This window comes from Misgurnus anguillicaudatus, chromosome 13 (assembly GCF_027580225.2).
Source record: "Misgurnus anguillicaudatus chromosome 13, ASM2758022v2, whole genome shotgun sequence".
Lineage (NCBI taxonomy): Eukaryota > Metazoa > Chordata > Actinopteri > Cypriniformes > Cobitidae > Misgurnus > Misgurnus anguillicaudatus.
This window is the reverse complement of record NC_073349.2, coordinates 35,564,031-35,636,119: the sequence shown is the minus strand read 5'-3', so window position 1 is coordinate 35,636,119 and position 72,089 is coordinate 35,564,031. Positions and strand designations below refer to the sequence as shown.

At 40.1% G+C, this 72,089-nt stretch overlaps 1 protein-coding gene and 3 long non-coding RNA genes across 5 annotated transcripts; 2 read left to right on the top strand and 2 right to left on the bottom strand.

Annotated features, from left to right (window-relative positions):
- Positions 1–8,784: 8,784 nt before the first annotated feature.
- On the top strand, positions 8,785–9,693 carry LOC129434991 (uncharacterized). Its single transcript, XR_008641047.2, has 2 exons — positions 8,785–8,915; positions 9,341–9,693. It is a non-coding gene; the product is annotated as an uncharacterized lncRNA (long non-coding RNA).
- A 19,238-nt stretch (positions 9,694–28,931) lies between these two features.
- Positions 28,932–63,488, top strand: LOC129435006 (uncharacterized). The gene is made up of 3 exons (XR_012373028.1): positions 28,932–29,618; positions 57,200–57,268; positions 63,408–63,488. It is a non-coding gene; the product is annotated as an uncharacterized lncRNA (long non-coding RNA).
- LOC129434993 (uncharacterized) lies at positions 34,788–45,786 on the bottom strand. Its single transcript, XR_012373027.1, has 2 exons — positions 44,099–45,786; positions 34,788–42,505 (listed from the first exon to the last, which is right to left on the bottom strand). It is a non-coding gene; the product is annotated as an uncharacterized lncRNA (long non-coding RNA).
- LOC129435004 (uncharacterized) lies at positions 59,673–62,644 on the bottom strand. Of its 2 annotated transcripts, XM_073875716.1 has the most exons (9): positions 62,348–62,644; positions 62,209–62,232; positions 61,543–61,752; positions 61,279–61,370; positions 61,082–61,186; positions 60,871–60,985; positions 60,710–60,791; positions 60,311–60,475; positions 59,673–60,226 (listed from the first exon to the last, which is right to left on the bottom strand). In XM_073875716.1, exons 1-6 carry the CDS (start codon positions 62,571–62,573, stop codon positions 60,881–60,883), a joined length of 762 nt encoding a protein of 253 aa, XP_073731817.1. In that variant the 5' UTR covers positions 62,574–62,644; the 3' UTR covers positions 59,673–60,226; positions 60,311–60,475; positions 60,710–60,791; positions 60,871–60,880. The 2 variants fall into 2 exon arrangements, with proteins under 2 accessions (XP_073731817.1, XP_073731818.1); XM_073875717.1 differs by lacking the exon at positions 61,082–61,186.
- Positions 63,489–72,089: the final 8,601 nt, after the last annotated feature.

The following is a 72,089-nucleotide window of genomic DNA, read 5'->3' as shown; positions in this document are numbered from 1 at the left end:
GGCTTCCGATGCAGCAATAGAAGCATTACTTAAGTCCCGTCATAGCTATTATGAATCTGGTGATAAGCCGGGCAAAATATTAGCTCACCAAATCCGACAATCTACTTCGGCTCAACATATCTTAAAAATCAATACGGTCAATGGCACAACTATTAACCCTCAAATTATTAATGACCAATTCAGAAATTTTTACACTTTGTTATACACTTCTGAGTGTTCATCTGATGAGGCTGAATTGGAAAGTTTTCTTAGGCCCCTGAACATCCCTTCCATTGACCCCGAAACATCTTCTAGGATGGATGAGCGTTTTACAGTAGACGAAATTAAAGAGGCGCTACACTCCATGCAGAATGGGAAATGTCCCGGGCCTGATGGTTTTCCTATCGAATTTTTTAAAGCATTTACAGATAAACTTTCCCCACTACTTCTAAATATGTTTAACGAATCTCTAATACATGGCATACTCCCTCCTACTTTAAGACAGGCCACCATTTCACTCTTATTGAAGAAAGGCAAAGACCCCCTTTTTTGTAGCAACTATCGCCCTATTTCCTTACTATGTGCGGACGTTAAATTATTGGCTAAATTGCTAGCAAGGCGCCTAGAGGCTGTTCTGCCTTCAGTCATTTCTACAGACCAAACAGGGTTTGCCAAGGGAAGGCACTCCTTTCACAATGTCAGACGTCTATTTGACATATTGTACTCTCCCTCAACTTTTACCTCCCCTGAGTTGGTTATTTCGATGGATGCAGAGAAGGCATTTGATCGTGTGGAGTGGCCTTATTTGTTCCACACATTAAAAAAGTTTGGATTTGGCTGTAAATTTATTTCGTGGATTAAACTTCTTTATGCTTCTCCTCTGGCCCGTGTCCGCACAAACAATGATTACTCCGATTACTTTCCCCTTGGACGTGGTACTCGGCAGGGCTGTCCCCTTTCCCCACTATTGTTCGCCATCGCAATTGAACCACTGGCAGTGGCCCTGAGATCTAGTCATATGATGGGCATTAAAAGAGGGGGCGCTGTGCACAAGCTGTCTTTATATGCTGACGACCTTTTACTGTTCGTATCTGATCCAGATAGATCTATTCCCCTTGTCTTAGATCTACTGAAGGAATTTGGGCAGGTCTCGGGGTACAAACTGAATCTTCATAAGAGTGAACTCTTGCCTATAAATTCCGCAGCCATAGCTTACCCTCTTTCAAATTTGCCATTTAAGACATCATTAAATCAATTCAACTATTTGGGCATCTGTGTAACCAAGAACCACTCTGACCTGTTTAACTGTAACTTTTCTCCCCTTTTGGAGCGATTAACCGCAGATCTCCATCGCTGGTCTCTACTGCCTCTTTCTCTTGCGGGTAGGATAAATTGTATTAAAATGAATGTACTACCTAAATTTCTGTATCTTTTTCAATGCATACCTGTTTTCATTCCAAAGCGTTTCTTTTACTCTTTAGATAGCACTATTTCTCAATTTATTTGGAATGGAAAAACTCCTAGAATACAGAAAGGCATTTTACAAAAACCTAAGGAGCTAGGGGGTTTAGCACTACCTAACTTCTTGTTCTATTACTGGGCTGCAAATGTTCGTAATATGCTAATCTGGCACCGGCCTAACGATCAGCCTCCTCCCTGGTTAAGGATTGAGGAGGCTGCTTGTGGCAGCTCTTCGCTTACCTCTCTTTTGTGTCTTCCTCTCTCAATATCACCTTTAACCTTTTCATATAATGTTATAGTTAAAAATTGTCTTAAGATCTGGCGTCAACTCAGGCGGCATTTTTCTTTACAGTCAACACCTCTTTTTTGCCCTGTAGATTCTAACCCCCTCTTTCCTCCCTCTCTTATTGATAAGGCTTTTGCGGTCTGGGTGGACCACGGGATAATTTCTATTAATCACCTTTACATTGACGGTACATTTGCTTCGTTTGAACAATTGATTCAAGTTTTTAACTTACCTAGGTCCCACTTTTTCAGGTACTTGCAAGTCCGTGACTTTGTACGTAAGCATTTTCCAGGATTTCCCGCGACCCCACCCTCTACCACTATCGATACTATATCAAATATCAATCCTTATCAAAGAGGGAGCATCTCTACGATTTATAATACCCTTTTCACATGTTGCCCTTTGGATTCTGATATTCTGCGGATTACCTGGGCTAGGGATCTTAATATTGAGATAGAGACAGATACATGGCATTCGATTTTAAAACGTATTCACACGTCTTCTATATGCGCTCGTCATGGGGTTTTACAATGTAAAGTGGTCCACAAGGTACATTGGTCTAAAAGTAAATTAGCCCGTATGTTCCCTGACATTGATCCAAGCTGCGACAAGTGTCATCTTGAACCGGCTAATCTAACCCATATGTTCTGGTCCTGCCCTGCCTTGTCCCATTTCTGGGAGTCGGTTTTTGACTCACTTTCTGCTATTACTTCTATCACTATCCATCCCTCTCCACTTATTGGCCTGTTTGGAGTTTTAACTCCTAATTACCCATTGCCGTCTCATTTCGCTGAGCTGGTAGCTTTTCTTACACTGCTAGCAAGACGTTGCATTCTGATGAACTGGAAGGGACCTTGAGTCCCTTCTCATTCTCGGTGGGTAAAGGATGCCTTATTTTTTGTTAAATTGGAAAAAATTAAACACTGCCTTCGTGGTTCAATGATAAAATTTTCCAAAATCTGGTTACCATTTTTTGAGCATGTTAAGTCTCTGCAGCTGGATGCAGTTTCAGTTGATTGACTGTACACCTAACCCTGCACTCTAAGTGGTTTTGCAGTTTTAAATTGTTATCATCGTTAGCAGCACACATTATTTGTTTTACTCTAACCTGTTAACACTGTGAGGGATTTTGTGTTGGTGTTTTTTTTTTTTTTCTGTAATGTCTGTTTTTGTGCTTTTTACTATAGCATTATTCCTAATTTTTGTTACCTACAATGATTGTTTACTTTTGTTGCTGTGGAAAATTTAATAAATAAATCATAAATAAAAAAAGAATGCTCCTGTAAGCATTTTAAGCAGAGTTGTGCACTTTTGCATGAAAAGTCACATTTCAGCCTGAAACGTTGATTTTTCACTCTAAACTGCTTTTCTGAGCTGGAAATCACTTTAAACGGCTTAGAATGCTCCTGCAAGCATTTTAAGCAGAGTTGTGCACTTTTGCATGAAAAGTCACATTTCAGCCTGAAACGTTGATTTTTCACTCCAAACTGCTTTTCTGAGCTGGAAATCACTTTAAACGGCTTAGAATGCTCCTGTAAGCATTTTAAGCAGAGTTGTGCACTTTTGCATGAAAAGTCACATTTCAGCCTGAAACGTTGATTTTTCACTCTAAACTGCTTTTCTGAGCTGGAAATCACTTTAAACGGCTTGTTTCATCGTTAGAATGCTGTAAGCATTTTAAGCAGAGTTGTGCACTTTTGCATGAAAAGTCAAATTCCAGCTTGAAATGTTGAATTCTCACTCTAAAATGCTTTTTTGAGCTGGAAATGTCTCTAAACTACTTGTTTCATCATAAGAATGCTCCTATAAGCATTTTAAGCAGAGTTGTGCACTTTTGCATGAAAATTCAAATTTCAGCCTGAAACGTTGATTTTTTACTCTAAACTGCTTTTCTGAGCTGGAAATCACTTTAAACGGCTTGTTTCATCGTTAGAATGCTCCTGTAAGCATTTTAAGCAGAGTTGTGCACTTTTGCATGAAAAGTCACATTTCAGCCTGAAACGTTGATTTTTCACTCTAAACTGCTTTTCTGAGCTGGAAATCACTTTAAACGGCTTGTTTCATCGTTAGAATGCTCCTAAGCATTTTAAGCAGAGTTTTGCACTTTTGCATGAAAAGTCACATTTCACCCTGAAACGTTGATTTTTCACTCTAAACTGCTTTTCTGAGCTGGAAATCACTTTAAACGGCTTGTTTCATCGTTAGAATGCTCCTGTAAGCATTTTAAGCAGAGTTGTGCACTTTTGCATGAAAAGTCACATTTCAGCCTGAAACGTTGATTTTTCACTCTAAACTGCTTTTCTGAGCTGGAAATCACTTTAAACGGCTTGTTTCATCGTTAGAATGCTCCTGTAAGCATTTTAAGCAGAATTGTGCACTTTTGCATGAAAAGTCACATTTCAGCCTGAAACGTTGATTTTTCACTCTAAATTGCTTTTCTGAGCTGGAAATCACTTTAAACGGCTTGTTTCATCGTTAGAATGCTGTAAGCATTTTAAGCAGAGTTGTGCACTTTTGCATGAAAAGTCACATTCCAGCTTGAAATGTTGAATTCTCACTCTAAAATGCTTTTTTGAGCTGGAAATGTCTCTAAACTACTTGTTTCATCATAAGAATGCTCCTATAAGCATTTTAAGCAGAGTTGTGCACTTTTGCATGAAAAGTCACATTTCAGCCTGAAACGTTGATTTTTCACTCTAAACTGCTTTTCTGAGCTGGAAATCACTTTAAACGGCTTGTTTCATCGTTAGAATGCTCCTGTAAGCATTTTAAGCAGAGTTGTGCACTTTTGCATGAAAAGTCACATTTCAGCCTGAAACGTTGATTTTTCACTCTAAACTGCTTTTCTGAGTTGGAAATCACTTTAAACGGCTTGTTTCATCGTTAGAATGCTCCTGTAAGCATTTTAAGCAGAGTTGTGCACTTTTGCAGGAAAAGTCACATTTCAGCCTGAAAAGTTGATTTGTCACTCTAAACTGCTTTTCTGAGCTGGAAATCACTTTAAACGGCTTGTTTCATCGTTAGAATGCTCCTGTAAGCATTTTAAGCAGAGTTGTGCACTTTTGCATGAAAAGTCACATTTCAGCCTGAAACGTTGATTTTTCACTCTAAACTGCTTTTCTGAGTTGGAAATCACTTTAAACGGCTTGTTTCATCGTTAGAATGCTCCTGTAAGAATTTTAAGCAGAGTTCAATTCAATTCAATTCAATTTTATTTATATAGCGCTTTTCACAATACTCAATTGTTTCAAAGCAGCTTTACATTAATAAAAGCAGTAAAAGCACAGAAAAACGACAGATAGCATAACATAATACACAAAAGCATAAGCAGTCAAATTTGCTGTGGCTATGACGCGACATTATGAGCGAGCATATGGGCATTACGCATAGAGACTCGTCAGCGTCAACGAGACCTTCGCCAGTCATTTCGTCGCTTTACTGTGGCATCTGAGTCTTCGGTTTCACCTGTTACACCTGTTTCACCGTCTGAGCTTGAGGAACCCATGCAATTGGGTAGGCTCCGCCTTACTGGCAGCGAACGACAACGTCGCTTGAATAATGGATTGTGCCTCTACTGCGGTAAGGCGGGGCATTTAGTCGCTGTGTGTCCAGTAAAAGGGGGTGCCCGCCGATAAACCCGGGAGTATCGGTGGGCGTTTCATCCTTTGATTCTCCCGTAAACCGCACCTTATTGCCTGTAATTTTGAAATATAACCACTCTGATTTTAATTCACAGGCATTGCTGGATTCTGGTGCGGAGGCAAGTTTCTTGGATGCCAGGTTGGCTAAATCTTGGGGTATTCCTGCTATCCCTTTAACCTCTTCTCTCTCTGCCTGGACGTTAAAGGGTCAGCATATGGCAGTAATCACCCATCGCACTCCCCCTGTAGGTCTGTATGTTTCTGGCAATCATCGTGAGGACATTGAATTATATCTGTTACAGTCATGTAATTCTCCCATTATTTTGGGGCATGACTGGTTAACTAAACATAATCCTCACGTTGATTGGCAGAACAATATTGTCTTGTCTTGGAAGTCTTCGTGTCATGTTTCGTGTCTTGGTCCTGCTCCTTCTGCTTCTGTTTGTTCTACTTTTCAGATTCCTGCTGCCGATCTCTCGGGGGTCCCGGCGGAGTATTCAGATCTGCACCAGGTGTTCAGCACGGCTCGGGCCACCTCTTTACCTCCTCACCGGTCGTACGATTGTTCTATCGATCTCCTCCCAGGTACTTTTCCGCCTAAGGGTCGTGTTTTTTCCCTTTCTAAACCTGAAAGAGAGGCTATGGATAAGTACATTAATGAAGCGCTTAATGCCGGTCTCATTCGCCGCTCCTCGTCTCCAGCCGGTGCTGGATTTTTCTTTGTTAAAAAGAAAGACGGTTCTCTTCGTCCGTGCATTGATTATAGAGGGCTTAATGACATTACTGTTAAGAACAAGTACCCCTTGCCTTTAATGTCATCAGCTTTTGAATTACTTCAGGGAGCACGCGTGTTTACCAAATTAGATTTGCGTAATGCTTATCATTTGGTACGTATTAAGGAGGGCGATGAGTGGAAGACAGCTTTCAATACACCAAATCTTTGGTAGAAAGCCATACCTTTTGTCCACACACATAACGAGGTGGAGGTCGTCGGTGGCGGTCAGCCGCAACTTTGGTCCGTCTGGAGGATTGTAATAAAAGGTCTTTAGCTCTTTTCCATGTGCGTTTGCACCTGCGGACAAAAGCTAATGCAGACGGAACCGCTGCATCGGGTTCCTGTGATGGGAAAAGGGGAGGTTGATAACCGATAGATAGTTCAAACGGTGACATACTAGTAGAAGCGACAGGAAGAGAATTATGTGAGCGGCCAACATGATAGCAGCCACTGAAAAGTTGGGGCTACGCCATCTACCATGCTTTGCCCATACTCTTAACCTCATTGTCAAAAAGGCAATGCAAGGCATTACCATACAATTGAGGAAAATGTGTGGAGGAAAAAAATAACATTAGGTCTTAGCAGAAGGGAAGAAGTGGTTTATAGTAGACTATGATTGGGTCATACAGGTCTTAATGGCACACTCAGGATAATAGGGAAGAATAACAGTTTATGTACTGAATGTCATGTTATGGAAAATGTAGATCATGTTTTGTTTAATTGCAGGAAGTACACAGAATATAGACAACAATGGAAAGAAAGAGAGGCTGAAAGTGGCATAGAAAACACCCTTAAGGAAGAAGGAATGAAGAGTGATAAGATTAAATCCCTATTTATCTTTTTGAGTGAGTCAGGTTTAATTAAGAGGATCTAGGATCCTTTTTTTAAATTTTTTTTTTTTATTAATTTGATAGTGTCTGATTATAGTCTGTTAAGTCTCTTTGCACACTCCTGTACAGTGGGTGGCGTATACAGCAATGAGATGTGATCCGCCAATAAAATAAAGAAGAAGAAGAAGTAGTCTCGTCTTGCCATGAACAAAAGTGCGGGAGCTGAGAGAAGCTGACGTCGCCGACGTCCGTGGTTTTCAGGTAAGTTTTCGATAAATTTGATAAAAAATCTTATTAAGTCTGTGACCCTTAAAAGTTTGTATAAGGTAGGGATGTGCCGAGCGAGGCTTTTGAAGCAGTGACGCTTCTACAGCCAAACTGGTTTGAAGCTTCGAAGCTTTTGACACTCTACTCCACATCGCCATCTGGTGGTCAATAAATATCATACACAACCAGCATCATCCAGATGTTTTGTATGGCCACATAATTTCAAGATACATAGCAGTATATTCATTTTTAATATTATTCAATTAGGCCTGCACTATGGATAAAAAAGTGAAAAAGTAATGCACATGAATGGAGGTGTTTGTGTTCCTGACTACACCACATTATATACATACATTGTTTTGAAACAAAAATTCACAAATACTCAAATACACGCTTTTATGCCATATTTTTATTTAAGAATATTATTTGCTCTGCTGTGCTGGGGCTTAACCGGCTTCTTTTTTTACTGATCACATCCCCAGCTTTGGAAAATATACGTTCACATGGAACAGATGTGCCAGTAAGAGCCAGATATTTACTGGCCAGGACATAAAGGTGGGGATACACAGCCTTATGGGCTTGCCAGTATTTTAGAGGGTCCTCTGTTCGAAGGAGATATGCATCATTTAGATACCTCTTGACCTCTATAGTGGCATTTGCATTGCAGCTCTGGGTCTTCTGGGTCTCACTGACCCGGCTGTCCAAGAGCTCCCAAAGGTTTCCTGAAGAACCTGGAACCTGCGAGGTTGATGGCTCTGCTTGTGAAGTACACTGACTGGTTGACCGGATTATTGTAGTACATTCACCTGTCAACAGCCGTTCAGCTTCACGGGCATTGTCCTGATTGCCAAACCCAAGGGTCTTAAAGCGGGGGTCCAGCAATGTCGCCAGAGCTAATATACGTATTGACTCTACATTCCGACATCGTTTGATGATGTTTTGCTGCAGAGCCATCCCTAATGATACAGCTGCTGGGTTGGTTGACCGGCCTGTTTTTTCAGCCACTTTGTGCTGAATCATCCTGACTATTGGAATCACCTTCGAAGCGGACACCCTCTTCTCCTCAGAGAGCTCTGTTGTGGCATGTTTAAAGGGTGCCAGCACTTCCAGGCTTTGTGAGATCATTTCAAAGTCAACACTTGAAAGTGGCATGATGTCACTAGACAGACTGGCCAAGGCAGCACCAACAGGCTCTCGGAGGTCGGGAGTCTTTGCAGCATGTCATGAGTGCTGTTCCATCTCGTTTCAACTTCCTGCACAAGCTTCAGGGGCTGCTTACCCATCCTTATGCTTATGCTTTTGGGCCCCCCCCATCGAGGTTATTTATGGCTTGAAATCTGAAACTTACCAAAGTTAATAAAAGTGAATTCACATTTAACATAGCCTAGTCTTTGCTTACAAATTGGTTGTTTGTATACCAAATTAAGTCATGTGTTGTATATTAACCAGTCTATCAGACAATTTTTTGCTAAATTTATTATTTATACGTCATTACACGGCTCTATTAAATGCTATTAAATTATCCTCACCTTATCCATTGGGAGGGTCATTGTTAAGGCAGTAGTACAAGTAAATAACCAATAGGTGTCAGTAATCCGCGGGAGAGCTTCGCTGCATATTTCTCTTCAAGATTGAGAATCGCAACGAAATCCTCGTCGAGCAACACGTCCACTGAGGTAAATGTCCTCAAAACACTGGTTATTTATGTTTCAGTTATACGAATTATATAATAACAGTTTTTATATTATGTATAACAGTTTTATCTCGAAGTAATGGTAGTGCTAAACTCTAATGTATCGTTTCTGAGGCTGCTAGATTTTTCTTTACGCTATTCACGTTTGTGAAGTGAATTTAAAGCACATATTGCTTGCATTTGACTTAGTTAGCCACTATCCATTGGTTTTGTTATCATGTTTGGTATTTAACGTGATTTTTGTGGGGCTTAAAGAAAAAAAATCTTGACCCCGCTAGTTCTGCCATTGCAGTCATGAATTATTATGCAAGGAACTGTAGTTTTTTTTTGCCTCGTTATTATACGCAAACATGCCTTATATAACGTAGGGAAATGATCGTTTGTCCTTTATTTATTTATTTTTTGCAGCAACCATGTCTGTGTCCTTAAAGGAACTCTGTCAGGTACAGATTAGAACTATGAACTTGAAAATCAACCATTCTGATGACTGGCGTCCCCATCCGAGTCACCACCTCAGACAACAACAGTCATAAACTCACAAACACAAATACACTCAGTAATGGGCTTAATAAAGAAAGACTTAACTATGATTTTATCTGTGTTAACCTATGATATCAGTTATTGATGTATTTTAAATATTTACGTATTACTAGGCTTATCATACATGCATTGAAGTTTTAAAATGTATCTAATATAATACTGTAATTAAATTGAATGTTTTGGATACCACCATTAAATTATTTTGTGCATGTAAAACACAAGCAGCAATGTTTTTATTGAATTAAATTTTGAATTAAATTGAATGTTTTGCATAACACCATTAAATTATTTTGTGAATGTTAAACACAAGTAAATGTTTTATTTATTGGAGATAAAATGGCTGTTTAATTAATAAAATACTTCCCATTCCAGTGAGGCTCCAGTCAGAAATGAGGTGGGACAAAGCCTCTTTGATGTTGTCAGCGGTGTGGGCTTTAGGAAATTTTGCCACTCCCAGGAGAACTGATCCCAGATGTGGTGCTCCTGCCTATACGGTTAGGAGATTACTAGATGTTCGTCGCAGGGGCAGAGGTTTTCAGTATTTAGTGGACTGGGAGGGCTACGGTCCGGAGGAGAGGTGTTGGGTTCCGGCTCGGGATGTGCTGGATCCTGGTCTGATCGAGGATTTCCGTCGGCGACGAGGTGAGCCTCCTCCAGGTCCGTCCGGTGCCGGCCCTGGGGGGGGGGGGGTACTGTCATGGCACCTGGGTGATCGGCAGTGTATGTGTGTCTGTTTGTTTACCTTTGGTGTTGGTTCCTCACGTGTGCACTCGCTCCTCCCATTCGTTTCTCTGATTGTTTCCCAGACGTGTCCTATTCCTTTTGGTCTTTTTATAGTCTTGCGTTTTGTCCTTTGTCACGCGCTCATTGTTCTCGGTTGGTTACTGTCTCGCTCCCTGTCCGGGTAGATCCGTCCGCTGTAATTTATCTCACCATCTCTGCTCTCGCCCCAGGTTCAATCGCCGACATCCGGACTCTTGTCTCTGTCCAGGATTCTCGATCCTGTGTGTTTTGTCAGTGGATTACTGTCTAGTTTCCTGAGTTTTCGCGCAGTTGGTTGCTTCGTCTTCAAGCGTATACCAGCTGTCTTCGGCTTCCTATAGTGTGACGTCATCGGAAGTGGGTGGACCTCCTCGTCACTATTGGACTTCTTCGGCGGTGCAGTGTGAGAGACTCTTTCCCCTGTGGATTGTGGACTAGTGTGGATTTATATTTTCTGTCTATCTGAAATTAGTCGGGTGCTTCAAGCGTATCCCTACAGTATCAGTGTTATTTTCATTTAATAAACTTTTTGATCCCGCATTTGAGACTCTGATTCCTGAACTTTCTTGACATTTCCTGACAAATAGCCTGTCTGTATTGTTTAACACTCTCTTTCCATGCTGCACGCCATACCTCTAACTTTGTGCTTCTATAATTTCTTTCCATTTTCCTAGTTGCCTTTTTGAGTGCTGCGGTGTGATGATCATACCATGGAGCTGGCGGTTTTTCTTTGATTCTCTTTTTTCGAATGGGAGCAACGGCATCCAATGTGTTAGAACAGACATTGTTTAGGTTTTCTATTACAATATCTAGATCGTCAGAGTTATCTGCTACATGTTTAATTTGGAACAGGTCTGGAAGAGTGCTAATAAATCTATCTTTAGTGGTGGAAATTATTGTTCTGGCTAATCTGTAGCATGTTGTGGATTGACTGATCCTATCTAGAAGTACAGTGTATGACACAAGGTAATGGTCAGAAACTGCATCACTCTGAGGTGATATTTTGATGTCATTAATATTGAGCCCGAGTGACAGAATTAAGTCTAATGTGTGCTTACGAGTATGCGTTGGCCCTGTCACGTTTTGTCTAATATTGAGAGAATTTAGAACATCCATAAATGCACGTCCTAGTGCATCTTTTGGGTTATCCACATGAATATTAAAATCACCAACGATAAGAGCTTTATCTACAGTGACTACAAGCTCAGACAGGAAATCTGCTATTTCTTTAAGGAAATCTGCATGGTGGCCCGGAGGTCTATATATTGTAGCTAAGGCAAAAGAGAGCTGTTTGTGGTTACGATCGGTTATTTCCATATTTAACAACATTAGTTCGAATGATTTAAATTTTACTTCAGATTTTTGGTTTACTTTAAAAATTTTGTTGTATATTGTAGCTACACCACCCCCTCTCCCCTTTAATCGAGGTTCGTGTTTATAATAATAGTCTTGGGGGGTGGATTCGTTTAAACTAATGTAGTCGTCTGCTTTAAGCCAGGTTTCTGTTAAACAGAGTGCATCTAAGTTTTGGTCTGTAACTATTTCATTGACAATAGGTTCTTTATTGGTAAGCGATCTAATGTTAAGAAGGCCGAATTTTAATATTCGAGGTTCATCTGTTAAAGTATTGTTGTCTAATTTTATATTAATCAGATTTGTATCAGATGTGGCAAGCGGTGCTCTGTATTTATTTGTTCGGGGAACAGATACAGTTGAAATGTGTTGATATTCTGGTAAGATTGACTCGAAGTGCTGGGATATAAGTGATCTTGACATATCACGGCAGCTAACAGATGGACGGTTAAGCAGATCCGTCTGTTGTCTGACTTGTACCCTGGATAGTCAGACTGTATTCGAAGTAAGACTATTGGTCAGATTTATAGAGAGAATCGCACTTCCTTCCTGAGATGGATGGAGGCCATCTCTCTTTAGCAGGTCAGGTCTCCCCCGAAAATGCTTCCAATTGTCTATAAACCCTACGTTATGCTGAGGGCACCATTTTGACATCCAGTCGTGAAGAGACAATAATCTACTGTAAGTTTCATCCCCCCGGTAGGCGGGGAGGGGACCAGAGCATATTACATTGTCTGACATTGTTATAGCAATTTCACATATCTCTTTAATATTATCTTTGGTGATCTCCGACTGGCGGAGTCTGGTGTCATTCGTGCCGGCGTGAATAACAATTTTAGAAAACTTACGCTTAGCATTAGCCAGCACTTTAAGTTTTGATCTAATGTCTGAAGACCTGGCTCCCGGTATACAATCGACTATGGTGGCTGGTGCCTCAATGTTTGCGTTCCTAAGTATCGAATCTCCAATGACCAAGGCACTTTTAACAGACGTCTCAGTCGGTGTGTTGCTTAGAATATCGAACCTGTTTGAAATTACCAGGGGGGTCTTGGGTGGGCACCGGAAACGACTTTGCCGCCTGACAGTCACCCAGTTAGTCGGCCCCCTTGACTCAGATGATGGAACCGAGCTATGTGTATTACGTTTAACACTAGGCGCACCCGAAACAGTGTTTGTAGCATTAGCGGTATTAGCGTTTGTAGCGTTTGTAGCATTAGCGGTATTAGCGTTTGTAGCATTAGCGGTATTAGCGTTTGTAGCATTAGCGGTATTAGCGTTTGTAGCATTAGCGGTATTGCTGTCATCAACTAGCATTTGGATGCGCGCTTCTAGTTCTGCAATCTTCTCCGTCAGCCTTACTACTTCAATACACTTAGCACAAGTAAACCCCTCTGTGCTGATGGAAGAAGCTAAACTGTACATGTGGCAAGTAATGCAGGTTACAATAACAAGCGGAGTCTTACCGCTTTCATGTTGGGTGATGGCGTCTTCGGTCACCTGGACGCGGTCCGTGAAGCTACATCGCGAGGGAAGCTCACTCGCAGCACGCCCCGATCGCCTGCGGACGTCTGTAGCCAGTGTGATGTGAGGCAAGCTGAATCTGCAAAACGGCCGGGCAGCGGCTCCTCCACGGCTTCCCGATCGCTTTCATTCTGGGCGATGGCATCTCCGTTCCCTCGAGCGCGGTCCGTGAAGCTGCACCGCGTAGGGTGTTCGCTTTTTGCACTTCTCGGTCGCTTGTGGATGTCTGGAGCCTGGGTGAACTGGGCGCTGTACTTCGCGTAGGATCTGCGATAACCGGGTATCAACTGCTCCACAGCTTCCCGCTCAGGTGAGGACAGGTCTGAATAGCATACAGTGGATGAGTCCGCCATTAGATCGGCTGTTTGTTGATGCTAGCGGGCTATATGCTAACACTGGGTGTTTAGCAGTGATAAATCGTTTCACGTGGTAGTACTGCTCAATAGTCGTCACGGTAAAGTATTCTTGAGATAAACGAATATGTTATATTATATAAATAGGAACAAGTCAGAAAATAGGATTTGGATGATAAACTCGACGGAGCTCTGATGCACGACGCTCACTCTGACTCTCTGACTCTCACTCTGACGTAATCCTCCACGTAACTCTTATAAACCCACATAAATAAATAAACCCACATGATCATTTTTTTCAATGGTCGATCATCGATGCTACGTTCGAGTACTCGAGCAATCGAGTACTCGTGCCTATCCCTAATATGCTATACAAATAATGTAAGTTGAATTTACTTATTTGAAACACATTATACTAAGCACTATACTGCAATGTTGTACTTAACATTTGTGCGTAATATATAATTTTTTGTCTTTTTCATTCATTAGATTTTCAGTAGTCCGTGTTAAATTTTATTTCAAGGTAAGATAACTTTACATGTCTTTCATTGTGCTTTAGAAATCACACAGGCCCTGTTTATGTTCTTAACCCGCATTAGTTTATTTATTGTGATATACACAAAACAAGATATTTTGATAAATGATGTTAAAGTGACACCATGTATAATATTTCAACCTTCATAATAAATTTTCAAGACCCTTGTGATAGTACATCGACTTTAAATAGGTTGAATGACATGTCTACCATAGCCTGACGGGGTCTGTATCACTTTTACTCATATTTTAAAACTTAGGGTTTCTGGTAGTAACCAGAGCACAAAAAAACGACAAAATTCGACTGCTTTACGGCATACGTCACTTCCTCCACACAATTTGTTTTTAACGTGAATTTTGCTGAAGGCTACTTAAGGAGTGTAGAGAGCAACTTCTATTATATGACTCTGTGGCACCGTGTTAGTGTCACGGATCTATGACACGGGTGACCCGGGTTCGATTCCCCTTTAAGGCAATTTTTTAATATAAACTCACAATCTTGATTCATACATAAATGCGATCTTTATAAATGACGGCGATTATCTTACATATAGTTCCCTGTATTCAGATGCTGTGTTCACGTATTTACCTTTCTCTTACTGTGTCTATGGTATTTACATTACAATCCAGGATGCTATAGCACTCAAACTTGCTCAAACTCACACAGTGTAAAACCAAACCCTATTCATTCACCAATCAGATCCGAGCGTTTCTCTCTTCCTCATTTGCTGCGTTCTGCTGTCACTCGCGTGACGTATTTCAAAGCGGCAGACCTAAACTCTTTGCCTAAACACATCGGTTTATTGGATTTGGAGTAGCGGTCTTCACGGGTCCACTTAGATCCGAAAACCCGAGGTCCGACCCGAGACCCGATCGGGTTCGGGTCTTAAAGTTTCACATGTGCCTCGGACACGGGTCGGGTACAATAATAGCGGCATCGGGTCTCGGGTAATTTAAAAATGAATGTGTTTTTTCTGAACGGACCCGAGAAGACACGAACTCTCTCGCCTGTGTGCGTCAATGTCCTTTTCAAACCTCTCATCTGTTTGCCAAGAGTGCTTGCGACATTGTGTGGTTGTCGGAAGGTTCATTTTCGTTGAGACAAACATGTCAGTCAATTATAAATGTACATTTTAGTGGTTACGTTGGTGTCGTCGTCAGATAACAAAGTAAAACTAATGGAGCAGCTCGCGAAATTGGTTGCAAGGCCACCGGAGTTTCTTTCTGTCTGACTGCTGCGCGTGGGTCTGCAGAATGCACACACGTCAGTGCCGTTTACATTCGGTTCCAGTCGGGTTAAAACAATTTTTTCACTAGTTCGGGTCGGACTTGGGTCTAATTTTCTCGGGTTTGTCTCGGGTCGGGTCTTTCTTTAAAAAAATTTTATTTATGCACGTCGGGTTCGGGTATGAAGTGATTCGGGTTGGGTACATTTCTTTGGACCCGAGAAGACCTCTAAATTTGGAGCGACAATTTTCACACAAAAGAGAGGAAAAACGAGCGCCATTGCGGAAAATCCTGGTGGCGAGGGAGAGAGAGACGATGCAACAATATTTGTTTCGAAAAAGGCAAGGAAATACTTCTGGTCTTTCTCAATTGGAAGGCTGCAGCCTCTGGAGGTCAAATATGCAGGCTGCATACGTCATCAGACCTGGTTTATTAAGGTAAACTGAGCATTACATTCGCAAGTCATAAGCATACTGCAACAATTTACGATTAACTAATTGTAATTGTCAACTTTATAATTGTTAATATTCTGAAATAAGACAGTCTTGATGACGTATGCAGCTTAGAAATACGACATCCGGAGGCTGCAACCTTCAGATTGAGAAATGGCTTCTGCCACGACGAGTTCCTCATCAGAAAGTTGTAACATGACTGTGTTTCTCCCTGTTGTCTCAAAATGTTGATCGTTTAGCGTTTTAAATGTTTAGTTTAGTTTTAAGGTTGGCCAGTTCCTTTTCTTAGCGACAGTGCTGCGGCGCTTGTGGCCTCAAGGGGCACTAGGCATGAAAAATACATGTCTAGCACCCCCTAGTGGCCAAAAAATTCCATGGTGTGCCTTTAAGTAATTTTTAATGATGTAATTTTTAGGTAAACCTTTAGCTTTGAAGGATTATTTACTCAACCCCATGTCATCCAAGATGTTTGTCTTTCTTTAGCCAAACACAATCAGAGTTATATTTAATACTTTAATGGCCAGTGGCGGCTGGTGACTGCTCTTCTGAGAGTTGTGAATTTAAAATATGTGTTCAGAGTGTCGTGTTTTGCTTGTGTTTTCAAAATATGTGTTTGTTGTGTCATGTGAACCATGTGCATCACGTGTTTTGTCAAGGTGGGTGCCTGCTGCACACGTGTCAAAACCGTTTATGATAAAAGAGACGCTAACATTCACAAAATACACGCAAGACATTCACTTAACACTAAACTCTGATTACACATGAGATTATGCGAGTATCTTTTATCATAAACCCTTCAGACGTGTGTGCAGCAGGCACTTTTTTGACATGATACGTGATTCACATGGGTTCACTCGACACGCCTGACACACATTTTAAAATGACGAACCAAACACATGACAGGCTACATACATGTTGTGACAAGCTTCACATTGCATTGTGCGCCCTTGAAAAATAAGTCATTGTCCGCCTCTGGTCCTGGTTCTTCAAATGCTTAATAATGGCATTGACTGGGCATCAATGTTTTGAAGCTCCAAAAGTGCATCCATCCATCATTTAAAGTGATCCATATATAACCCAGTGGGTCTTCTGATGCAAAATGATAGGCTTGTGAGAAAATATTTATATATAATAAGCTTTAAGTGAGTTACTATGCATATGTAATGTAAACAGACAATAACAACTCAAATCACATTGGTTCTCATGTGTCTCTACTGTGTTTCATCTAGTGCTGCAACGGCGCGTCGACGCCATCGATTACGTCGACTATGAAAATACGCCGACATGCGTAAAATGCGTCGGTGCGTCGCTGTTTACATTCATTTCGCATAATGGCGGCTTCTGCTCCTGGCAGTGTTATCCATACATTGATTTGTTTGTGTGCGCCACAACATCAACAATGGCCGCAACATTTACATTTTTATTTTCATTTAAAACGGCTTCATGTATTGTTGTGAGCGCTCGGTGGTGCCTCTCTTGTGCACGCTCGCTCTCTCTTTCTCTGCGTGAAGCCCCTAGACAGCGCCTCTCATACATGACACTGAGTGAAAGAATTAAAAGTTGTGTTTTCCATGCGGATTCCTCTGTGTACTTGCATTTTCACATAAACGTCAGATGTTACTGTCAGAGAAGACGACTGATTTATCATGCGTTTATCATGAAAGGTTAGCAGTGTTTTCCCACACACACTGGCTTTCTATGTGCTTGTGCGCAAGCTCTCTCTCTCTCTCTCCTATGCCCGCGCATGAGTTCTGTAGTAACTCTGTGTAATGGCATTTTTTAATTTGCGCCGAATTGTCTGCGATGTCGCGTTTATAAATCAAGATTTTAGTAACTTAGTAGTTAAAGTAACAGCTGGTTGGATTAAACACAAGGTTACTGGGTCATGTTTAGTCACTATTTTAATAGTCTTTGGGGTGGTTTCCTGGACAGAGATTAGCTTAAGCCAGGACTAGACCTTAGTTTAATTAGGAAATATAATTAGTTTAAACAAACATGCCTTACTAAAAACATTACTTGTGTGCATTTTGAGGCCAAACTAAGGGCACTGGTGTATTTTAAGATATGTTAGTGCAAGATGTTTTTAGTTTGGACAGCTCTTATATTTATTTTAGTCTAGGACTAGTCTAATTCCTGTCTGGGAAACCGCCCCTATATGTCTGACAAAAGAACAGATAATATGTGAAAATAGCATTCAGTTGTGTTAAAATACAATAAAACAAACAATGACTCTCAAATCAGACAGAGAGTAGAAAAACAGATTATCCAACAAATTAAATAGCTAATCAAAAAAAGAACACTGTATTAATAATAAAAAATAGTCGTTAGAGTAGTCGACTAATCGGAAAAATAATCGCTAGATTAGTCGACAGAAGAAATAGTCATTAGTTGCACCTCTAGTTTCATCACAATTCATATTATGACTAGTCATGAGATACATGACATCCAAGCGATAACACGCACCGACCGCCATATTTAAATTGTCTTTTTCCTTGTAAATGTCTTGTCTCTATCACAAAAAGCTGTAAATATGAATAGTTCCCTTTCAATACGGTTCACTTCGCATTGCGTCAGTTGCTGACGCTATGGGGGAAACTCCTGTTTACTCCGCGTTTGAAGCCTATTGGAAAACGTCTGTAAAAAATACAGACCAATAGCCGGTTTTGCACTGTGCGAGCCAGGGCTTCAAACAGGCCTCACAGAGCCAATAGCCTCAGACCTCCAGCTGTGTAGCCAAAATCACGACGCGTTTGCATTGTCAAGCCAATAGCGCCGCAGTGCTTCAGAAAACCCCGCCCTTAAAATCACTTTACTTGCATCTCAAAAATCAAAACGTTGGAGAAATCATTAGAATATTTACTTGTTAAGAATCAACTCTGAATATACACAAGTATTTAAAAAGCTATGTTACAGTGGTTAAGTTGATGGTTATATTTACCATTTTGTTGCATCTTACCATTTCTGTGTTTCAGATGTGATCCTTATTAAGCAATCATTTTCAATAAACTGACAAGCAGCCATAGTAATAATAGCGCGGTACTTTATTAAGTGTGCTTGCAAAAGCACACTTATTGTTCTTCTTAAGTTTTATTATTCTTATTAAGTGTGCTTGCAAAAGCACACTTATTGTTCTTCTTAAGTTTTATTATTCTTATTATTAAGTGTGCTTGCAAAAGCACACTTATTGTTCTTCTTAAGTTTTATTATTCTTATTCTTATTATTATTATTATTCCCGGGTAGATTTTTTGTGTCAGCTCTAGCGACCAGACCGTTTGACGCAGAGACACCGTTCAAACTTTAAAATGTTCGGGCAGTACCGGTGTAAGTTGCTTGAGAGGATGAAGTCACAGATCCATGTCGTTCGGCCGCCATATTGGAGACAACACAAAACCTTAAAAAAGTTTCACAGGTCACAAATTTTGTCCAAACTTCATGAAATTCCACGTACGCGATCCTTGGACCGAGCCTCACAAAAGTTACTAGAAGGATTTTTGATTTTCGGAAGCGTTTGCGCGCCACAGCCCAAACTAAATGTGCGTCAACGCCGCCAAAACAGGAAGTAGTTCAAATCTCAATATGTCTGTAACATTTATTAACCAAAATTTTTATATGAACTCTTTACTCCAATGTGAAGATGCCCAAGATAAAAAAACATTGCAGTAACATGTCTATATTATGTTATTTTCACTTTAAAATGTCCAATTAAAACCTGTGTAAAAATAAAAATGTCATTAGCCTTTACCAGTAGAGGGCAGCCTTTACGTTCAAACGTGTTTTTTAGACAGAATGTAAAGATAGCGGACAGCCATCTTTATAAGCTAAGATAACAGGCTATTGCTCACTGGAAAAGTTTTAATAACAATGGCGGGATGTTGTTTTAAGGTTTAAATGGCAAAATGGAATAGAGAAGAGCTGTTGAGTGAATCGGGTGTTCCTTTAAGAGCCATAATACAGCGAAGAGCTGAGGAAGAGAAAGCAGAGAAGCCCGGAGAAGAGGCGGCAGCCTCAGACTCTGCTGCGAGCCCATGGAGGACTCGGTAACCTCGGCTGCCACCCAAGCTTCGTATCGTATATGGACAGATTCCTGGATACATATTTTTAGAATCGTAAACTTCATCTTATTCACTATACAGTATGCGGTTTCGGACGCAAAACTGCAAATGGATTTTATATTCTGAATGCTTGAATCAACGCGAGCTCTCTGGAGAACGTGCATTTTTACATACAGGTAGGAATTATATGATTCAGACATATTTTAATCCCTTTCTTTTATTTCAGTGATATATGGCACGACAAGTTTAATTCCCTTTTTCATCAATGTAATACATTGTAAACGTATTAGTTTGTAAAGACGTCAGTTTCGCGTCCTCGCGTAACGTTAGCAGTGATCGTTTTTCATCGGCTCTATAACAGCTGCATGGTTTAAATGATTGTGAATTGACGCGAAAAAGTGTCACTTTACCTTAAATCATGCATGTTATGCCAAGTGTATTTAAACAGTCATGACTTTGAGAAATGTATGACACATTAAAACACAGCTTGCCACAGCTAGAAGACTGCGTATATTTACATAATCTTCAGATAAGAAAGTTATATATCTAAATCGTATGCTTGACTAACGGGAACACGATCGATTGCATTATGCTGTCAATCATTATGCTGTCAATCACTCAGCGAAGCATTGATTTCACATGGAAAGCAAGAGGACAGGGTCGCAATCTTGATGCGCGTGCATATGTTGCATGAGATGCAGAGCGCGAGTCACCCCTTCACGTGTATTCGCGCTTTGGTCTGCCCGCGTCAAGATGCGAAGACTGACAGTGGTGCGTTAAGAGAACACGGACTCTATGGCTGTTTTAACTTTATTTATTGTATTTCCAGCTTACAACAACTCCTCTTCCGACAGTTGTTGTCTGATATGTCGGCTCAATGATCACAATGACATATATGTCTTAATAAAGGAAACGATTTTTGTGAACTGGATAAAAGATCCTGGCGTTTCTCCGAAGTTCAAAGCAGACAAAGGCTCAAATATTATGCGAGTCATCGTTCTCAAACAAGAATGCAATTTAAACGAGTAAGTCAATCGCCCATCGCTCACAGCCCAGCACCTGCACCACTGTATGCGTATCGCGCTGACAAACATACACCTGATTTTACTGCCCTGACGAAATCTAAAAGTATAATTTCTCTTATTAGAAGCTAGCCTTATGTTTGCCAGTTATTAAGATGGCGGTTGTAGTTTAAATAGAGGTCGTGAAATAATTAGCATTGACAAAAAACTGCATAAAACAATGTTATGTTCCATATTATAAACTTTTGGTTATGTGTACTTAAGTGAGTAAATAAGTTAAATTCTCAATGAGTGTGATATGGCTCTTATTTACCCCTTTAAATGTAGAATAAAGCTTACTCGGGTATCTTACAATGCACTTATGTTGTTATGCAGTTTTAAAATTAGGGCTGAACGATAAATCGCATGTGTTTGTCACGTGCATCACGTCAGTAATGCCGGTTCCTTGATTAGTATTAAATCGCCATCAGCTTTTTTCAGATGGAGCAGCTTTAACTGCACAGAGCCGTAGTTCCCTGACAATCGGGGCAATTTCGCATTAATTATCGCGGACGTATCGCCTGCGATATGTGCCAAATTGTCAGGGAACTACGGCTCTGTGCAGTTAATGTCGCGCTATCTGAAAACAGCTGATGGCGATTTAATACTAATCAAGGAACCGGCATTACTGACGTGATGCGCGTGGTATCGCATGCGATTTATCGTGCAGCCCTATTTAAAATACAAAATACGAACATGTCTGGATGTAGATAAAGCCTACTTGGTCATATTACAATGCACAAGTTTTGTTGTATGCAGTTTGAAAATACATGTTTGTAGAAAAAGTATATTGTACAATGCACTGATTTTGTTGTTATGCAGTTTCAAAATACAACATGAGTATGTTTAAATGTATATGTAGTCATCATCACTGATATATCTCTGGCCCTCATGACAAACTAATTGAATAGCCCTGTCGTAGACGCTCAACACACAATCATATTCATAAATAGTAAAGAAATGCAATGATATTAGGCTATCAGTGCTGCTGTCGCTCTTTCCTATCGCTTATTTTAAAAATGAGCTTATGATCAATAAAATGCAGCTTTTATCTGCTGCTTTTGGTGACGTGAACTCTGGCCTACTTTAAAGGTGCAGTGTGTAATTTTTAGAAGGATCTCTTGACAGAAATGCAAAATAATATACAAAACTATATTATCAGGGGTGTATAAACACCTTTCATAATTAACCGTTATGTTTTTATTACTTTAGAATGAGACGTTTTTATCTACATGCAAAATAATATACAAACTATATTATCAGGGGTGTATAAAGACCTTATATAATGAACCGTTATGTTTTCATTACTTTAGAATGAGATGTTTTTATCTACATACACAGAGGGTCCCCTTACATGGAAGTTGCCATTTTGTGCCACCATGTTTCTACAATCTTAAAGGAATAGTCTACTCATTTTCAATATTAAAATATGTTATTACCTTAACTAAGAACTGTTGATACATCCCTCTATCATCTGTGTGCGTGCACGTAAGCGCTGGAGCGTGCTGCGATGCTTCGATAGCATTTAGCTTAGCCCCATTCATTCAATTGTACCACTCAGAGATAAAGTTAGAAGTGACTAAACACATCAACGTTTTTCCTATTTAAGACGAGTAGTTATACGAGCAAGTTTGGTGGTACAAAATAAAACATAGCGCTTTTCTAAGCGGACTTAAAACAGGAACTATATTTTATAGCGTAATAGCACTTTTGGGAGTACTTCGACTCGGCGCAGTAACACCCTCCCTCTCCCATTATGAGAGTGAGAAGGGGGCGGACTTTTCAGGCGAGTCGAAGTACTCCCAAAGGTGCTATTCACAAATCACGTTAATGACCGCACCAGAGCAAGCACACTTTTGCGGTTCCTCCGGAAGTGCATTTTCTAGTTATTATTATTATTCCCGGGTAGATTTTTTGTGTCAGCTCTAGCGACCAGACCGTTTGACGCAGAGACACCGTTCAAACTTTTAAATGTTCGGGCAGTACCGGTGTAAGTTGCTTGAGAGGATGAAGTCACAGATCCATGTCGTTTGGCCGCCATATTGGAGAGAACACAAAACCTTAAAAAAGTTTCACAGGTCACAAATTTTGTCCAAACTTCATGAAATTCCACGTACGCGATCCTTGGACCGAGCCTCACAAAAGTTACTAGAAGGATTTTTGATTTTCGGAAGCGTTTGCGCGTCACAGCCCAAACTAAATGTGCGTCAACGCCGCCAAAACAGGAAGTAGTTCAAATCTCAATATGTCTGTAACATTTATTAACCAAAATTTTTATATGAACTCTTTACTCCAATGTGAAGATGCCCAAGATAAAAAAACATTGCAGTAACATGTCTATACTATGTTATTTTCACTTTAAAATGTCCAATTAAAACCTGTGTAAAAATAAAAATGTCATTAGCCTTTACCAGTAGAGGGCAGCCTTTACGTTCAAACGTGTTTTTTAGACAGAATGTAAAGATAGCGGCAGCCATCTTTAGAAGCTAAGCTAACAGGCTATTGCTCCGTGGAAAAGTTTGAATAACAATGGCGGGATGTAGTTTTAAGGTTAATATGGCAAAATGGAATTTAGAAGAGCTGTTGAGAGAATCGGGTGTTCCTTTAAGAGCCACAATACAGCGAAGGGCTGAGGAAGAGAAAGCAGAGAAGCCCGGAGAAGAGGCGGCAGCCTCAGACTCTGCTGCGAGCCCGTGGAGGACTCAGTAACCTCGGCTGCCACCCAAGCTTCGTATCGTATATGGACAGTTTCCTGGATACATATTTTTAGAATCGTAAACTTCATCTTATTCACTATACAGTATGCGGTTTCGGACGCAAAACTGCAAATGGATTTTATATTCTGAATGCTTGAATCAACGCGAGCTCTCTGGAGAACGTGCATTTTCACATACAGGTAGGAATTATATGATTCAGACATATTTTAATCCCTTTCTTTTATTTCAGTGATATATGGCACGACAAGTTTAATTCCCTTTTTCATCAATGTAATACATTGTAAACGTATTAGTTTCGCTCGCGTGATCGTTTGGCGTCGGCTCTATATGACAGCTGCATGATTTAAATGATTGTGAATTGACGCGAAAAAGTGTCACTTTACCTTAAATCATGCATGTGATGCCAAGTGTATTTAAACAGTCATGACTTTCAGAAATGTATGACACATTTAAAAACACAGCTTTTGCCAGAAGACTGCGTATATGCCATTTACATAATCTTCAGGTAAGAAGATACATTTATCTAAATCGTATGCTTAGCTACTGTTGAACGGGAACACGATTGATTGCATTATGCTGTCAATCACTGAGGGAAATATTTTCTTTTATCATTAATTTCACAGTCTGGGTCGACAGAGGCGCGGGCGCCGCAAAATCTTTATTTTTCAATCACTCCGCAAAGAGACTTAGATAACTCTGCTGATTTTGGACTTACAGATATGATTTATACATCATTTAAAACGTTAAAGTGTCTAGTGTTTTTTCTGTCCACTCCCATTAAAAACAGAATGTTGTGCTTTTCGCAAAATTAAGAAAATAAACATAATGCGCGTTTGTTCTCTCTCTTAGTGACGTCCTTTCAGAAACGCGTCAGAAAAATGAGCTGTAACTTAACGAATTGTTGTCATAGAAACAAAAGATAAATGTCTACATAATGCTTGGAATGTCTGCTTTTAAATGGTGTAAGTGAAATCGAAAACAAATATTGTAATTCGTTGTTAACTGTATTAAAAGAGGGAGATGTACCGTCTCTCATGTTACTGCATTATTTATAAAGAGCCACACCCCGCTCCATTGAAGAGAAGAACAGAGATCATCCATATTCATTAGTCAACGCCACAGTCAATGGAGACTCCGTCTCTGCAGCCATTCAGTGTTGAGTTTTAATCCGAGTGCTGAAAACATCACATCTACTTGTTTACTCGGGTCTGTAACTACAGTTATCTCCAGACGCGAATGTTTTCTCTGTGCTTGCTCATACAGCAAAGGCTCAAATATTATGCGAGTCATCGTTCTCACAAAAGAATGCAATTTAAACGAGTAAGTTAATCGCCCATCGCTCACAGCACAGCACCTGCACCACTGCATGCGTATCGCGCTGACAAACATACACGTGATTTTACTGCCCTGATGAAATCTAAAAGTATAATTTCTCTTATTAGAAGCTAGCCTAATGTTTGCCAGTTATTAAGATGGCGGTTGTAGTTTAAATAAAGGGTTGTGAAATAATAAGCTTTGACAAAAAACTGCATAAAACAATTTTATGTTCCATATTATAAACTTTTGGTTATGTGTACTTAAGTGAGTAGATATGGCTCTTAATTACACCTTTAAATGTAGAATAAAGCTTAATCGGGTATCTTACAATGCACTTATGTTGTTATGCAGTTTTAAAATACAAAATACAAACATGTCTGGATGTAGAAAGCCTACTTGGTCATATTACAATGCACAAGTTTTGTTGTATGCAGTTTGAAAATACATGTTTGTAGAAAAAGTATATTGTACAATGCACTGATTTTGTTGTTATGCAGTTTCAAAATACAACATGAGTATGTTTAAATGTATATGTCGTCATCATCACTGATATATCTCTGGCCCTCATGACAAACTAATTGAATAGCCCTGTCGTAGACGCTCAACACACAATCATATTCATAAATAGTAAAGAAATGAAATGATATTAGGCTATCAGTGCTGCTGTCGCTCTTTCCTATCGCTTATTTTAAAAATGAGCTTATGATCAATAAAATGCAGCTTATATCTGCTGCTTTTTGTGACGTGAACTCTGGCCTACATTAAAGGTGCAGTGTGTAATTTTTAGAAGGATCTCTTGACAGAAATGCAAAATAATATACAAAACTATATTATCAGGGGTGTATAAAGACCTTTCATATGGCTCTTATATGGCCGTTATGTTTTTATTACTTTAGAATGAGATGTTTTTATCTACATACACAGAGGGTCCCCTTACATGGAAGTCGGTATTTTGTGCCACCATGTTTCTACAGTCTTAATGGACAAAATCATGACATGTCCTGTGGTGGCTACCGTAGCTTCTCTATGCATTTCAAAAGTGAGGGGTGAGCTGTGAACTGAGCTTTTGGTTGCAATTTGGAACCTCACCACTAGATGCCACTAAAATTTACACACTGCACCTTTAAGTCTCATGTTTTTAAGATTATCTTAAGTACTAAAGGATTTTTGGTATATTATGTACAAAATTAGTGTGTGAAAATATGGCACTTTAAAGGGATTGTTCACTCAAAAATTAAAATTATTTAAATTACAATTCTAAAAAAAATGTAATAAGAAAACACTGAGGGCTTGACATTAACTTTTTGAGGAACTTGTCCTTCGGACAAGTAAATTTGTGTTTCACTTGTCCATGCACAAAAGTCACTTGTCCGGGTAAAGTTTTATAATATAATGTATTTTTTGTGTTTTGCTAATCAGTGGCAGAGCAAGGGATTTTTCATAGAGGAGTCGGACAACTAATTTTTTCTTACACTTGTCCTACAAAAAATCCACTTGTCCCGGACAAGCGGACAAGCCTTAATGTCGAACCCTGAACATGTGCAGCACAGCCGTTATAGTTGGTTCTAGGCTAGCTAGCTATCCCTGTATTTACATAAAATGGTCTGTGCTAAGCCCCGGATGTCCTTAAATGCTGGAAGCACCCCTGGTTACAAGCCTGTATACATTTCTGTGTGTGTGTGTGTGTGTGTGTGTCAGGAATGCTTTCACGTATTGAAACCAAACTTTGTACATGAACTTGGGACTCCAATGCGAGGATGCACAAGATAAAAAACATTCTAAAATTTTACATTTCACAAATCAAGTTAGTGACCGCACCAGAGCAAGCACACTTTTGCGGTTCCTCCGGAAGTGCATTTTCTAGTTATTATTTTTCCCGGGTAGATTTTTTTGGCCAGCTCTAGCGATTAGACCGTTTGACACAGAGACACCGTTCAAACTTTAAAATGTTCGGGCAGTACCGGTGTAAGTTGCTTGAGAAGATAAGGTCACAGATCGATGTCGTTCTTCCGCCATATTGGATAGAACACAAAACCTTAAAAAAGTTTCACAGGTCACAAATTTTGTCCAAACTTCACGAAAATCCACGTGCACGATCCTTGGACCAAGCCTCACAAAAGTTACTAGAAGGATTTTTGATTTTCGGAAGCGTTTACCCGTCACAGCTCAAACTAAATGTGCGTCGATGCCGCCAAAACAGGAAGTAGTTTATATCTTAGGAACGCTTTCACGTATTGAAACTAAACTTTGTACATGAATTTGGGTCTCAAATGTGAGGATGCACAACATCAAAAGAAAAAAAAAAATTCTAAAATTTTACGCCGCCAAACAGGAAGTAGTTTATATCTCAGGAACGCTTTCATGTATTGAAACCAAACTTTGTACATGAATTTGGGTTTCCAATGTGAGGATGCACAACATGAAAATAACATTTTTTTTCTAAAATTTTACGCCGCCAAACAGGAAGTAGTTTATATCTCAGGAACGCTTTCATGTATTGAAACCAAACTTTGTACATGAATTTGGGTCTCCAATGAGAGGATGCACAACATCAAAAGAACAATTTTTTTTCTAAAATTTTACGCCGCCAAACAGGAAGTAGTTTATATCTCAGGAACGCTTTCATGTATGGAAACCAAACTTTGTACATGAATTTGGGTTTCCAATGTGAGGATGCACAACATGAAAAGAACATTTTTTTTTCTAAAATTTTACGCCGCCAAACAGGAAGTAGTTTATATCTCAGGAACGCTTTCACATATTGAAACCAAACTTTGTACATGAATTTGGGTTTCCAATGTGAGGATGCACAACATTAAAAGAACAACTTTTTTCTAAAATTTTACGCCGCCAAACAGGAAGTAGTTTATATCTCAGGAACGCTTTCACGTATTGAAACCAAACTTTGTGCATGAATTTGGGTCTCCAATGTGAGGATGCACAACATCAAAAGAACATTTTGTTTTCTAAAAATTTTACGCCGCCAAACAGGAAGTAGTTTATATCTCAGGAACGCTTTCATATATTAAAACCAAACTTTGTAAATGAATTTGGGTCTCCAATGTAAGGATGCACAACATCAAAAGAAATTTTTTTTTCTAAAATTTTACGCCGCCAAACAGGAAGTAGTTTATATCTCATGAATGCTTTCAAGTATTGAAACCAAACTTTGTACATTAATTTGGGTCTCCAATGTGAGGATGAACAACATCAAAAGAAAAAACATTTTTTCTAAAATTTTACGCCGCCAAACAGGAAGTAGTTTATATCTCAAGAACGCTTTCACGTATTGAAACCAAACTTCGTACATGAACTTGGGACTCCAATATGAGGATGCACAAACTAAATCTGCGGCACCAGAGCAAGCACACTTTTGCAGTTCCTCCGGAAATGCATTTTCTAGTTTACATATGAAGTTTATATCAGTGCACAAACAGGTGTATTTAAAGACATGTCCTCCGGACGGATTTCAACATCCATGGCTCCTGTCGTCTCATCATCATCATCTTCGTTTCATCTCCTGCTCTTGCATTTGTTGCTGTGTCATCTCTCATATACAAAATAAAAACTCCTGGATGACAAACTGAAAGCTTTACGTTGGCATTTTTTCTGTAAAACGGACACAAAAGAATAAAGCAGCACATGTGATGTTTTGTATAAAGGGTTTGTAAATACACATACAGTATACCAACATATAAAGTTTGCTACATTCATATAAGAGTTAAATTAATCTCCAAAATACCAGAAAGCATGGCTATGATGACTAATATAATAAAACCATGGTTACTTTTTCTAAGGGCTGACTAAAAAATTCAACAGAGATGACAATATAACACAAAAAACACAATAAACACCCATGTAAGACACTTATGCAATCGTTATTTGTATTGTATTTTAAGTGTTTTGTATGCAAACATTATGTAGCATGTTAACTCACCGACTGTAGATACCATCGTAACTCGAGTGATCGCTTAATATATGGATGATGAAATGATGATCCAACACACATCTTTAATTTCTCAGCACTGTTGCACTTTAAACACTTTGTTCTGTGCCCGAAACTTTATAAACTTCTCCCGAACCGGTAGCGGTGTGCGCCGGATCCTTAGCGTGGCGAGTTTGGCGTTGTAACGTGTCTTTGTTTTTTACAAATGCAGATCATTTTCTTCAGTCCGAAGTACAAACATAGCAGGCATCTTCCGTTAAACAGTAAATTACAGGTGATCCCAATTATTTTTTAAATTTTAAATCTGCAGACAGATGGATGCGCATCTTGCCAGAGACTCAGATAAACTCCGCCTTTGACCTTTACCCCTCCCATAGCCCCGAGAAGCCCGCTCTGGCCCAAGGAATTCGGCGGGCCAGAAAAGCCGGGCCTTAAGCCCCAACGAAGCACCAGTGAAGCACGATCATGCCCCGGAAGTGACAATGCAAACGCCACAGGCCTCGGCAGGCACTGGCACGCCCGATTGAAGCCCAAACACGGCTAATGACGTTTGAGCCTGCACGCGGGATACACACGTCCTTATATAAGCGCGGGTCAAGCGTCAAGAGCTCATTAATTTTCTCCTTCTGCAGGAACCTCTCTCTGCTCCGAAGAAGAAGAAGCCTCACCTAGTCCAGGCCTAGCGTCTTCCCCTGCCGTTTTCCGGCTGAGAACCGAAGATAGCAGAATCCAGGTCTAGCATCTTCCCCTGCCGCTTTCCGGCCGAGGACCGAAGATAGCCTTCGCCTGCCGTGGTACGGGCCCTGTGCAGCAGACAAATGCCTGACGAGGTCTCACCTGCGGCCACCCGGTAAGATCGATATTTTTAATATAAAGCTATAAGTAAAAAGCAGGCGCTGTTGTAATAGCGTCCAGCACAGCGGCTCGAGTGAGCCTCTCTGCTATTAATTTCCCCCGAGCGCTTCACCGGTGTGGCACCTCCCACGCCGGGACCACGCTTGTATGCATCGGTTGTCCTATCCATGTTTCGTGCTCCCCCTGGTGTTCCTCTCTCGCCGGGATGAACACGCGGCGAGCCATGAGACTAGATGGATGCATAGACAAGCACACCCGGGCTAACCCCCCCTGTGTTCTGTCACAACGCAACCGTTCATGCTTTACTCTCACAGAGTCCCTCGCTCCTCTCACATTCAGTGGCGAGATCTCTGGCACATTTATATGAATCCCCCGAGTGCATCGGGTGATACCGTTCATACGATGCATGGCTGTTCTATCTGTGTTGCTGCTCCCCTCTGCAGTTCCTCTCGTTGAGATGAACAAGCGGGGGAACCGTAGAACTAAGGTAGATGCATACGACAAGCAAACACGGGCGGGTCTGCCCCGTTTCCTGTCATAGCACAGCCACTCGTGCTCTACGCTCGCGGAGTCCCTCGCTCCTTTCCCCACAGTGGTGAGGTCTCTTAACGGCTTCTTAGAGTTAGCACGCGGTCTTACGGCTCGCTGTCTCTAAATGTAGTGTTCAACGATTACAGAGCTTCATGCCCCTTCCCTTCTGGAGCGACGCGATCTCATTCGTCTGCTCGATAGGGCGGACACACCGCTTTTGGAGCACTAAGAACACTCACTATAAGAGCTTAACCGGCCTGAGTCTGTCTCACTCCGGTAGAGCTCACTATTCGTCTATACAGAGCTTCATGCCCCTCCCCTCCTGGAGTGGCGCGATCTCATTCGTCTGCTCGATAAGGCGGACACGCCTCTATTGGAGCGCTAAAAACACTTATTATAAGAGCTTAACCGGCCTGAGTCTGTCTCACTTCGGGAGAGCTCATTATTCGTCTGCCCAGTCATTTCTCTCTGGTTTAGATGGAATCAGAGGCAGAACGAATTTGTTTATAATATACTGAGGCCCGAATACCTCCCTTTATTCAGTCCCGTCCTATATCAGTGCGCAGAATATTAATACATTCCTATATACCCGTTTTTTCTGCCATTTAATAAACGGCAAAACCACGGGCCTCACCGCAGACTTCCTCTCTGTGATGGGTCCAGTCTGACATTAAACCACTTAGACATACTGCTCTGCTCTGTGAGCCGTTCTGGTCACCGTCACTACTGAGGCTCGTGCACCTGAACAACCGAGCTCTGGTCTTTGCAGCACAGCTGCGTCGACAGAGAACGAACTGTCTGGGAGAAGTCGCGCCTCGGCTGGATTGCCCTGAAATGTTTTCTATGTGTTGTTTATCCAAAAAACATACTGTGTAATACTGTCGGTTATGCGACCTCACTATAGTGGCGAACGGTATTGAATTCCTCTAAGAGCAATTTCCGTGCTTACTATACTGTGTATTGACACCCCACGGCTGTACGGTGTCTCTAACACCTTTCTGCCAAATTCGCTCGCAGCCCACCTCAGTTTCTCCTCTACGATACTGACGGCGCAAACTAGCATGGTCTTACGGCTGTTATTTTCTCATCCTAGAGAGACGGCAGCCTCAGACTTTTTCATGGCTCCAAGCGTTTGAATCGTGCCCTCTCCAGACGGCCACTCAAAGGCTTACAGCCAAGCGGTTTATGACGGTTTAATACTCGGAGATATTAAGGGTAATCTCGTTTAAGACCGGCTCACGTACCCCTCTAACGTGCCCCAGAAAGCTGAATATCGTGGCATTCTGTTCATAAGACCACTTCAGTTTGACTAAGCAAAGGTCCCGCCCCGAGCTGACGGCCGGGAAGCTTATGCTTTAAGTTACACACAGCTGCATGAAGTGCTATCATTACGAATTCGCCAGCATCTGCTGTGGGTTGAACACGCTTTACGACAGCAATCAGCCTTCGGCGCGTGGAACGCCCGTTTGTCTCATATCAATCACCTTGTACTGTACATACGATCCATTAAGGGGATGATTTTAGCACTGCAGCACTCTCGACCGTGTCATTGTCATAATGCGTTCGGGCAAACTACGGTGGTTTCATTATTTACCGAACCAGACTGAGATCTCACCCCTGTACAAGCTGAGGCACCGCACTCTGGAACTGTCCAAGGTCCTGTATGACAGATACGTCTGACGTACATCAGACGATCAGCTGTTCATCTGCGTCACAGATCACTCACTAGCGCACCTGTCAATACAGGTTATTTATGGATCGTTGACGTTATCACCTCCCGTGACAATGATGCTCACTCGTGGTTAGTCTACTCCATGTATGGATTAGCTCCTCGGGCATAGTCTTAGAGGTTTCTCATTTGACATTTGTGACATGGCCGGCTGGTCCCCGCCGTCCACGTTGTCAGTTTAAAGTTTCGACATCCCTGCTTCGCGCACTGAGGTTTGTTGCATTAAAGGTGCGCCTGTTAGCTCACCTGTATGCATGATATGGTTTTTAATTATATGCGTGCACCGTGCGCTTAGAGAAGCTCACATATGCACGCTATAACATTTCGGTATACACTAAAGATGCGCTTGGAAAAGCTCACCTGTATACACGGCTGTGTTATGCTTTGTGACACATACAATGTTGTTCATCTGTGTACATTCACGGTGCGTTGGGTGCCCACTGTTACGTTCATCAATCATATCTGTACACATTCACGGCGCGTTCTGTGCACTGATTTATCTATACGCATTCACGGTGCACTGAAGAGTTCACCCATGTGCGCACAATTTATTATCAGAACACATGACGGCGCGCTCGAGAATCTTGCCGGCCTGTGCATTATAACACTCTGATTCATCTATATGCATTCACAATGTACTCAAGTGTTCACCTGTGCCCGTGCAATTTATAGTAAATACACATTTACGCCGTGCTTGGAAAGCTCCAATCTGTGCACTATAATACTACCTATATGCATCCCGATGCGCTCGAGGGCGCACTTGGGTTCACACTATTGTGGTATCTGTATAATCCCACGCTATGAACCGTTCTGCTGCATATTATAGTCAGATCGGCTGTTCGTGAGCTTCGCAGATCACTCACTACGTATGCCTGTTGCTAACAGTGGTTATTTAGATGAATCGTTGAAGCCATCGCACTGGCTCACGCCCCTCTATGAGCTATGTCCTATATAGAGCCCACTCTGTGCGAGTTTGGCTTCTTCATGGACTTGGTCTACAGGGGTATCTATATTTAATATCTGCTACGCGGCCGGCTGGTCTTTGCCGTCTACGTTTGTCAGATTGTACAGCTTAGACGTCCCTGCTCTACAAGCGCAGGTTCTCTCGGCTCAATCATGCACGCTCATGCGTTTTATGTGTACACCACAGTGCGCTCGGCGAGCTCACCAACAGGACTCTGAATTTACTTATCTCGCACACCCGCGGCGCACTCGGTGATCTCGCTGTATTTTGCTATGTTATGTGCTCCCGGTGCGTTTTAAACCCCACCGTATGCGCGTTAACATTTTATATGGTGCTTATACTTTTGCTTTTAAGCTGTGAATATGCCGGATATAGGGCCACACGCAGTGTCTCTACGGAAAGGCACTTCAGTACGCTGTGTATGCACAGCGTGATGGGATTATGTTCCCCCATAGCGTCAGCAACTGAGGCAATGTGAAGTGAACCGTATTGAAAGGGAACGCTTAGGTTACTCACGTAACCCCGGTTCCCTGAAATAACGGAAACGAGGCATTGCGTCTCTTGCCGTGCTACAAACGCCTACGCAGCGAGTGTTATTCGGCTGCGTGCTTCAGTCGAATAATAATGATCTCTTGACGCTTGACCCGCGCATATATAAGGACGTGTGCATCCCGCGCTCCGGTTCAAACGTCATTGGTCTGTACTTTGTCAGCAACTGACGCAATGCTTCCTTCCCGTTATTTCATGGAACCGGGGTTAAGTGAGTAACCTAAGCGTTTTTTCTCACAAAGTGTTTTTCTTCAGAAGACACTTATTAACCCACTGGGTTATATATCCATTACTTTAATGATGGATGGATATACTTTTGAGCTTTGAAAAACATTGATCCCAGTTAATGCCATTATAAAGTTAAAATATAAATACAATATATACATGTAAAGAACCAGGAAATTATTTAATATAACTCTGATTGTGTTCTGTTGAAAAAGTAATAGATTACTTCTTGGGTGACATGATGGTAAATAATCAGTCAATTTTCATTTTGTTGGGAGGAGTAATCCTTTAACTCATTCGAGTCATCAGACAGTCATCTTGTTGCTTTGACTGAATTCAGTTACAGATCAAAATTAGGGATCGATCGATATGGATTTTTTTTGTGCCGATGCCGATTTTTTTTTTCCCATTAGCCTTAGCCAGAGCCGGATTAACCCAAAGGCAAACTAGGCACGTGCCTAGGGCCCGATTGGCGGGATGGGGCCCAGACAGAGGGGGAATTTTTTTTTTTTTTTTTTACAAATGTCCCATCTACAATTTCGCCGCTGTCGGGCGGGATCCCCTTATCTCCAAAACCATTATTTTTCAGGAAATTAAAAAAACGACGTATTTTTTAAGTTATTAAACATTATTTCAATTAAAGACGAGCTTTATGGCTCGGGAGCAGAGAGATACGAACTTATGCTCTCATTGATAAAATGGTACGGACACAAACGTCGCCGCTGCCAGCAGTGTTCAACAAATACTGCGGTCACATTGAGCCTTAAAGACGATGCTTCAATAGTTAACCAAAGCTGACTGTAGTATACATCTTACTAAACTCAATTTTAAAGGTTTACGATCTTTAAGTGATGCAATACAAAACACGATGAGCGGACTGCTGTCTAATAAGTGGAGATGAATCTGCTCGCAAACTTACCTTCGTGGCTCACGGGCTTTCTTCTGCACAGAAGCATTACAGCTATCAGGTTTTAATAAATGTACTTAAACCTAACTATTTTCACTTGTTAGTGCCTAACAAACAGAAGTATTTTATTAATTAAACAGCCATTTTATCTCCAATAAATAAAACATTTACTTGTGTTTAACATTCACAAAATAATTTAATGGTGTTATGCAAAACATTCAATTTAATTCAAAATTTAATTCAATAAAAACATTGCTGCTTGTGTTTTACATGCACAAAATAATTTAATGGTGGTATCCAAAACATTCAATTTAATTACAGTATTATATTAGATACATTTTAAAACTTCAATGCATGTATGATAAGCCTAGTAATACGTAAATATTTAAAATACATCAATAACTGATATCATAGGTTAACACAGATAAAATCATAGTTAAGTCTTTCTTTATTAAGCCCATTACTGAGTGTATTTGTGTTTGTGAGTTTATGACTGTTGTTGTCTGAGGTGGTGACTCGGATGGGGACGCCAGTCATCAGAATGGTTGATTTTCAAGTTCATAGTTCTAATCTGTACCTGACAGAGTTCTTTTAAGGACACAGACATGGTTGCTGCAAAAAATAAATAAATAAAGGACAAACGATCATTTCCCTACGTTATATAAGGCATGTTTGCGTATAATAACGAGGCAAAAAAAACTACAGTTCCTTGCATAATAATTCATGACTGCAATGGCAGAACTAGCGGGGTCAAGATTTTTTTCTTTAAGCCCCACAAAAATCACGTTAAATACCAAACATGATAACAAAACCAATGGATAGTGGCTAACTAAGTCAAATGCAAGCAATATGTGCTTTAAATTCACTTCACAAACGTGAATAGCGTAAAGAAAAATCTAGCAGCCTCAGAAACGATACATTAGAGTTTAGCACTACCATTACTTCGAGATAAAACTGTTATACATAATATAAAAACTGTTATTATATAATTCATATAACTGAAACATAAATAACCAGTGTTTTGAGGACATTTACCTCAGTGGACGTGTTGCTCGACGAGGATTTCGTTGCGATTCTCAATCTTGAAGAGAAATATGCAGCAAAGCTCTCCCGCGGATTACTGACACCTATTGGTTATTTACTTGTACTACTGCCTTAACAATGACACTCCCAATGGATAAGGTGAGGATAATTTAATAGCATTTAATAGAGCCGTGTAATGACGTATAAATAATAAATTTAGCAAAAAATTGTCTGATAGACTGGTTAATATACAACACATGACTTAATTTGTTATACAAACAACCAATTTGTAAGCAAAGACTAGGCTATGTAAAATGTGAATTCACTTTTATTAGTAACTTTGGTAAGTTTCAGATTTCAATTCATAAATAACCTCGATGGGGGGGGGCCCAAAAAATGCAGCCTGCCTAGTGTAGTCCATTTATTTAATCCGGCGGCTCTGGCCTTAGCCGATGACCCGATACAGGCTGCCGATTTTCTTTAGCCGAAATTTGGAGCCGATAGTGCTTTTGCTCATTCAGTTTACATCATAAAAATTACACAATGATAAAACCAAATGTTACAACTCTTCATTTAAAAAATGAACATTTATTGAACTATATTTAACAAATAGTAAAAACAGGTGAGGTAGAACAAGTAAGAAAATTCAGTGCTGCTGAAAATACTAAGCATATTAAAATAATTACACTATTGCACACAGTAGCAGCAACCAAGCAGCATAACAAGGGGAACACTTTACTTTTTCCTTGAAAGTAACCAACTATTTACAACCTATTTAATGCTTAGGTCTAAGTTTTAGTGCACTTTACTTAATCTCTTGTAGAGCAAATATCTTTCATAAGAAGACAAGGAAAATGTAAACAGCAGTACTGATCAAAAAACAACTTAAAAAAAAAAATTCTGAATAACATGCGCATTGCCCCACTTCTGTACCTCACACACCCTAGGGCCCTATAATAAATGCGAGGGATGCACTGAGAGAGACATGGATGAGAGAGTGCATTAGTGCTGCAACAACGCGTCAACGTCATCGATTACGTCGACTACGAAAATACGTCGACATGCGAAAAATGCGTCGACGCGTCACGCTATTTACATTTATCTCGCGTTGTTACTGACAGAGAAGACGACTGATTCGAGAGTATCATGAAAGGTTAGCAGTGTTTTCCCACACACACTGGTTCTTCTGTAGTAACTCTGTGTAATGCAATTTTTTTTAATTTGCGCCGAAATTGTCTGCGATGTCACGTTTATAAATCACCTCTCGTCGTCATGTGCGCAATACCTTGCTTCTTGATATCAGATGTGCAAACAATATGAAACAGGCAAGGGAAACGCGAAACACTGTGTTTAATTTCAGTTTTGGGAGAACGTCAGTTTCAGAAACAGTTCCTTGCCTCTGAGAAGTAAATTTGACTTTTTTTTAAAAAAGGTTTGTGTCGTGTAATTCAGGAACTGACTTGCCAGCTAGTGACTTGTATATCTGCCTAGAATGCAAGTATGCTTCTTTAAGCGCTTTTATATTTAAAGTAGGGATGCAGTTAATTTTCCCGACCGACAACCGTAGCTTCTAAACCGAACATTTACCGTTAACTTATACGATTTTAATATGTAATTGTCATTGAGTAAAAATACAGTTGACGGTTGTCTGTGAACTAGTAAAAACAAAACATTTAATTTGAACGTGCAAACAGCAGCGACAGATCAACAACAGAACCAGGATTCATACATACATATCAGATATCCACGCAACATTACCTTATTAAAAAGCACGCGATCTGTCCAGAGGATTAATATCCAAAAGGCAGATTGTCTCTGTTTCATCTACCACAGTGGTCATTTCTAAAGCAGGACGCTTTTCTGAAAGTTTTGGTTTTGCGTCGTCTTTCTCCGTTTGTGCAAAAAAGACGTGTATGTTCAGGGTCAGAGGCCATCAGCGAACGTCTGTCCGGATGTGCGAGAGACGGACCGCGTCATCTTGCGCGAACATGCGCGCGTTCAGCTTCCAAACACGCATACAAATGATTTCTAATACAAATGATTACTTTATTAGACCGTCAGGGCAGCAATCATTTGTGTCATTTACAGGACATTCACAAATTAAAGATAGAAAAGTGGCGAAATGTCTGTCGGCTCATGACGACACGCACCATGTATTAACAAATATTTGTTTATTTTAACTGATAATGTAAATCAGTCATAAATTCTTACCTTCAGTTAACGGTTAAACGGTCAATGTGAACATCCCTAATTTAAAGGAACAGTATGTAAAATTGTGACCAAAACTGGTATTGCACTCACAAAACTTGTGGCTAAAACTGTTACTGCAATCCAACAACTAGTGGCCAGTACACAAAATGACAACATAAAAATCAGTTGAGGGCTGCAACTCCACTTTTTAAATAACAATATCCTGGCCATACCACTGTTGTCAGTGATATACGTAAGTATTTGAAATGAAAAAATTTCTTAATGTCTTGTGACATATCAGGGCCATTTTATGATTAATTGATATAAATTTTTTACATACTGTTCCTTTAAAAGAAACCCACAAATTAAAAGGAAATGACCCAATTTATGTGTATATTTACAGCTGGTTTATTCGCACTGGTTTAGTATTACCTGAGGTAATTTCTCCGGACCTTTTTACAGAAGGTAAAAGTCGACGTAATCTACTGACATGGAGCATTCGGACTGGACTAAAATTAGGGATGCACCGATCCGATATTCTGGATCGGTATTGGGGCCGATCCGGCCTTTTTTGCTGGATCGGATATCGGACTAACAGGACCGATCCAACTCCATTACTGCACATTACCCATGGTTGTCACTGACAAGCGATTAAAACGTCAAAGTATTATAAACGCACCATAAACGTTTTTATGCACTATAATCAAAGTCATCTTACACTCAATAGCTTCATGTGAAGGAACAAACTCACATTTAAAGATATTAATGTTCACAGAAACACTGTAACTTACTTGCAAACTGAGTTAATCCACTGATGAGAAGCGGACAGATGAAAACGCGTCATTCAACACACGCACACACACAATAACTGTAACGTTAGGCTTTATTAAAGATCTGATTTTATAAAGTCTCAGTAAGCTGTTGAATGGATGCAATTCAGTATGTGCTGACCACACGATGCATCTAATCTCTTTGTGTTTTAATAGTTATGAACGTAACTTTCCATTGCGGAGCAAGGATTCCCATGTGAGGATGCTTCTATAGGATCAATGCTGCATCCAGGAAGCACAGTATTGCGCACTCAATATGATTTAGGCACATTAATTCTGCACCCGAAATGTGCATAAAAGGTCCAGTTAAGCGCATAATTCCCAAAATAACCATCTTCACACTAAAGCTTTTTTACTGTGACTTTTTGCGCAATTAAGGAAAATATATTTAGCATACTTATTTGATCAAAGGTGCCTATTTTACTTTCTCCTAAACACTGCCATGGTTAATAATTACTAATGTTCTTGTAACTTGTAAATCATTTTAAATTATTGTTTTTTACTTTAAAATTATAATTATAAATAATATAATTATATTATGCTAGATTTATCAGAAAGCACTATACACATTTATATAGTGTGTGTGTCTGTGTGTAATTTAAATTGCTCAAGAAAAATACAGTAGTATCGGATCGGCAGGTATCGGAATCGGCCGATACTCAGAATTCGGGTATCAGAATCGGATCGTAGATGGAAAAAGTGGTATCGGTGTCGTGGAATTTTAGCCGCATCAAATAATCCTCACTAAGAGTGAAAGTCAAGGATCACACAGACACACTGTCGAAAGAATTTTCTTTGTCTGAATTTTATATATTCTGCAGAATAGGCTCTCACTCCCTGGTGCTAGAAGTCTAAACCCAAGAGCCCCGATTACAAGGTTGAACACACATTTATAGTAAGATGCTGAAACACATACAATCCTCCCTTTCTACGTCATCTAGAAGATAACCTTCAGTTTGTCAGTGATTAAGAACATAAACAGTTAAACATCTTGTCATATAGGACAGTACATGCTGGTACATGATGTTTAAGTCATTGGACATTGTACTTGCTGAAAAGACAGAAAGAGCATAATTCTGTACGTTAGCAGCAAAACATGATCTCCATATGAATCACAATTTGTGAGCTTATGATTGTTATTAAAAATGAAAAATAGGATGAAAAATAAAACATAATAATATGAAAATAAAAGCATAATACAAATCTTCCACTACACTCCTCCCTTTTTATGATTTATTCATGGCTTCATGACTCTCATCGTTACATAGGGTTTTTTTTAATTGTAGTGAAGATGTTGAGCACAGTTAGAGTTGGGGTCGTGAGCCCTGGAGCACAGTTAGAGTTGGAGTCGTGAGCCCTTGTTGATTAATTTCCTTTGTAGGTTCGGGTTTGGTAGGACCACACGGTGCAGTTGTGCCAAGCTATTATTAAAAATGTTGTGCGCGTGTCCAAACCACCCCTAGAATACTGGAGTCATCCTCCCTTTGGTTCACACCTTGCAGTCCAGGACCAACCCTCCAGCAATGGGCAACGTGCACCCAGGTGGCACGTTCCGCGACCTTCACGGCGGTGTGGGTCGTCAGCAGAACCTGAAATGGCCCCTCCCACCGTCTAGCCTTCCAGGATTTCCTCCTCAGGTTTTTCACCAACACGAAATCTTCTGGTTTGATGTTGTGCAAAGGTCCCTCTGCGGGGTGTGGTAGTGCTGCTTTAACCTGTTTTGAGATATTTTGAAAAATGGAAGACATAGAAATACAATACAGCAACATTTCATTTTCATTTTGAAGGGTATCACCTGTCGCCCTGTGTGGTTCCCACCCCATATGTGGGGGTCTTCCAAAAATTATTTCAAAAGGGGACAATTTTGTTCGGTCTCTGACCCTCATTCTCATGTACATGAGTACCAGTGGTAAGCACTGAACCCAATTCAATTTTGTTTCTTCACACATTTTGCTTAGTTTTGCCTTGGTGGTGCCATTCTCTTTTTCCACTGCACTCCCACTTTGTGGGTGGTAGGCGCAGTGATTGGTCAAATTTATTTGCAAAAATTTACCCACATCTTTCACCACCTGAGCAGTGAAGGGTGCTCCATTATCACTGGAAATTTTTTTTTGGGAATCCCCATCTGGGAATAATGTCTTTCAACAGCATTTTTGTCACCCCAGCACTGTCTGCATGTTTGGTGGGCGTGGCTTCGGTCCACTTCGAAAACATGTCTGTCATCACCAAACAATAATGTTTACCATCTGCTGGTGTCAATTCAATGTAATCCATCATTACATGTGTGAATGGTCCCTCAGGAATGGGATGCCCCACAGGTGCAGTTTTTACCCCTCTTGCAACATTATTACCCAGACATATATGACAGTTTTCACAGTGTCTCTGTGCTACAGGAGAAAAACCCTTTGTGAACCAATTTTGTGCCATGGCTGTCAGCATTCCTCCTTTGGACACGTGGTCTAAACCATGTGTCAACCTGGCAAAATGGGAATAAAAGTGTTTAGGTAAACAAGGTTTTTGATTTGGACCCATCCAAATCCCTTCAGGAGTCTTGGTAGCTCCACACGATTTCCATAGAGCTATTTCTGTTGGGAGAGAAATGTTTGCATGCTTATTAGTGACTCCTGTGCTGTTTCAGCTTCCTTTTCCTGGGAAATCTGTGTAAGAGAAAAATCTACATTAGTAGTCATGTGAAACGCTTGTTTTGCCGCTGCGTCAGCGCGTGCATTGCCTCTGGATATCACGTCCTGTTCCTTGGTGTGCGCTTTGCATATGCACACAGCTATTTGAGAAAGGAGTAAAATTTTCTTTAGGAGAGCAGCTGTCAGTAAAACCAGCAGTCAATGTAAATGGTTATAGATTGATTAGTAGCAAGTTGACAAGCTTGTGTTAGTGCATGCAATTCAGCCACCTTTGCAGATTTGTGAGGTGGTAAGCATCCGGATTTCACTACTTCAAAGTCAGACACAACTGCCCACCCCATCCTATTCATGCCTCTGTCATCTCTGGAAGAGGAACCATCCACAAAATATGTGAGGGTGCATTAAGGTATGGGTGTGTCGGTGAGTCAGGCCTTGGTGTACATACTTCCCGTAGGGCAGACAAACAACAATGTGGTGTACCTTCATTAGGTGTAGGTAACAATGTCGCCGGGTTCAGAACTGTACATCTTTCATCTGTGACATTAGACATTTGTAACAATGCACAGGAATAACGCAGCCACCTTGCTGCAGACAAGTGAGATGTGCGCTGTTCAAGCAGTATATAAGACACAGAATGAGGAAACCAACAGACGCAGCTGTGCGTATCCCACAAACTCACTGCTGGATTGTACAGCTTTTTCCGCAGCTGCCACACTGCCCTGAGACATCCTGGTAGGCCTCTGGCCACCGCATCAAGGTGACCTGAAAAATATGCAACTGGTCACCATGTTCTTGCAACAAAACAGATGTCATACAGCCATTTCTTTCATCCACAGTTTGAATAAAAGGCTTTTTTTGGATATGGCAGCCCCAAAGTGGGTGCCTGCTGTAATGTCTGTTTTAGTTCCACAAATGCCCTTTCAGCCTTCTCTGTCCATTCTACCTTCTCTGATGGTGCTAAAGGTTTCTCATAAATCATGTCATGCAATGGTTCTTGCATCTCAGAATAGTTAGCCATAAAAGTCCTGCAATAAGATGTCTTACAAAAATGACATCACTTGTTTCTTTGTAATGGGTTTTGGTATGTTAGCTATCACCTCTATTCTATTTGGAGAGAGAGACTTATTCATTGATGTAATTTCATGTCCTAGAAAGGTTACTTTCTGGACAGAGCACTGTACCTTCTTGGGGTTGACATTGTGGCCCTCCTCAGCTAGATGAGTGAGCAGCCGTATGGTGTTGTCTGTGCACGATTGCTGAGTCGGTGCCGCCACCAAGAGGTCATCCACGTACTGCAATAAAGCAACATCGTCATCCAACACAAGTGTCTGTAATGAACAATGCAATTCTGGGTTGTAAATCGTGGGGCTCTCGCTATACCCCTCAAATGTAAAAGCAAATCAAAACTGGCTATCAGGATGGACAGGAACACTGAAAAATGCATTCGAAATATCCACTACACTGAAAACCACTGGCTGTCAGCTGGTATCTGTGAGAGAATTGTGTAAGGGTTTGGCACATTAGGTGCCCTTGCTTGTACCGCAGTATTTACTGCTTGCAGATCTTGAACAAACCTCCACTCTGTGGGCTGACCTGCTTCTCTGACCTTTTGTTCAGGAAAAATGGGTGATCTTACAGGTGAGTGTGGGCAGGGAACAATTATCCCTCTTTCCAATAAGGCCTGAAATGGTGGCCTGAAGCGCCTCCCTTTTCAGAGGTTATTTGGGGTTTACATGGTCTGTAATCACTCTTTGGGGTGATAACTACTGATTCACACCCTTTAATCAAACCCACATCATATTTATCTTTAGCCCACAGGTAATCAGGTACTTTGTCAAGAACTTGTTGCTGTAAATCAATACTAGCACACGTCATGTGTGCTTGCAAAATGTTTTGTAAATTTGAATCTGCAGAAACAGCTTTCTGTATAACTCTCTCTCTCTCTCAGCAATGAAAAAAGAAACACAACTTCTGTGTGCTGTTATCTGCTCTGAGAACTGCACGTTATCTGACAACATTTCCCAATCTACAGCCTCACTACAGGCCTTTGCAAATCACCTGCTTTTTCCCATGGCTGACTGTTATTTTTTGCAATGGAAACATGGGGTACCGAATTTTCAACATCAAAAAGTTGTTCTTGCTTTTCTGTCAATTTAACGAGTGCCACACACCATGAGTCATTCCAGCATATATTTGGGTTATAGTCAAACCTTCTGTTTTTACAGCGAACCATTTCTCTTCCCACTCTCTCTCTGTTGTGTCAACAACATGAGCTGTGCAATGCATGTTATCAGCTGGAATGACCTCGCTGGCTTGTGGCAATCTTATCTTCCCTTCAGCATGCAACTCTTCACTCTGAAAGGCCCATTCATACACATATAACAGAGACACACACATAGACGACATTCTGGGATCCCAACAAGAAATATTCAGGCCTTGGTTGTTACATAAGATGCTAGCATTCATTTTACACATCAAATCCCTCCCCATGAGGTTTACCGGACACGCATCAGATAAAAGGAACATATGCATAAACTCATTACCGTCATGCATACAACAGAGTGGAGCAGTAAATTCTTCCCTCACTATATGCCCCGTAGCACTCATAGATGAGTTAAACTGCCCACTCAAGGTGACAAATGGGAATTCATCTTTGCGTATGACAGAGTTAGTTGCACCAGAGTCTACCATAAACAACAATGCCTGTCCCTCAACCATTATTTCTTAGAGAGGAAATTTAGAGTATGCCTCTCGATCAACATCAAGCAAAGCAAGTTCTTCATTGCATAGAGCATTCCTTTCCCTATCACACACATCAGAAAAAACAGAATTAGCAAGCAGATAATATGGCATTCGAACCGCAGAAAAAACAAGATTGGACTTACCCCCTTCCGTCTGATTCTCTCTTTCCCCCTCCTGGCTTCAGTCCCCTTTTTCTTTACACCCCGCAAAGGTTCCCGCGCCGTTTGGGATTCCGGTGTCTCTTGACATTTCAGGAATTGGAAACATTGGTTTTTCAAGTGTCCGCAATACCAGCAAACTTTTTCTTTCTTATTTTCCCGCCGCTGCTTTGCTCTCCTCTTCTCTCGTTCTTTCTGCTGCCAGTTCTCCTGGAAACATTGTCCTTGTGAAGGGAAACTGTGCTGATTACGCCGTTGCTGGCCCCATTCGCCTATCTTTACAAAAGCTGAAGATAGTTGTTGATAGGGCTGCACGATAATGAGAAAATATGCGATATGCGATAGTTCTGTTGGTGGGTGCGATGGCGATATGCCTTGCGATATGTCTTACTTAGAGAAATTATTTTTTTATTTGCTTTTATATTAGCTTTTAGATATGCAATGAAATAAAGAGGTAATGCATATTCTTAAGATGTAATTAAACTATGCTATACATGTGACAAAAAACTAGTAATGTGTGACCATAACGCAGTACTTTGATTTATTGAATATTTGAAGAGTTTGGTTCCAAAACGAGATAAACGCCATTTTTGAAAAAAATGAGTTACTGCCAAAATCAGTATTATATCAGGTCAGTAGTTAAAAGTAATTTCTTAATTTTACGCAAAATCCAATATCCGCCGTGTTATTCTGTCATCTTTTCTCCCTTTTTTCCCAAAATGCGATAAACGCCACTCCTCCTTTTTTACAGAACGCAATAAATCCCACAGCGCACCATTCACGCAATGTAAACAAACATGTTCGTAACAGCTGGCGGAGTACATGGAGTCCTAGTTTTCCTCATCTACTTTGTACTTTGTGATCAACAAACAAAACAAAATAATACTTTAATTGCATTGATATAAACCTGTGATGGTTTTCTGTGACGGGAAAGAAACGTAAGCCAACATCTAATAATTTCCCTGAGAGGCACTCGGGAGACGGGTGCTTGTTCTCCCGACAGCATCAAGCTTCTCATGCTAACACATTGACCCCAGAGGATCTTATGTAAAACTTTCCATAATTTTACTCAAAGTCAACGAAAATCGAGCAGGACCAGAAACATTTTACAGCTGATCGCTGTGAAAGACGTTAAGCGAAGACGTCAAGTAACCGCAATGACAGGGTTCTTAATATGACAAAGTAAGTGTTTTGATTAATAACATTAATGTTTATATTTTTAATTAGTGTGTACAACTAGTCAACTAAATGAATATAACATGGCAAAGATGAATGCACATTTATATAGGCTACTTGTCATGGATTTATTGCATTTTGTGGAAAAAATAATCCGTTTTTATAATAAATCTTTGAAAATCAACTTATGGATTTGAATTTTTTATGTTTTTATAACCTAAAGATGCTGTGTGAAAGTTTGTAACAGAAAATAGTTGTTTTCATCTTGTCACTTTTTTGGTATAGAAAACACGTTTTTACCAAAATTTGTCAAAATGGATTTATTGCGTTTTGGAACCAAACTCTTCATTTATATTAATTTCATAAATCCAACCACTCCAAACTCTCTTTCCTTTCTCTTTGACATGAACAAAGCTGAATGAACTTGTGAATATGACCCCCTTTAAAGGGATTTATTAACATTGTGAGAGGTGTAGAAAGACTAACTTTATACAATAAAATGTATAGTATATTAATGATAGACAATGCAGGCCTATGGATTATAAAGTTGATAGGTTTGTGTAGAAGCAGTAAAAGTGCCTCTCTTTCTATTCCTCTGTTGCAGATTAAAAGAGCTTAATCCGTCATTATTTTAGATTCAAAAGTATACTCTATGTAAAGTATGTAGATTCAGCATGACGTGATGTTTGACAGTTTGAGCTGCTCATTCAGTACAATGGGCTTAACATTGGTTATTTGCTACCATCTTTGTAGCAAACATTTTAGATATAAAAAGACGGTTCATTGATAATAATACTATAAACATGGGAGAAAGAAAGTGCACCGCGTGGCCGTCACTTAAACAAGAGTAAGTTTTCATCGCCATAGAAACCGGAGGCACGCTTGAGACTGCACATGCGCTATAGTGCGTTAGGGCTGACGCTTCATGGCCGTCTCTGATCGACTTGGGTTTAAACAGACCCGGTACCGTCCTGAAGTAATTAAAATGGGACCGAGTCGGACCCGACTGACCTTTCAAAATATAAACTCGTGTCCTTCCGTGAAGACCTCTAATGGATACAACTATGATCAAGTTCAGGAACATGGAAGGATACAATGTGACACTGAGCTTTGCGTCGCACCTAATTCATTGAGAAACAGAAAGCACGCGAACGCACAGCAAACTCATCAGAAAAGACACGGCGTGCTCGCACGCATAATGTCATTATTACGGACAAAAAAAGACAAAATTTGATGCTAAATATACGTGGGCAGTTGTTAATATACTTGAGAGAGCCGTTCAAGTAAAGTAAGTTTGTGGGAACCACCTTCTGATCGGTGTAATTTGGACAATGCAACACACAAATGATAGACACGTAAAATAACTGCAAGTTATCGCAGCTCCCTGCGATATGCATATCGCTTACACAGTTATCGCGATGGCGATACATTTTCGATATATCGTGCAGCCCTAGTTGTTGATCGGCCTTTCTCTGCTTCTTTCGTTTTTCTTCGTCATGCAGGCATTCAGCATGTAGAAAATGTGTAATGACCTCACTCAGCTTTCCTGATTCCCATCCGATGCAGGTTTGCTTTACCTTCATTGGAATTTCAGGTTGAAGTCCCCGAGGAACATTTGCTTTAGGTAGGATTCCCAGGATGTTACCTCTCCTGTGTTGATGTTTTTTATATGAACTTCCTCCTCTTCCCCTTCCAAAGTGTTGTCGAGGAGGATTGGTGAGTTAGCTCAGGTGGTAGTTCTTGTGCTGGCGGGGGTGCAGTTTGTATTCTTGGTAATGCTTCTTGTACAGGTGGTTGTGGGAGTCTTCTTGGAGGGGGTTGGAGATCATCGTCTAGAAGAGGTACCTTTGTATAAGAGAAATCTACCCCAGGTGGGGTACGTGCAGGTGCATATTGAGGAGGAAAAAACAGAAAGTTAGGTAATGTAATGAATCTGATGTAGGAAAACATTTGCTTAATGTTTAGCTCTGACTTAGTCTGAGTCAGTTTGTCCTTGGTCTTTATCTTACTCTGTGCTCTCATTTCTCTGCCATCCGCAATGATTTTTTCCCTTAATAAAGTGAGTGCTTTTACACTCAGTGTTCCTTTTAGGTAGCCTGGGTGCCAGCCGATCTTAGCCCCGCCCACCACGATTTGAAATACGGGGAAGATCGGTCTGGGGATTCACCGTTGAGGAGCTACTATGAGAATATCAAAACAGGCCGATGAATCAAATTGTGAGGGCGGGCTTTATACGATGATTGACAGATAAACAACAGTAACGTAATGAACCACGTCACCAAAGAGCGCGTGTGTTGAATGGCTGCCGCTGTAGAGTTCAGATGTGTGGATTCTGACATTGAGTCTGTTCTAAAAGATATCGACAGAGCATTGATTTTAAAAGAGGAACAGAGAAACGCGAGCAGGGCATTTGTTGATGTTTTTGCCGTCCTTATGGGATTCGGCAAAGGTTGGACGCAACTGAAATGGGCAACCTTATCATGGCGAGGCAACTCTGCGTGCACGACGAGATGGATATAATTAGCGGTCGTTGCCAGCTTCTTTTCGGAAGCCCGGAATCGTGGTTGTCTAATAAGTGGAGGGACATGCTAGGCTCCAATATTTTCAAGCCAACGTAGGGTATCGTCGTGGATGAAGTTCACCTAACATACAAATGGTAAGAGATAGTCATACTCTATGACTTAGTAAATACTTCATGTTGTGATATAAACGAAATGTTGTAAACATAGTAGGTGTTGATGTACATTCGCTAACTCAGACTTAGTATAATCACAATGTTAGTGTCGTAGCGAAATAACTAGCAGTTCGGTCAGGCTGCAAAGACGTAATTTCAACATACACTCCGTTGCTCTGATTGGTCGTAGGTCTATCCAATTGAGTGCAGAGGCATTTTTCGGTTGAGACACGCCTCATAATTATAGCTCAATGGAGAGGTATCAGACTCAAATTCTGACTAGAATTGAGTATGACAACGTCAGGCTACCTTTTAGGAGGAAAATCATACCTTTTCTCCCAGATTTTTACACTTTCCATCGCCCCCGTGCCCTTTGATTTGATCACTCGAGTATACACACCATTTTCCAGATCCATTGACTTTCACTCTCTTTCGAATTACCCTGACCCATGGTCACGAACGAAAAACGCTTACCATATTATCTATTCAGATGCCACCACAACGGTTCTTTCCAGGATTCCGTCAGCTTTGACTCCAGAAATGGTTGAGACTCTCCCTTCCCTTAGGCCTGGGGTACGGAGCCCGAGACCTCTTGTCTCAGGGGTGATCAGTCGGTCTCTCCCAAACCTTCTGGAGTCCCCAGCTTTGGAATCCGTATCCTCGTTGCCATTATTGTCGTGGAATTTTAGCCGCATCAAATAATCCTCACGAAGAGTGAAAGTCAAGGATCACACAGACACACTGTCAACAGAATTTTATTTGTCTGAATTTTATATATTCTGCAGAATAAGCTCTCACTCCCTGTTGCTAGAACTAGAAGTCTAAACCCAATAGCCCCGATTACAAGGTTGAACACACATTTATAGTAAGATGCTGAAACACGTACAATCATCCGTTTCTACGTCATCTAGAAGATAACCTTCAGTTTGTCAGTGATTAAGAACATAAACAGTTAAACATCTTGTCATATAGGACAGTACATGCTGGTACATGATGTTTAAGTCCTTGGACATTGTACTTGCTGAAAAGACAGAAAGAGCATATTTCTGTACGTTAGCAGAAAAACATGATCTCCATATGAATCACAATTTGTGAGCTTATGATTGTTATTAAAAAATGAAAAAGGATGAAAAATAAAGCATAATAAAAATCTTCCACTACATCGGTGCATCCCTAACTAAAATCACTGAGAAGCTCTGATAAAACTTGCTTTACCCCACCTCCCTATGTAAAACTAATCCCGTCCGAATAGTACTTTAGTAGTTAAAGTAACAGCTGGTTGGATTAAACACAAGGTTATTGGGTCATGTTTAGTCACTATTTTAATAGTCTTTATGTCTGACAACAGAACAGATAATATGTGAAAATAGCATTCAGTTGTGTTAAAATACAATAAAAGAAACAATGACTGTCAGATCAGACAGAGAGTAGAAAAACAGATTATCCAACAGAATAAATAGCTAATCAAAAAAATAACATTATATTAATAATAAAAAATTATCGTTAGAGTAGTCGACTAATCGGAAAAATAATCGCTAGATAAGTCGACAGAAAAAATAGTCGTTAGTTGCAGCTCTAGAGTGCATCTATCTTTGCGCTCCCAGTGAACGGAAATGTTGACAAAACTTACAAAATAAGTTCTCCGGTCACATAAAAGTCATGTGGGAACTGCTCGGAACTAAGTGCTTAGCGTCGAATTTCTTAATTTTTTTGCTGACGAAAATTCCGCTGAATAAAACTCCTACAAATACCACGGAATCACAGAACAACGTCAGCATTTTTTAATACAATGACCAGTGTTCGTAACAGCTGCCGTATGCATACGGTTAGCCTAAACGCTATTTGAAGCTCCCTAAATACAATGGCAAGCAGTTTTATAGGCATTCGCGTTTTCCATTTGGACCACCAAACTTTCTTAGCTATGGATGCACGCACATATTGAGCAACGTGTTTACACTTTCAAAGTATATGGCAATATTTCAGTCAAACAGCCAGGGACAGACTGGGGCTAAAAAACAGCCCTGGACTTTCTCCCAAATAGGCCCACTATCTGGCCATTGGCCCCTAGCCGTGCGCAACAGAAGAATGTCCTGATACTATGCCACAATACTGTCAGACTATCAGGCAAGGTTATTTCATATTTTGTCAATCTCATATTACACTTTGATGTATAATAAGGCTGTGAAATAATGAAAATGGCTAGGCCCTATTAATTTTGTCTGTAAAGCTTTCACAAACAACCACCAGGTCTTTGCCAATTCCACAATAAACACAAATATGAAAGACAAGGAAAAATGCACTCTGATGGAAGACAGACAGAAAGTGCAAGCTAGAATTTTTTGGTTAAACTAATATTTGGTCAATTATTTAGCCCACTTTCTTGTATATTAACAGTTTAGAGTGGTAGCAATGCATGCCTGATATTTTCCCGTTTAATTCAATATCTTAGTCTCCATTCTAGCAGAAAATGTGTGCTCATATCCTCTCATATACAATAAAGTCAATGAAAGAAATGAAAACCAATGCAATACGATGAATGTCCACCCACAGACTGTTTTTACAGTGTTTCCCCTAGGTTTACAGCTTGGGGGGTGGGGGTTGGTCGGGTGTATACATAAATATATTGCTCATTCATTGTTTGTCAATGGTAGTTAATACATTTATATGATAAACAAATTTTAAATGATGCATGTGTTGGAAAGAAGTTCCGTTCTGTTTCTTAATTATCTGTTCTTTTGTCAGACATAAACGAGTAGACTATAAAGTAGTGAGTAAACTTGACCCAGTAACACCTTGGGCCCTATTTTAACGATCTGAAACAAATAAGTCTTGCGCTAGGCGCAAATCAATAAGGGGTTGGTCTGAAGTAGGTTCATTATTCATAGGTGTGGTTTGGGCGTAACGTCAAATAAACCAATAAGAAGGCTATCCAACATTCCCTTTAAACGCAAGGGCGCAAGTTCCATGTCGGGTTGCTATTATTATGACGGATTTACCAGGCGCACGTCAGGAGTGGTTCACAGCCGAGGAGACCCACGTTCTTGTAAGAGCAGTCAAAGACAGAGAAGTTGTTTTGTATGGGGATGGGAGAAACCCGCCCAAATCAGCGTCGGTTAAACAGGCGTGAGAAAAAATAGCCGCAATTGTCTCATCAGCTGGCATTCTAGGCCGTTGCGCCGCACGCGCTACAATGATGTCAGGAGACGGGGGAATCCCAAGCTTACCAGCATAAATCGGGCACGCCGTGTAATGGGAGGTGTATCTGCCTCTACACAGGACCTGATGCCAGCAGAGGACATCGCTGCGTCCACCCTCACCACTGAAAGCCAAGAAACGCAAGCAAGGTCCAACCCCAAAGTACACTTACAAATCAACTTCACATACATTAAGGTTTCTTATGAAAACATTTTAATTATTATTTACATAAAATAAACGTAGTACAGCCACACAACAAACTTATGAAAATATTTTAATCGTTATTTGCATGATAATTTTTTAACGCAGCCACACAAAAAATAAAAACTATCACCACAATGCTACAATGATTTCCCTTATCTCATGTGTTAATATTTTTTATTGTAACAATTTATGATTTGCAAAAATAACTGTTGCATCTGTGTAGATTAGATAATCAAATTGTGTGCGCGTTGTGCACGCTATACATTATGGTCAAGCATGCGCCCTTGAAATAACATAATGAACCACGCGCAACGCGCCACTGACTTTAAGACTAGTTTTTTTTGGTCAGTGGCGCAATTGTTTTTTGAAACGGCAAAATAGCATCAGGGATGGTTTGCGCCGGAACACGCCTCCTTTTTTGCGCTGAACCGCCCAGGGAGCGCAAGTTCATTCCCTAGTTTGCCGACATGCGTCTGTGGAGGGAGCTGTGCGCCGGTGTAAAATATGAATGATACATGCGTCACTGACAAAGTCAATTGCGCTGGGTGCAAGATTGTGTTTAATCCAACCAGCTATTCCTTTAACTCTGCTGAAATCCTGATATATAGACTCGATTTATAATTGTCTGACAAAATCATACATTTACATTAGGGCTGTCAATCTTCCTCTATTATCCCATTCGAATTTCATTCATTATTTTTTTAAATATTTGATTTATAATCGATTATTTAATGCTCAAATTTGACATATTAATATTTACTATACCCATCTACACACGTTGTAAAAACGGGCTTATTTATTGCCAATGCCACTATGAGCTCGTATAGTTGACTTTTTTTAAATTATGTCCACTAGAAGACATTGCAGTATTACTAATAAACATGTAATTATTTAATAACAGGTGATATCTTTTCTTGCTAATTAATGACTAAGCTTAGACATAAAATTAACACAGTTGTCAACTTTAATGAAAAATTTCATTATCAACGCAGTTCTCTTTGTTCACGTATGAGGGCTGCGTAGATCGCATCATTAGTTATGCAATACTTACACACAGCACACACATCCCCTGGCCTCCAATTTCACTATTCTTTTTTCATTTAAACACACCTTAAAGGAAGTGTGATCTTGAACAAGTATTTTGTCACTGGTCGAAAAGACAAACTTATCCAAACAAATTAGCATTAAAGACATTCCCAAAACGGTCGTCCCGACTGAGAGCGGTTTTCTCCTGACACTGTCCTCTTCACCTTGGCTGCTCCGTTCTCGTCTTCCTCATAACCTTCCTCCGCAATCGCTATCAGCTCCGCTTTCTCTTTCTCACGTACCTCCTGCTGCTGGTCTTGTTTCAAATGAATTAGCCGATGGAAATGCGGGTCGAGGTAGCTAGCGGTATTTAACAGCATAAATGCGTTAGATAGTGAACACATAAAAAATATTTTTAAATCCATTCGAATAGTAGTTTTAACATTCGATTAGTATTATTTTTTTAAATATTTGAATTATATTATGATTACTGAAATTTGTTTCAACAGCCCTAATTTACATTGAAGCCTTACTGCTGTTGCTTTTCTCATCATGTCTTGTTTGTTATGAGCTTTTTTATTTCAAATGTGAGTTTTATTGCATGTCGCGTACAGGGCTTGACAATAACTTTTTTGCTCACCAGCCAAAGGGGCTAGTTGTTTTTCCAAAGCTAGCCACTCAGCATTTTCACTGGCCACAATTTTGTTGCTGGTAAAATAAATTTTATATGATTAAACTTGACTTTGGCATCCTAAAATGACTTAAATTTGAGTAAGGCGAGTAATTGTACTCGATTTAGCTAGATTAGATGCAGATTGACTTTCAAATGCAGACTGACCACTAGAGGTCAACCGATATGCTTTTTCTCTGGCCGATGCCGATTTTTAGAAATCAGGGCAGCCGATGGCCGATATGTTTGGCCGATTTTCTATATGTACATAATAATCAAAATGTTCTCATCATTAGCAGATATTTTAAATGTAAAAATGTCACTATTTAAGTCAAAGTATTTAAAAAAATATGACAGTTTTTTCTGAAGAGTTTTACAACCTCCTCTGCACCATGCATTTATCAGACACAGATATTACCTTACACAGTGTCATCATCTTTGATCAGTTTTTTACCATGGCTTTTTTATGCTTTGTAGGATAAAATCCTTATTTGGTAGACCTGATAAAATATTTATTCATCATAAAGTTAACATTGTAAATGTCTGTTTTTTAGTTGAGACTGTTATTTAGGGCAAATCTTTCTAAACACATTTACATTCTCATTTCTGAGGCGCTATAAGTGACTGATTGTGCTGACAGTGACGTCTTGTGAGTTTAGTGTTGGGACAGATCTTTTGTTTCAACCGTTCATTCAAACGAATCCGTTCAAAGAAGTCAGTTCGCAAATCGGATGCGCTGTGTTGTTATCCAGGCTGAGCAGCGCAAAACTGTAAACAAAGTGTTACTGTAACGACACGAAAAATATTTCCTCGGTGGATATGATTTGATCTTCCGACCTTTCGTCATCGAGTCAGTTTTGTTTTGAGTAATAAAAGCAGGGAGACAGAAAGCGTGCGCGCGCGGCTCTTCTCTCTCTGTCACGCAAACAAAACTCATCATCACTCATTAATCACATGAAATGAGCCTAATCTTTGCACAGACAGTGCACCGCGAGACATAAGCCCGTCGTGCTGTTGTACTGGCTGCTTAATTCGCGCAATCCCGCCATCATTTAGTAAAGCTGTTTGTGAACAAGGCATGGCTGTACACACACGAGACGGGAGCAATCTGCTTGCAGCAAGAGGCAGCGTCACGAGTTCTACAACAGCGCTTAGGTGCCCGCAGATGCGCCTGCCTATTAATCGGCCTAATTTTGCAGCAAAATCGGCCAAAGCCGATCTTTTAAAATATGCCAAAAATCGGCCAATTAATCGGCCGGCCGATAAATCGGTCGACCTCTACTGACCACCCAAGTTAAGACTACATTATTTAGCTGTTAATATTAGTATAGATTATATCATATATTTAGGTGCATAAAAACATGCTAGAAAGGCATAAATAGATTAACTTGAAATTAATATATTAACAGTGGAGCACGGTGTAGAAGATAACTAAAAATTAAACTAAAAAGACTAAAAAGATAAACAAAAAAACCCTAGACAAACTTTAAATATTTATTAACAACAGCTTGGTCATGGTTTCTGTTAAAAGTTATTTAAGACTTTAAATGGCAAATGTCGAGAGGGCATTATTTTTGCACAAAGTAGCCTACATTAAAATGATGCGCGAACCTCTCCTCTTGTGGGTTTCCTTTGATTTCGGACAAAACTGGGACGTGTGCATTCAGGTATGCGCTGAATTTCTCTCCACTCTAGCCCAGAGAGTGTGCATGCACTTTAGATCTCTTCAGTCACTTCCATGCAATTGTTTTATCTTTCCCAAAGTGTGCATGTATGCGCTCAGACTGCGTCCCGTGCATTCGCAAATCCATCAGCTTTTTAGCTCTCTCCGGTTAAAAGTTGGCGCTTGGTCCGCAACGCGAGCCTCCGCTGCATCGCGCGCGTGTCTCAATACGTTGCGCTGGGTGCAGAGATAATTAAAACTAATGCTAAACTTTCATCTTCTCTGTCAGTAACATCCGTGACTGTTGATGTTTATGCAAAAAAAAAAAACCTATATGGAGGAACGGACTTTGAAAACACCGTCACCTTCTCAGTTATGAGGCGTGCGCTGCACGCAACATGACAGAGCGCAAGTGCAGTGAATAAAGCCGAACAGTAAAATATAAATGTGCGCACTCAATTGGATCATTTTAAACGCGCAAACACAGACAAAAAAGACATGCCATCGTAGAAATAAGATAAATAACATATTACTTGAGGGCTATTTAGTTTGTTTCATAAAATAACATTGTTATCTGGCGCTATAAAGAAAATCAAATCAAATTTACTTGACCTTCAAGGGGGGCGGGTCGAGCCGTTAGGAGGGTGGGGCGCCCCCCTTATATAATGGTAGGGGAAAAACTGGGGTTGGATACATTTTTTTTGCTTTGGTGTGTGATTTTGGTTAGATGACAGTTGTAGGTTACAGTTTGACAAAGGCACAATGTTTTGTTTTATTGCGACTATATACAAATATAAGCAAACATTTTGCAGTTGGAATGATGTCCCATATGAACAAAATGACGGAGAATGTATTGTTTTTACGTTTCCACTGTTCAATCCCGCCCGCGCCTCTCTCACACGCACGCACGCACACACACACACACTCACACAAACGTCTCTCTCTAACAGTAGCTGCGCATTACATTAATTTTCACGTGAATTTTATTTGTTATTATATTGTGTATTTTATATTATAATGTCACTTGTCCTGCTACTACTGGCACTTACAGGTGCTGATGTGAAGTTAACTCTGTCTGTCCCTCATCATGACCAGGCTGTGGATGCTCAGGCTCGCGAATTCAGGCTTGCAAATTCCGGAAATCCGCGGACCAATCACGGCTTGTAGGCCGACTCCTCTTCTTCTACTTTTTTTTACACGTAGCAGCATATAAGTGATCGTATTAGTGCCCTTGCTGTTGGCTGTTCATATTGCGTTATTAGATTTTTTTTGCGACGGCCCTCAGTTGAACGGCCGTTCTGGACTTTTCCAGAACGCACAGATTGCCAATCCGTCCCAGCAGGTTTGTGGGTGGAGGGGCAATGCACGGGCTGCAGGCAGTCTCAAGCAACACAGAGCTGCCTGTGGACGCCTGTCTGTAAATAATGCCGGGGGAAAAACTGCGTATACACCTAAAACCTGCTAAAATCGGCCCGATGTATCGACCGGCCGATATATCGGTCGATCACTAATCAAAATCCCTGGTGGTAAATCAACACTGCTCAGTCATATTTATTTGAGTACACTGATGATACTGAAGGTGTGTTTAACATTAGTGCTGCACAATGAATCGCATCGCAATCGCGATGTCAGCCTGTGTGATTATATGACAGCAAAATGTTGCAATTATATTAAATAAATAAATGTGTGGACTTGTTAACACAAACTTTTTGATAACCGTTTGATGATTTTCCTTGCTGTTTAAAAAAAGAAAGAAAAACAAACAAAAAAGGCGGTGCACGTGTGGCATGCATGTGTGTGGTGTGCGTCGTCACTTGTGTGTGCGCAGCGCGGAAATACCAGAGTGAAGATGGCTGCAGAGGAGATTGACAGTGATCTGGTAGCTACAATAAAATACTACGTCTGTTGTATGGTGGTATTTTGGGTTTAGGATTACTGACACTGAGCAGAGAGAGGTATTGTGCAAGATTTGCAAAATTAAAGTTGCTACATCACGTGGCAATTTCACGTGGAAAACATTTCTAGTTTTACAAATACACATTTTAGCATTATCACTAAACTGTGTGTGCATTTTCCTTTAAAACCCATCAAGTTGACTCATGATACCATCTATTATAACCGCAACCCACATCGCAATATTAGCATCAATAACCGCAATGGGGAAAATATCCCAAACCGTGCAGCCCTATTTAACATTAATAAAATAATGAAGTAACGAATAAAGTGATAATTGAACACTAAAGATGATGTTTGCTGTTAACAAGCAGAAAGGTAAAAGGTAAAGGTAACAGAAAGGTAAACAGAAAGACGTTAAAGCAACAAGATGACTTGTTCAGACAATTACTTAACAGTGCATTTTCTCCTTTATGTTAGACAAAGCACACCATGTGAATTTCATTTAATACATTTTGGAACAAATCTGAGTCCACTTATCATTTCTACTTACAAACTAACATTTCTTTTCTGGTCCGTTTGCAGTGTGTGGGCGAGATCTGGACTGAGAACTAAGACGTATACTAAGACAGAACGAAGTGTTGTGGCCCACAGGTGAGACAAACTTTGCAACTTGGTATCTGTTAGACACGATACATTGAAGAAAGGCCCATTCATAATATAATTAAACTTTGTCCAGGATCATTTGATTTTTGGTTCATTTACGTACACTGCCAATGATTTTTCGGAATCTGTTTATGCCGTAAAGACACATGGGGCCCTATCTTGCACCCAGCACAATTGACTTTGTCAGTGATGCATGTATCATTCGTATTTTGCACCGGCGCACAGCGGGTTTTTCCCTCCACAGACGCACGTCGGCAAACTAGGGAATGAACTTGCGCTCCATGGGCGGTTCAGCGCAAAAAAGGAGGCGTGTTCCGGCACAAAACATCCCTGATGCTATTTTGCAGTTTCAAAAAACAATTGCGCCACTGAACAAAAATAACTAGTCTAAAGTCAGTGGCGCGTTGTGCGTGGTTCATTATTCTATTTTAAGGGCGCATGCTTGACCATAAGCGTGCACAACGCGCACACACTTTGCTTATCTAATCTACACAGATGCAACAATTATTTTTGCAAATCATAAATTGTTACAATAAAAAATAGTAACACATGAGATAAGGGAAATCATAGTGGTGAGCATTGTGGTGATAGTTTTTATTTATTGTGTGGCTGCTTTAAAAAATTCTCATGCAAAATAGCGATTAAAATATTTTCATAAGTTTGTTGTGTGGCTGTATTACGTTTATTTTATGTAAATAATAATTAAAATGTTTTCATAAGAAACCTTAACTCTTTCCCCGCCATTGAGGAGATATCTCGTCAATCAAGAGAAAACGCTTCCCCGCCAATGGCGAGTATTTCCGTCTTTCCGCAATACCGCTATTATCCACTAGGGTGCGCCCTTCCGCAACTTTTTAAACTCGGAAGTATTGCCCTAAGGCAAGCTGCTGCATGTCCGTGTCTGTTTTAAAGATCGCTCTGAATGGGATCTCTATGAAAAGTCAGTCACAAAAATTGAATTATTTCTGCTTTTTGCTCAAAATGTGGTGTTTTTGCAGAAACCTACCCATATTCAAAAGCTGATTACAAAAGAACTACTCAAGGTAGGATGAAACGTTTTTTTTTTTTTTTTTGAAAGCAGAGGGTCTGTTCTTTCATTTGTTGTATTGTATGTTTATATATTTAATGAAGAACATTTTCTGGAAGGCATTAAACTTTTGTGAAAATCATGAAAAACGCTGGCGCTGGCTATCAACTTTTTAAAAAAATGCTGGCGGTGAAAGAGTTAATGTATATGAACTTGATTAGTAAGTGTACTTTGGGGTTGGACCTTGCTTGCGTTTCTTGGGTCCGATTTCAAAGCTCTCAGTGTTTTATACTTTGTGAATATCAGAAGATACACAGTCATTTGCAAAGCCACATACTTCGCACGGTTCGTTATGAAGGGGGTCTTCACTGCGCGTTCTATTCAGATAGAGAGTTTGATGGTTTCTGTTCTATAGACTGCACCTACAGTATGAATCGGTGAAGGAATGAGTTTTGACTTAGAACACAAGCCTTTGAGGACAAATTCAATTGACGTTTAAAAACATAATTGTAAAAGTGACTACTGAATAAATGTTTTTTGGATACAATGGTGTTTGTTTTGCCTAATTGATTAATGTCATCTAAAAGAAGTTTATTAAACCGTTTTTACTGTATTTTATAATTATAGGGTCAGTGTTTGATCAAACATGTATATATGCCTTTATACAGCAAATATTTGCTGTACCATTATTATAAAAATAACATTACTTTTAATTTGTATGTACTTTAAGTGAAAGTACAAAATAAGTTTAACTTTAATAGTGTCATGAGACATTTTTATCTTTAAAATAATTTGTTTTTTTTATTATTTTTTATTTTATTATTAAGTTTAAGTACAGACATTTCAAGTGTAATGCAATAAAAAACGATGAATACAAAGCTCAAAATGTGTAAATCAGAGAATAACAAATATAAAATGAAAAATACAAATAAATACAAAAATAGAAGTTTATGAATCAAGGTAGTTATAGTCATGTTTGAAAGGGTTTCAAAGTATACTGTGAGATCAGTCTTATAATAAAAGGGTTTCTTTTATTTGTTTTATGCTTAAATTCACTGGTGTGTCTGTGGAAACTGCCGGGAGATGAACACAGACCAGGAGAGGAAATGCTGCCGGCAACACCCACAGCAATGCATTAGCAAAATGGCCTACATGGACTTTTATATTTTAGATGAGGGTGTGTTGCGGCTGGCCAGGGCAGCCTGGAACGACATATTTGCACTAGCTGATAATGCTGAACCTGGGATAGAACAACGGCAGTTTAGACATGCAGCTTACAGGCAGTTTGTCTTGTGGCAGCATGGCCGCCTGGGTGTGGGCAACCGAGTGGTAATACCCAGCTGTTGTGTTTGTAGAATAAGGGACACTTTCCCTGACCCCAGAGGGCAGTACACCGGATTCAGGGTGAACCGCCTATCGTAATTTACAACAGTTGCTGCATAGTACTATTTGTTAACATATTGTAAATAGTTTGTTGTTACCATACTTGTTCTTACCACTTTTCATCCCAGCTGTATTTATGCCTACATGTCTTTCACAGTACATTTCTAAATAAAAAAATATTTTGGACAAACTTTCAGAATCAGTTATTTTTATTTACATGTCTATGTACAAAATTTTGTGTGGATTGCCATATGAAAACCGTTCAATTGTCCTCCAATTCTCTGGGACCCCTGTCCCCTCGTGAGACATGAATCGCCACTAGTTCTGATGTGGGAGGTGGCTGTTGTGGAGCAAGTACACCCAGACGCCTTGGGTCATCAGGCCTTAGCGTCTGTTTGCGGGGAAGACCAGACCCCCTTCCCAGTCTCCTGGCAAGAATGGCCCTCTGGATCTCTGGAATGTACATGTAGTGCTTCTTCTCCTTCATTGTGTAAACGCTCCAGCTCTTTGATTTTTTGTTGTACTTCCGTCTGTAACTAGAGTGCAAGAATACAGTGTTTGTCGTTAGTCATTTCACAATATAAAAAAAAGAAAGAAAAACATGTCACAAAAATACCTACATTTTCTGTCCATCTCTGTTGCGTGCTGGGAGGCGTTGATTGAGTTTATTATAATCAATGGCTGCCAGCAATGTCCGAGTCTTGTAAACAAACGGTGAGTAGGCCATGCGCTTTGCTGCATACATCAAAATGTGATTTTGGAAAGACTCCAAATCAGATGTGGTCCTGTGTGAGTGGGAGAGATGGATAATTACAACAACACTGGTGGTAATACATTATTATTATTATAATTAGTATTATTTTTGTCTTATATTTTTACATAAGAAACGAAATCCACATTAGAGATAAAATTGAAGTTAAGTCAATTATGCTGCATTTGAAACATAAACACTTGAGTGAGGAATACCTGAAATTCAAAAATAACTTGGGTGAACACAATCATGTCTTACAGATATTTACCTGAAGTTTATGAATTTCTTCACCAGAGTCATCCATCTTTTCTCAAGGACAACAGCAGTAAGTGCCTTGTGAGCAGCTGAACCTATAGTCATAACGCATTATGTAAAACACATGCAATCACATACAGTGTTGGACTATGCACCAGTATTGTTTGAAATTACCTTGTATGATCTAAGGCTTGTCCTGGCTGTCTTCGTCGAGTGGCTCATGTTCGCAGCAACTGGTTGCCCAGAACTGCTCATTGCAGACATGGTGAAGTACACCAACCCACATCATCTGCATAAAAGAAAAGTTATATAGTGAATGGAGCCACAAACATGCTCTGCTAGCATATGAACTAAACTGTCATAACACATTTTTCATTAACCATACCTTGAACCGCTCCTCTGTGTCCGCATGCTTACTGCAGTACCAAAAGTGGTTGACTATGTCCTTGATCCATGGCTGAATACCAGTCTGACTTTTCACGGTCCCAGCCTGATCAAGGTACGCAATCGCTAGCATCTTTAAACAACACCAAGACAACATATAGAAACTTGTCACATGTTTTTAAATGTACTGATGCATACCCGTCGAAGCTTCTTGCTCAGGCTCTTGGCTGCATGCCAGATATCCAGTGAATGCTGAATACCCCACGCTTTATATTTGCCACGCTCTGGATCTATAACAAAGAGAGACCATGGAAACAAATGTAAACAAAAATGATAGTTTCGTGTTTAATTTCTTCTTACATATTGCATGTTAAAAATGAGGCCCAGTGGGAACAGCAATCAAAAATGAACTTGGGACAGTCAATAGGCTTTGACTTCACCATAACCAAAAATTCTCCTTACTCAGTAAGGCTGTGATTTGTGGGTGGGCATCAGTGACCACTTCCTTTATAGAAAGCTCCGGAAGGAGCGCATCCATTGTGCGAACAAAGCACTCCTTCTCCATGATGACCGAGTTTTTATTTGTTTCGCGTTTATCAACGGAAACAATGTGGACCACATCTCTGGAGTCTTGTTCAATTGTAGTGTATGTGCCGAACTGGGCACAATGACCTGAGGAAAAAGCACAACTGTCAGCATATAACTTGTGTACATTATTACAGAGGCTGTCAGAATAACAGTCAATGAGGAAAGACGCTTTGAGCTATCAATCATGCTCAGGAGAGAGCAGCAGACATAATTTACACATCCCAATTTCTAACCACAGGAAAAATCTAATTCAGATTATGCAATTCACAAGAGGAGGTGTGAGATACAGTGGACATTTCGCATGGACATACTTTTTGATTGTTAACCTTGAGGGTTGCACCCTCTACAAGGCAAAATGTTATGCTAAAAGAACAGTTTGACAGTCTCGGAGAAGCCGTGATGCTATTTCAGTCTAAAAGGCATCATCAACATAAAAATCACAAATATTAGAAGACAATGATAAAGCAGTACAACAGTACATATATACAAATCTAAATCTCAATTTTGACAGTACTTACACACAGAACATACAGAACTTACCAGGAGAATCCATTCTGCCATCACCTATTGCGAACAGACATTAAAAGCATTAGAATCACAGATTCCAGCGTCCAATCATAGCACATAATACTGACTTGTCAGTTTAAAAGATAGTCAAACGTGTAAGACTGTTCCTCACCCAGGAGAACAACATGGTCCTTCTGCCGTAAACGGTCTATGACTTCTGCTCTAGTTTTATCCCAATACTCCTGCACCGGCTCTATGCAGTAAGCATCCTGGATTCTGTAGAATGTGGATTCGGTAACCATACCCATCGACATAAACTTGAAGAGTAGTGCTACTTTTCTGTAGTTGTTCCCGGACAGAAGAATGTTGGCAGACAGCATAAAGTCACCCCCCTGCATGCCGAACTTCAAGGTTGGCTGTGAATTCCATTTCCATATGGAGTGACCGAAGGGGCATAACTAATGTAAAGAAAAGGCAGTGTTATGTTAGAAATAATACAAACATAAATACAATAGTGACATTAGATAATTCAATTATATAGTTTAGTTTTTCAGAAAAATATGGGTTTTGGAAACAAAGTAAAATGTGAGGTTCTAAATTCTACATCTAGGAGTTTCTATTTTAGGAAGTTTATCTATTTCAAAGTCAGTCCAAAATTAAATAGAGAAAGGGCAATACAAAATAAATGTTTAATATCTTCAAGTGATGTGTTATAAAAAGTTTATTTATCACAAACAGTATAAATGTTTTTTAATGACTGATCCTAAAAAAGTCGCGGTGGCGATGACGTCATGTAACCCGCGTCATACAGGTTTCGAAGGTAACATACTTTAGAATGTATTCCATCATTATTGCTATTTTTACAGTATAAGACATGTATTTTGTCTTTTATAATTATTTGTGTAATTAGTGATTAAGTTTATGGCTCGCTTTTATGTGGACCAGGAAGCTTTTCGCGTCCAATTGAAAATACCTTACGGCACCCCCATTCCTTATGGCACACCCCATTTCTTTCCAACCTTATGGCACGCCTATTGCTCCAGTCTGCAGTTACCTCTACTTGGCATTTTGGGGCCTATTTTGTTTAGTATATCAGTTTTGTTCAGTTTTGTATGTGCATGCAAAAAGCAATCAGCAAGCAAATTAACTGAAGCTTTACCTTCATGTTTCTTTTTGTATAAGTGATAACTGTTTCTGTATGTATTTGTATGTTGTTGTTTTTACACGTATAGAGTGAAATGCACACATTGAGGAATGGACCCAGACCATCGGTGCCGGACGTCTGACCCACCAACCTCCATCCCGACAGCCAGAGTTTGCTTCTTTTTTGCGTGGTTGCCAGATCGGGTTCTAACCCGTGTTTTAAAATACGTTGCGCGTTCCTTGTTTCTCAATCGCTCAGTACTTTTCTGTGTTTCTATTCCACGTAAAGCTAACACTGAAACGATTGTGGAAAGCGCTATATAGATTGTTATCAAAGAAAAAACGACAACAACGAGGAATAAACCCATGTAAAAATTGGTCAAATTATTTAGGCGGAGCACCTCGTTCAAAGAAAAACATTACAGACTTGTCGCGTTGAACAAAGACAATGGCGCGTGCACACAATGAATGTGTATTGTGGAAAAGTTTGGCCCATATGCATGTTCGCATGTGTCTTTGGTGGATACTAAAAAGATAAACATCTGCCCGATGATCTAGTTTGTAGACAATATATTTATATATGCAATTGAAGTGAATTTAAACAAGCAAAGAAATCAGCCAGTGGGGTAGGACAGTTGTTCTTGAAATAAGTTCACGTTTTTCTTACCCGGTAGGCATATTTATTTGATTGTTTTAAGCGGAAACAGGAAAATTAATTGAGTAGATGGAGCAGATGTTTTTTTTTCGTTCTAAGACAAAAAGCAGCGTGGCACGAAGGAATGTTTGACTGAAATGGAATTTCGCCCTCTATTTTCCTTACAAACATAATCCAGAGAGAAGGTTCTGATGGCATCGAGTTGAACCTTGTATTCGGTGATTTATTGAGGAAAAAAATCGAATATATATATATAAACACACAATTTTTTTGTTGAACAGATACAATGGCGGCATGCTCAGGGGGAGAGACTAGATTAAGGGCCAATCTCATTTCTCTGTCTTACCCCTTCCCCTTTGTCTTCGTCTTCCCCTTGCCCCTCGAAACCGAGTAAAGGGGAAAGGGGTAAGAAAGATTGTTTGTCTAAAAAATGAGACGCCACTCGATTACCGTTTGCGTCACTTTCCCTTGCCGCTAACCGGCTGCTACGTAAACAGACAAGCATTGACAAACAAAGAAGATGCCGTTGTCTCAGGTTGTGGTATCGATTGCCTGAGCGGAGCTCAACAAATAGCACATAACTTAGCTGCTAGCTAGCGCCTTAACTAGCGATTCAAAACAAAAACATTACAATTAAAACCGCTTGAGCATTTTATTAAAAGTATCATAAAACATGTGTGTCATAATATAATCTCAATTAAACTGCAGAAAATAACGTTACTTTCATTTTTGCGACTCCTTGACAGTTCGACGTTCAATAAAACGTCTTGATGCCGGCTCTTCTGAGATATTCCTACATTAACGTTTACCCCTCTCTTTCAAGTGTGGTCATTATCACACTTCGTTTCAAGGGCTTTGTATCCCTACGCCTTGGCCCTAGCCCTTGATCAAACTGAGAATTGAGACACCACTTCGAAATTTTGACATTTGCGGCTGCCCCGAGAATTTTTGGGTGTCTGTGTTTCAGCTCCTACCTTTCCAATGCGTTTAATGGTGCACTGGAACAATCCTTTCTAAAATGCATTAAACTTTCGTTTACAAAGACGTGAAACTCACCGAGTGGTCAGGGGTGTTCAGTGATATGCTCACACAAAAATCGCGTTAAAAGATGCTTTCCAACAGCTGTTTTAGCATTCGTTGTTAACTTGTGGACCTATTTTTCCAAACGCTCCACACCCGTACATTCTTCCGCTTAGAGCTTGAATAATAGACACTCCAGCCCAGTTGGTGGCGCTAATCCGCCATTGCCAATTGCAAGAATAGAAACAAAGTTCCCGGCGCGGAGTAATACCGTACCTCACAGCACAACTAATACAAGTCAATGGAGTTGGCAAAAATTAGGATAAAACCTGTTGGAATGCGTATTTTGCAGCGATTTTTGTGTGAGCATACCACCCCTGACCACTCGGTGAGTTTCACGTATTTGTAAACGAAAGTTTAATTCATTTTAGGAATAATTGTTCCAGTGCACCATTAAACCCATTCTAAAGGTAGGAGCTGAAACACAAACACCCAAAAATTCTCTGGGCAAAAATTCCGCATATGTCGAAATTTCAGTCAAAACCGTTCTATTTCATCATAAACAATCTGAAAACAGGGCTTTAAGTGTAAAATACCGAACTTGTCCTTTAAACAAGCTAAATATAATCGAAAACAAATAATGCCTGTTTATGTAATCTGCATTGAAGTAAAGAGAGTACCGTTTTTCTTGGCTGACTTCATTATCTTTAATTTGGTCAAGCCCACAGCTGTTGACATGGTAATGAAGACACGAGCTGTTCAAACGATAAGCAAAGCGTAAAGTTTTATCAGATTTAAAGACTTTTCACCGCATGTTTGGATTATAAACTTTATACACACACGTGAGGAATATCTTTATTTATGTCTGGACATTGAGGAAGAGAAGCATTTATCTTTAACATTACCTTAGAAGAACAATGGAGGACGGACTGCAGCTGGATTAGAAGTATGTAACGTTAACAGTTAATTTATACCATTTATATTTGCTATCATGTAACTTAATATGCTCATGGCTTGTGCAGTTCAGCCTACATACAGTAAGCAACCTCACAGACTGTACGCTTCGGATTGAAAAACTTTCGCATTGTTTACAAACAGACGCGATCTCACTGGGCGGATTTCACTGTTGCATGCTGTAACCGTGTTAAACACAGTTATTCACTTATATCCTTCGTGGCAACTTTCAGTAACCCTGAACTGCTGTATCTTTTAAGTGTGTGCTGTAATATGATTCCATGTTAACATGCTTATTTACAAACAAATCCGCGTGACCTCCCGTAATGCCGGATATCTTTTACATGTTTTACAGCGTTAGACGCATCCTTCATGGCAACTTGCTGCACTGCGGGATTTGCTGTAAAATGATTCCATATTATTTACATGCAAGGCAATTCCATACATTGCGCTTTACACGCGACACCGTTTTTATGAGCGCCGCATTAGGAGACGCGAGCTCGCGCACATGGACGCGCCATATGCGATAGTGTTGGGCGATATGCCCTATTTTCAGATCGTCCTATCGTCAGCCTGTGAGATCGGCGATACACGATATTATCGGGGGGCGGGGCAGTAGTTTACTCATTTTTTTATTTGTTAATTTTTTACTCATTATAACAAGTCACTTGATCATGGGTGGACAAAAAAACAAGAGCAACACCGTCATGACCGCAACCTTCTTAAACCTGATGCCATGCGAGCGCGTCATTAAAACCCTATCATGATTACTTAATAACTGTAAAAACATGCATCTGCGCACGCACACACACGTGCGCGCACATAAACAATTCAATGCATTGGTTTAGTGTTGTTGCAGAAGACTACACGTGTCAAGCAGTGGTGCTCTCATGAGGTGCCTTTTTAAACGCATCGGTCCAGCGGAACGCGATCATATTTTAAACACAATCATATATTAAACACGAGGGACGTGTTTCTACAACTCCTTGAAATGCATATCATAAACAGGATTAATACCTAGTGATCTGACTTCGGACAGAGCGCAGCTCTCTGCACGTACGCGAGAGTGAGAGAGGCGCCAATATGCAGCGGGTCATATTTTAAACAAAAAGTAAAGTTTGCCTCAGCTCGCATGAAACGCATTAAACTGAACAAATACATAAGGATTACTACTTTAGTTTATGTTTAGACTTCGGACAGACGCGAGAGCGCGTGCACGTGAGACAGAGAGAAGCGCAGCTGCTCATGACGCGGCGCGCTGGATTTTAGTGGTAGAAGGAGACCAAGACGCGCGCATTAATGCAGGTACGTGCAAGAAGGAATTCTCTCTTTACAAGCTCTCCACGTAAAGTGAAGCCAAACCCTCATTTGAGGAAAAGCATGCATTGTGGGTGTTAATATAAAACTATGATGATAATAATAATAATAACCATTCGCCAACTATCGTTGTGACTATCGCCATGAAAGCCTGCCATTGGCGATATGTCTGAAGATCGTCGATACACGATACTATCGTCTATCGGCACAACCCTAATATGCGATGTGTTTTTAAAGTTCATACTGGCTACCAGTTAAATATCGCACACAATTTAAAATATCACTAATCACCTACAAAGCTTTAAATGGCCTAGCACCCTCATATCTTAGAGAATTACTATCAGAATACAATCCATCACGCACACTACGGTCGCAAAATTCTGGTCTCTTGATTATCCCTAGACTATCAAAAGTGTCTAAAAGTGGAAGGTCATTTTCCTACTTAGCCCCTAAGCTCTGGAATGATTTACCAACCGATGTCCGAGAATCAGACACATTCGATAATTTTAAATCTAGACTTAAAACTTTTCTCTTCAACAAAGCATTCGCATAATTTGTCTAGTAAAAGTACTTAACTCGAAATAGTTATCTGTACGGAACAAAGCACTCGCGGTCATAACACAGATCAACCAAATAAATAAATAAAAATCTTATCTTAACCTATAGTCGGATTGCGATTTTGGAACTTTTGTGTTCTTGTGAATAGTATGCCATACAAACCCGTTTGCCACTGAACCTGCATTAACGACGACAGTGGGGCCTCCAGCCTTAGTCAAACGGGTTGGCACGTATGGTTGGGTTGTGATTTTGGCGCTTTCATTGTATTACAAATAGTATGCCATACAGACCCGTTTGCCACTAAACCTGCATTAACGACGACAGTGGGGCTTTTGGCCTTAGTCAAACGGGTTGGCACGTATGGTTGGGTTGTGATTTGGCGCTTTCTTTCTATTGCGAATAGAATTCCATACAGACCCGTTTGCCACTGAACCTGCATTAACGACGACAGTGGGGCTTCCGGCCTTAGTCAAACGGGTTGGCATGTATGGTCGGGTTGCGATTTTGGCGCTTTCTTGTGTCTTGTGAATAGTATGCCATACAGACCCGTTTGCCACTGAACCTGCATTAACGACGACAGTGGGGCCTCCAGCCTTAGTCAAACGGGTTGACACGTATGGTCAGGTTGCGATGTTGTCGTTTTTTCGTGATCTTGTAAATAGTATGCAATATAGACCCGTTTGCCACTGAACCTGCATTAACGACGACAGTGGGGTTACAGGCCTTAGTCAAACGGGTCGACAGGTTTCATTTTCTCTTAAAAATCGGAAGGTGACCCTTAGTTACCATATATACCGTCGCAGTGGGCCCCCAATTTGCAAAATCCTCAACTGTGGATAATATAATTATGCCGCAATAGTTAGTCTGTCTGAAACTAAGCTGATTCAACCACATCACTGTGTGACACTTGCATTACATGTGAACGGCCCCTACGCTAATATGATTTTGTTTTTCTCTCCCTGTCTCGTCCCTGGGTCCCATTGACCCTGAGGACAATGGGACAAACAGACCCAGTTCCGGTAGATGTGAAAGTCGGCACACCTCTGATCTACTGGTCGTCCTTCAATGTGATGCCCAGCTGATGCCTGACCAACGACCACCGGCAGGACCCGCTTAATATCCGCTTAATCTCTGCCTAATCTCTGCTTAATCTCCGCTTAATCTCCGCTTAAGCTCCTTATCCGTTAATATGTGTGTATATGCATGTATATCTCCCAAGGGTTTTTCCCTCCTAGGACTTTTATTTTTATTACCTCGGCTAAACAACCCGGGGTTTTTGTTTTTTTTCTCCTAGGGGGTTTTTTACCCCGGGGAGGTAGCCTGCTTGGGCTTAACTTAGCTTCTTCTTCTCGACGTTACATTAGTAATATGCTCGCTCATAATGTTGCGTCATAGCCGCAGCAAATTTGACTGCTTATGCTATTGTGTATTATGTTATGCTATCTGTCGTTTTTCTGTGCTTTTACTGCTTCTATTAATGTAAAGCTGCTTTGAAACAATTGAGTATTGTGAAAAGCGCTATATAAATAAAATTGAATTGAATTGAATACGCGCTTACAGAGACGCGTTTAAAACAGAAGCTAGACGATAAGGGGATGGGCATCTGAAAACAGTCATCTGAAAACAGCTTTTTATATAACTAATCGCTGCAGATGTTTATCTGAGATTTAGTTTATGTACAAGATAGTTTATATGAATGTAGTATCAGTGACATTTACCCATCAGTTATATATGTAAGGGTATTTCTGTGGACAACTTATGCTAACAGCTGTTTATAACTCTCTTAGAGGTCTGCATCTCTCTCATCAGTACAAAACTATGAAGTGGAAAAACACTTTTTCGACATAAAGTTATATGGAAACATGAGCCACATGAAGTTTACAGCTCTGTTGTGTATCAGTTTCTTAGTTTATACAAAGTTTTTGAATAGGGTATGTTTCCAAATAAACTGAAAATGTCCTACTGACCATCATTTCTATATTGATTATATTGTTAATTTAATAAACCTCAAACAAACATGTATACATTTGTCCTCACATTCTTTACTGTAGTTCACTCTCAGATTACTGCCTAAAGGCTCATTATCCAGCTCATTATGCAAGTCTTTGTTTGCTAGCTGTCAATCAATCCTTCTCGCATACAGCCCCTCTAAACAAAAAGTGTCTTACAATTTCTAAATCAATACATTGTTTTATGTGAATAAGTAGGCAGTATGATTTTCACATCATTTTAAAGAAAAAACTCTAAAACATGTTTAGTATGTGTTTTGTGGACTTATATCAGTGACTTAAAAAAGTTGCTTTTTTAAAAACCACGCATAAACCGTTTTCTCTCAAAAATACAAACATTTACATACATGTAGCTCATATAATATTTTAGCTCAGTTTGTGCTGAACGCAGTGGTATGAGACACTTGCCATTATTATGTTTTAAAGCAACTGAAAAAAGACCAAATGCAAGAGCATGTCAGAACCTCTGACAGTGTCCCAAAATGGTCGGACCACAGAGGGTTAAATGCAACAAGCAAAAAAATAAAAATCAATAAAGCAAATCCATGCAAGCAAACTAGGAATAAAACACACACCGCGATAAGAAAATCAGATTGCATACTTTGTAATTGAAAATAAATAGAAATTAATTCTAAAGAAATAAGAAGTATTCCTCAAAATGTGCTTTGGACTAAGACCCCCTTCATCACAGCAAACGGGAGCAGACCCGAATAGGTATGTCTAGTTATTTTGTTTAAAATTTCCAGCCATCTGTAAATTCATGATTGGAAGGAAAAAAGTAAATTAATGTCTGTCTTACTGTTTTTGTCTTGTTTTCTAGTAAATATCTGACAATTCTTAAATCGAGATGCATTTACTTGTTAAGCAAAGTGGCTTAAGATATTATGTATTGTAATGTATTGTAATAAAAAGGTTTATATTTAAAACAAAAAATATCTGCCGGCGGGGTAAGAAAAATAAACTTAATTTCTGTTTCAACTTAATTCAATAATAAACTCAATTTAGGTTTATTTTTCTTACCCCACTGGCAGATATTTTTACTTGATTTAGACCTTAACCTGTTACATTTTAGAATTTATTTCTCTAAACAAGACTTAAAATCTAAGCCACTTTGCTTAACAAGTAAATGTATTTCGATTTAAGAATTATTTTTTACTCGAAAACAGGAAGAAAATACTAAATGTTTAAAACACTTAAACACTTTTTTTCACTCTACCCTTCATATTACAGCTGTCGAAAAACCACAGCAACGTCGACAGACCTGGAAGCATAGCTGTATTTGTTAAACTCACAAAGGCAACGAGTAAAGTATTTTCTTGATTAGCAAAATCATTTAAGAAAATATGTTTAGTTTTAAGGGGAAAAAATACAATTTAGGTGAATTTGTGCTTTAAACAAGCCAATGGGGTTATACAATGAGAACGTATAGAGTTAAATTCCCGCTATAGCCTCTACCCTCGAAAGCAAGCGCCTTCGCCCGCTCCCCCTTTGGCTGCGTTTATTATGGTATCGCTTCTCTGCCTTTTGGGTAAGATCAAGTGGACGAGACAGCGATCACCTTCTCTGTTTGGGAAGTTAGTACAAAAAGTGTTGGGTTTCTCGGTGACTGACGTGAACTGTTTATTGACTTTGCCCCAAAACCGTGAATTTGATTTAAGTTTTAAGAGCGCTTCGCTGCTCAACGTTTTCTGGTCTCGGTTTGAAACGTTAAAAGCCAATTTTCCCATGTTCACAGTGGAGAAACTGACTGATAATTCGCTTAAGGTAGTAATTGTCAGGATGTTTAATGAAACTGTAGCCATGTTTCCATCCACATGTTTTTATCCGAATTAAGTGATATCGAATGAAAAATGCGATATGGAACAGTAAAATTCGATTGAATTTCATGAATATCGACTCAAAAGAAATACGTTAGATCTCATTGGATTTTCTCTTGATCGATATATGGCTTATCCGATAAACGCTGATGGAAACGTTATTTGCCGAATAAATAATGATTTGCGATTAAGGTTTAGGTCCTTTTATGGTTGCAAAGAAGAAAAAGTTTTAGGTCATTTCCGCTCCGGTGGCACACATGGCGTGTGTCAACAAAGTCAGATGTAAGTGGACAAACGACGAGACGAGATTCATTTTAAATTTAATTTACCAGAGAAAATAACGGCTATTTTAGAGCTGAAGATCTTTGCCCGAACACGATGGGTTCGGTCGGATTCGGTCGGATTCGGGCTTCATTTCTAACATTTTACACGGGCTCGTGC

Bases quoted from the DNA above. Each gene is read 5' to 3' on its own strand.
- LOC129435004 (XM_073875716.1), bottom strand. From the start codon at position 62,573: ATGCAGGGGGGTGACTTTATGCTGTCTGCCAACATTCTTCTGTCCGGG. The intron at 61,371-61,542 runs GTAAGGAGAATT...TCTTTGTTATAG, and splicing joins ACAAATCACAGCCTTACTGA to ATCCAGAGCGTGGCAAATAT. The intron at 61,187-61,278 runs GTATGCATCAGT...TACCTTGATCAG, and splicing joins TGAGCAAGAAGCTTCGACGG to GCTGGGACCGTGAAAAGTCA.